The following is a 60,000-nucleotide window of genomic DNA, read 5'->3' as shown; positions in this document are numbered from 1 at the left end:
TAATCAAATCAAATCAAATCAAAAGTCTGTGCCTGCGTCTATCTGTCTGTCTTCGTGTGTGTGAGTGGGTGGGTGTGTGAATTTGTCCTTTCATGATAGTATCCCACCACACCTGGAGTGACAGGGACACGTGCTTTGCGACATGCCATTTATATATAACACAATGTTTGCTGAGATAATATTATGATCACAGATCAAAGTGATCCATTTGTTTCTTTCTTTTTTTTTTGTAACTACTCAAAATCCAAATCTGATCCACTCGGATAGGGATAAAAAGTTTGGAACTCTTGGGCCCTATAGGAATGATGAAGGTGCACTGCATGTTCTGTTGCAACCCAGCCCGTATAGCTTCCAAGTATGTTGTTGGACATAGTTCACAACGTGTCACAACCCTGGTGCGTAGCGAAGTATTAACCCATTTTGGGCGGGAACCCCCTTTGGTGTTAGCATTATGTTATGCTTTAGCTATTTAAAAATAGCAGATCTACAAGCTCATAGCGCACCATCGAGTGGCACGCTACGAGCTTGTAGGTCTGCTATTTTTGAAAAATCGAAGAACGACTGACATAGAAACATAGCTTTTTCAGAAAACTGTCATTTTCAAACAGACATTTTTAGAATGGGTTAATCAGGCTTTAGAGCACCGCGGATATAGGAAAACATTTGATTGTCTGCTAGATAATGTATTATGTAACTATGATACATAGGAAAACAGTTGTCTGCTAGATAATGTATTATGTAACTATAGTACTATAGTAAGTATTGAGAGGACTTTCACTTATAGTAGACAGACACGATAACAGAAATAATGGAATATGTGTCTTCTCCTCCACATTGTAACTATTGGTAGGACCCTTTTTATGTTAAAAAATATATATATATATATAATTTGTATAGATTTTTTACATTTTGACAGCATACGTTGTACATTCTATCCCAAATGTGGGTCGTAGTATGCCAAAACAAATCTAGACATTTAAATCAGCGTCAGAAGGATAAATAAAAACATAAAAAATGAAATAATAAACAAACAGAAAAGAAAAGAAATAAAATTAAAGGGGGGGGGGGGGGGGGGTCCTTGGGTTGTGTTAACAGAAATAAATTTTTGTTTAGTTTTTTTGTGGCTTTCGTGTCACGATCAGAGTCAGGTGTGTAGGACCCAAGTGCAGGACAAAGGCAGAGGATGAGGCAGACACAAGGCAGGTCGAGTGCACGGTGGTTTAATAACCAAAAATCACACCCGTGTGAACTGAGTGGTGGAATGACAGCGCCACAACAGGCCATTATATGAACTTTCAGGAAGTCCCGATTTCCTTAGTGGCTTCACAAAATATCTGTCTGACTGCCCCTCTCAGGCCACTGAGGTGAACACGGGAACACGGACATTGCTGTTCCTTGGAGTGGTTGCACCACTCAAAAAGCAGAGGAACAGGAACAAACGCAGGAACACGAGGAAACTAGGGATAACTAGGAGCAAGAAAAATAACACTAGGACTAGGAAATATACAAGGAATCACAAGGAGCTAAATAACACTGACAACAATTTACGCACGAACAAAGAACTGAAAACACAAGGGCATACTTATAGACATGGGATAACTAGACACAGGTGAACACCACTGACAATCAACACTGGGATAGGCTGGGGAACTAAGGGGACACAGGTGGAAACACTGGCAATCACAGGACTAGTGAGACAAGACAGGAACAGAACTACAGGGGCAGACAGGAAAGCACAAAACAAGAATACAAAATAAAGGTTCACAGTGTAAAGCAAAACTGCAACTAAGAAACAAGGAAAATACAATACTTCAAAATCACAGGAACACAACAGAAAGGTAAAACAATAACAAAAACCAAGAACAGGGTACACAAGAAAACATAATACGTCACAGACCGTGACATTTCACCTTTATTTTACAGTTTTTATGGAGGGGCAGACAGTAGGCTGTGGGGAGAGAGATGGGGGGGTGACATGCAGTAAGGGCCGTCGTGATCGGGAGTCGAGCCCGTGGCACACTGCCAGACTGGATTACCAGCCAAGGTGCCTGGACCACTGAGCCATGGCCCAGGCCTGGTACGACACTTTTATGTTATAATCTTCTATTTTATACATTAAACTATAAATATATTAAATACCAGTAAGACACCTAAAGGGCGAGGTTGCGTGCACGCATCCGCCTGGGTGACAGCAGACTGCTGGGCGAGCGCTGGCGCTTTGGCATGGGGATAAGATCTTAATCTTCGGGCCTGTTAAGAACTTTAGTTTTCCCCGGCTGCCGTGCACGGCTGCACTAATAACTTTGGGGCAGGTCAGTCTAGAGTTTAAATGGACAGGTATCAGTCAAAAGGGAGACATCGAAAAGGAAGGATGGATGGGGAAGGATCAACATATGGAATGTCAGAACAGGTCAGCTCCATATATAGAGATCTAAGGGTTTGAGGTCAGATGTAGAATTGCTGGCCAATATTGATGACATCAGGGATCTCCATATATGGGCTTAATATTATGACATCAGGGATCTCTATCCCTGATGATGTCACGTGATGTCACGTCACGTGCTCCATCCCTGATGATGTCACGTGATGTCACATGCTCTCTCGCCCCGACCAACCAACCAACCAACCAACACACACACTGACGGGAAATGCACGATTCCATAGTTAACCGCGACCCTCGTCGCAATAAGAGGTAAAACATTTAAACTATCAGCAATAATTAAAAGAACACCATGCACTGCTTGATGGCCTGCTCAACAGAACAGAGGTTAACATTTCATGCTAATGGTACTGGTAAACAGTAAACACGTCAAACTGAAGCCAGAACATTAACCGGCAACTGGTAGTTAGTTTTGACAGGACACACCAATCCATGCTAGACTAGTAGAGACATCATTGGTTGCTGATCCGCAGCTTTTAATGTATTCTTGTCAGCTAAGTGGAATGTTTAGGTATGGTGATACATAAGGTGCATTTTTGTCCATAACATGGCTTACCAAGAAGCAGTAGCTTAAAGTTGATTGATAGTATATATCCAGGAAAAGCTGGTATTTTCCTTATCAAACATGTCAGCATGGTTATTAGAGTAGAATGAAATGTTTTGTCAGGGAAGTTGGAGCTTTCATGTTGATATAATCATGAGGCCTTAAGAAACCAATCGTCCTGCTCAGACATAATAATAGGCGTGTGTGTTTACATATATACAGGTGTGTGTATTTGTGTTTGCATATGCAAGTGTACAATAGTAACACTGTACGCAGGCGGGTGTTTGTTTGTTCACGGTAGTGAACCTGGGAAAGTTTGAGAGCAGCAATATAGCCGCGGGGGGAGGCAGCACGAACTGCGGTTTGGGTGGGTTGGGTGGGTGCAGGAGAGCGGGTGGCTGGTGTTGAGGGGTGGCGGGAGGTTGGTGTTAGCAGGGGGAGGGAGGGGTGGTGGTGGTGATGGTGGGGGCTTAAGGAGGAGGATGAAGCGAAGGGGTGTGCGAGAGGGAAAGAGAGCCTGTGCTTGTGCCTTTCAAGGTGTGTTATTTGTTCAAGGCTGTCCAAACATTTACAGAGCGCTGGCAGCCCTGGAATGCAGAGGCAGGGCCGGGGCCGAGCACTGCAGCCGTGGGAAACCGCTGCTCTCCTCAACCTCTGCAGACTCGCTCCCCCTCGGGCAGCGTGTCAACACAGACGGTGCCAGAGATGTGTGGGCTTGATAGTGACAGGTCCCGTCAGCGGGCTGCGCACGCACACACAAACACGCACTAACGCACGCACGCATGCACACACGAATGCATGCACACACACACGCGCGCGCGCGCGCACACACACACACACACACACACACACACACACACACACACACACACACACACACACACACACACAAAGGTTCTCACACACACCACACACGTATACACACACGCTCCCCAGTGGCACACAGCCGGGCTCATTGCCTCGCTTGCTGCAGACTGACACACATTAACAGACAGAGGCAGAAGCCAGAGGCGTCCTGTCCCCTCATCAAACACACACATGCACACACACGCACACACACACACACACACACACACACACACACACACACACACACACACACACACACACACACATGCACGTGTGCACACACACACTCAAACAGATCTCAACAGCTGTTGTGCTTGATATGTTTGCCTTGACAAATAATTATGACAGGTTTGACTACTGATAAGTTCTTAGCTCATACGGCATAAACATAACAAAACAATAATTGTATAGTTCTGTCATCTCCTGTCTGATTCCCCGTCGCCGCTCTAGCAGCTTGCTGCATGTCATCATGTTATACAGTAGGTGTCCCACTTAAAGACCCCTTTTTGTTCCCAATGGGAACCGGTTCAGTTCTTTGTGGTTCTTATAGTCCATGAGCCAGAGCTCCAACATTGGAACATTAATTATGAATTGAGTGTGCAAAACCATACCATAGATTGTTATCACCATGAAACTTCCCCAGTTGATTACACGAAGACATTAATGATTTATTGTATTACAAATGTATAATATATATATATGCAAATGAGGCATTATATAGGACAATATGAAACAAATAGAAAATATGAAAAAGCTACTACTGTGGAAGGGTTATCATATATTAATTTATATTAATTCAAAAATAATTATATTTGGGGTCTGAGACGTTGTAACCTGTCCTGTTCCCCATGGATCAGACCCTGCACCCTGCGTACCTCGAATAGTGAGGGATATACTACCTCACCTTAGTCCAAATCCACATCCTGGTGTCAGATACCTGAGGGAGAACATGGAACACACCACCAACACACTACACATTTACAACTGCTGTGACTTCATTCACAGGCACAGTCAATACACTGAGCCACGTCTGTATGTCCCTGAGTTCAGCATGCTGCAGGCCATGTGCTGCAGGCCATGTGCTGCAGGCCATGTGCAGACAACGTTGTTAGTATTGGGATTAGAGCATTAGGCTAATATGCCAGTATACTGTGCATATAGACAAGTGCTGTGACTGTCACCCTTTGGGAGTGGTTCAGAACACACGCGTGGATGACTGAGGACTGAGTGACGGAAGCCATGAAGCGTGCGTGCGTGCGTGCGTGCGTGCGTGCGTGCGTGCGTGCGTGCGTGCGTGCGTGCGTGCGTGCGTGTGCCCACGTCTGTCTGTCTGTCTGTCTGTCTGTCTGTCTGTCTGTCTATGTATACATGCACGTTTGTCTCTGTGACTAACATTTCATTGTGGTTCCAGACAAAGTGAGCAGAATAGTTGCACGTTTGTCAGTGCACTTTCCCAATAGACCTCTTTGTCAAAATGGCTTTATTTAAGAGGAAACAGTAGACAGGTAATGGTTAAACATTTGTCTAATATTGCTCCATACTGCAGTGAGTAAGATGACAGTAATCAGGCCTCCAGGCAGGGACCTGCCAGGTGCCAAGCATGAGAACCTTGCAGTGGTGTAAAACGTACCTGCATGTTTTACTTAAGTAATCTATCCATACTGCAATCTACTTCGTTACAAGTAAAAGTCCGGAATTCAAAATGTACTTGAGTAAAAGTAAAAAAAAGTATTGGCATCAAAATATACTTAAAGTACCAAAAGTAAAACGTACTCACAATGCAGAATTTGACATACTCAAGTAAAGTACAAATACCTCAAAATTTTACATAAGTACAGTACTTAAGTGAATGTACTACTTTCCACCACTGCCTGCCAGGTGCCAATTAAGCATGAGAACCTTGCCTTGTCGAAACCCACACCAGGAAGTCAGCTGTCAGTCCCTGTGCCGCGGCCGTGATATCCACTGATAAAAAGGAGTTCAGGTCCCCAGCAGGCGAGGTGTGTGCAATATGTAGGTGCACTGCAAGTTCAATCATATCTCGGTGTACCTTGTTCTCCGCTCAGAAAACAAAACACCACGCTTCACAAAGATAGCGCATGGCTGACTCGCTGAACCTCACACCTACCTAGCACTGACCTCACACACACACACACACACACACATCTTTTCTTTGGCAGGAGTATTGTATAGTCTCAGCCTCACAGTTCTAGAATTCATCTGAAGAGGAAGAGGACGCTCCCGCACCCCATCTGACCCTGCTATGAATGTTTGACGTTTTTTGACCAGCCATGCACCCCCAGCCCTCCGACCCCCCCGCCCCCGTTCCAGATAACGCCACTGATTGTGAAACCTGGCTTGAAAACCAACATCATTTGATTTAAGGGGCTCATTTGCCTATGTATTGGCAAAATATCCACTGTTTGTGTACAGCGGTTGAGTCCTCGGGTTGACGGAGCACCTGTTAATCACTAAGGCAAAGGTCAGGGGAACACTCCCTGACTCGTGATGTATGCGCAAACTGCTCGACATCCCACGCGGCGTAGCCTATACGCGGCACTTCAGTAATCCCAACAGGGCACCACAAAGGTGAGCGAAACCTGCTCATCACTCTTTCCCCTCCCATCATCACTCTCTCACTCTCCTCCTCCTCCTCCTCCTTGCAACTTTTCTTTGTTTTCATAATATATGTGGCGCACACTTATCGACTACCCCTGTCCTGCAGCCTCACACACGCACGCACACACACACACACACACACACACACACACACGCACACACACACACACACACACGCACACACACACACACACACACACACACACACACACACACACACACACACACGCTCACCCGCACATACACACACACAAACACACACGCACCTGCCTTCACTGCTGGAGGGAGTGTCAGGTTTCGGCGATGAGGCAACATTGGACCAATGGGCTGCTGTGAGAAGGTCTCAGGAGCGTGGTGGGAACTCTCCTCCCCTCTGTGCTCTCTCTCCTCTGTACCTGCATGGGAACCAGCACTGCCTCAGGGAGGGGCCACCTTTACCTGCCCACCGCGCTCAATGAACGAACACCAAACAAAAAACTCTCACCAACAGGTGAGTTACACGAGTCACTGTTGTTTTTTCTTTTTTGTCTCCCCCCACCCTCCCCCATCCTTTTTTTCATTCAAGGTAGGTACGTTGCCGTACATGTTGCCAGGATTGAAAAAAAAGAAAGGATGAAGAGACAGAGAAACAAAACAGTCAAAGTGTGGGAACTTTCCCTTTTTCTTTTTTTCCCCTCTCTTCTACTTCCAAGCGCTTTTTATCAGTGCTAGACCTGGTTACGCAGGTATTTGTGCACCTGTGGCATTGGATTAGTGGATCAGCTCCTTCATTGTCGATAAATAATTGATGTGAATCTTTTCTTTAACAATGTGAAACAACTATTAAGCTCACAGCGAGGCATTTGTAAAGGCATCGATTATTTTTTGTTGTGAACAGTAGGATTTCTTCTCCCCACTTCATATAAAAGCTGCTTTTGTGTCATGTTAGTCAGCAGTTGTGAGAAAGATTTCATGGTCATATATGGTTTGTTTGCTATAACGTTGACTTCGTTAAAGTGTTTTCGTTGAGCTTTGTGGGACAGAGGTTAGCGTGAGAATCAGAATCAGTTTCACACACCACAGATTTACAAGTATAAAATGAAATGTCGTTGTATAGTACTGGTACATATAGTTCCCATCGTATAGTTTTTTCTGTAGGAAAGAAGGGGGAGCAGCAGGTGTGCAATGCATTAAGGACTGTGTTAATGTGCTAGAATAAGAAATTAACACACAAAAGACAAAGGTCAATGCGTTGTTGAGTTGTATTACTGTGATCCCCTCTGAACAGCTGTTTGACAGCAAATGGATTATTTCCTACTGATGACTTGAATCTACAAATCCAACAGTGCCTCCCTCAGAGCAGAAGACAGCACTGCCTCTGCAGGAAAAGATTGAACTTACATCAAATCCATTCCGTTATATTGTTCAATCATATATCACTTGTGTGGTGGGTTTATGTGCGGGTATGCGCGCACAGTTGCACACGCACACATGCATTAGCGTGTGTGTGTGTGTGTGTGTGTGTGTGTGTGTGTGCAACTGTGCATTACAGAGCTCTAATTAGCCATTCCCCTACTCCACCCTCCTTTTAACCCTCCCCTATTCAACCCTACTGACCCTAAGCATCATAACCCTATACCATTATTATGAATGGCCATGATAACAGGATAGACACCTATGTGTGAAACCTCCCCCTTTTACTGTAGCCCCCGTCAACCTGCTCCATGCACCACTTGACTGCCCCATAAAGTCAGCTAAAAGGCTGCCATTGCACTTCGAATGACAGTCGGTTGCCTGCCTGTCCCTCTGCCCCCTACTTAAGCCATTGTCATCCAGTGAGACTAACTGCTTTGTTAAGGGGTTCATATTGTCCATAAACCAAAACTCCAGACCACTCCAGACAACAATGGGGGTGCAGCTGTTTCCTGGGTACATGGTGTTTTTTGTGTCCCACAACTTTTAAGCAGGTGTGTGTTTTCATGGTGTGATTCTGTGTGATGAGTGTGGTAGGATGGATTTAGTTTCCTGTGCTGTTAACGAAACCATTGATGATGTCCAATTTGTATTCCTTGTCAGTTGACAAGCACTGTCACTATATTTTTGAATGGCATTTATGCTTTAAGTGGGTGGGGCGGTGAAGAGCAATAGGAACCTGAAGGCACAGAGGAGTAATGACAGGCAGCACAATGACCCTGAGCTGGGAATTGAACCTGGGACTTGGTCCTGGTTATGGGTGGTTAATTGGTTAATTAATTCCTTAAGTAGTACTAGTTAGGTTGTCATAGGTTCCATTTACAGTTTCCATGTTGTTTCCTTTGCTTTCTTTTCTTTTTTTGCTATTTTAGTTGACTATTACATTGAAATCTTATGAATGTAACAACAAACAAACATAACATAACATAATTCCAAGTGTGTCATATCAGCATATCTCTTTCTCGCACGCACGCACGCACGCACGCACGCACGCACGCACGCACGCACGCACGCACGCACGCACACACACACACACACACACACACACACACACACACACACACACACACACACACAAACCCATCAGGTCATCGTGAAGACGAGTGTGTAAATGGGTTGAGTTGATTTAGTCTGAACAGTGGGAGCGCGGTCTTTAGGGAGGACTTGGAGGATCATTCACGGGGAGGTGTCAGGTGTTACAGTCAGGTTTTGTCCAAGGTTGCCCGCAGGCACTGCACTCAGTCTCACAGCGGGGCATGACATCATCAGACATGCTGGCTGTCTCATCAATGGGGGTCTGTGGAGAGGAGGGAGAGAAAGCCATGCGAACCACAAACCACAGTGAACCTCCCAAGGATCCTCGCAACCCATCATGTTGACATGACTTAGCCTCTCTTGCCGATTAACTGAAACTTCATTTTTTGTTTGGTAGTGGCTCAACCTTTTTAGCTATATATAAAACCCAATTGTTGCCATCGCTAGAGCAGTTTACTTTATTGTTTCTCAAGAGGTGGGTTGCTGCTGGTATCGGTAGCAGGCAGCAATGGCAAACACCGTTTGTTTATTCACTCTGTTTAAACTTTGGCACCCCTCAAACTTCAGGTTACCTTTTTACCTTTTCTTATTGTTCCTTCCCTTCCTTTTGTTGTCCCCTCTTTCAGCCTGGGATTTACAGCAGCTCTGTGGCAGCAGAGCACGGGGGGGACATGTTTGCTCAATCGCTCCATAGAAGGGGCTGGCAGACAGCTGACAATCACAATGAGCAAATACGTCTGCATGTAAAGTCAATTTCCCACTAAAAGTGAATTGTGGGATGTGTGTTTGTGGTGTATAGGTTAAAGAAAGAGAGGGAAGGAATTGGAAGCTGCCTCCCAACTGCTTTTTACAACTGTTATATTTCCTTTGTGAGTTTACCACTCATAACAGTGACAGATGATTCTTATATTGCTGGTACTGTAGCTCTTTGTCTTCGTGTAACTCATATATTTCCCACTACTACTCTGTGTGTGTGTGTGTGTGTGTGTGTGTGTGTGTGTGTGTGTGTGTGTGTGTGTGTGTGTGTGTGTGTGGGGGGGGTATGTTCTGTATGTTCTGTCCAGTGTTATGCATGGCTCAACTCGACCCAACAACACAACAGCCTGAGGGAGAAAAGAAAAATGGAGATGTACTGTTAGTTCTTCTGCAAAATAAATGCTTGGTCAGGTAAAAAAAAGAAAAGAAAAATGCCCTCCAGCCCTTGCACACGCCTTGCAAAGTGCTGTGTCTTTAAAACCAGAGGGTTGCTTATTTTCCTGTGTGGTCCGGTCGCCGCCGGCGGGATCACGTTAGACAGGGGATTTACCTGATTTACCTGAAGCAGGATTCCCTTTACACAGGAATTTAACATCCGTCAACCCCTCGCCGCCTTTCGGCAGGGTCACTGACACAGAGTGACTGGACAGGACTGTCTGACCGGCTCTATTGTCTGTGACACCAGTAGAACTGGTCCACCCAGGTCCAGTGAGATGTCCAGGTGTCCAGGGACCCAATGTCATGGCCTTCTTTCAGCAGGGAGCAGGACACAAGCAGATGTAGAAAAATACATGCACACTCATCCATCACTCACACAAAAGGACACTGCACACACACACACACACACACACACACACACACACACACACACACACACACACACACACACACACACACACACACACACACACACACACACACACACACGCATGCATGCTCACTTGCAGAAGGCCAGACAAGAACTAAGCATTCCTTTCCTTTGACTTAGTCTTGAACTATCTGAACCATATGCCATCAAATCCAACTACATAAATCACACCAACATAGAGCAATGAACATGTTATTTACTTGCGAAGTAGAAGAGCTAAGTAAACCTTGTTAGACTACTTTATGGCGTAGTTTAGAAAGAGGTGTTAGTACGCGTATTGGTGTTTTCACACTCTGTGTGGGACTTCTCGTACTCAATGAGTGAAATGTGTCACCTTGCAGTAATGTGTGATTCCGGATGACATTCATTGTCTCCAGTTTGACAGCTTGCTAAGTAATCCATTAGCACTGGTAAGGCAAGTCCAGGTAGGAGGTCAGGGTCGTATTTAGCCATGTACCACTTGGTTTCACGGTTGATGACATGTAGGTTCCCCACATTTTGGACTTAAACTTAAATCTATGTCATACAGTTGAAGCTCTGTCGTGCTTACATGGATGGAATGGAAATCCCCAATGGAAACAAGCCATAGTGCTTTCTTGGGTTATAAATCCTCTTAGCAGACCTTGTATTGAAGTTACTTTCCTGTGCTTTTGTCTGCAAACTGTTAATAAAGTATTCAATCATTCAATCAATCAAACAGAAGTTAAGGCTCTCAACCAGTTTAGTGACTTTATAGCCTTTAAGAAAGAGAATTCCCCCTCCAGGCAGTTATTATTCCTTTTGCTCAGTACCTCCACATTCCCTCCCTGTCTGCTCGAGGAGGAAGTGACTGGTTGCCAGTGCCACAAAAGCCCCGTCACCTAATAAAGGGAAGGAAGGGAAACAGATAAAAGAGAAGGAGGAGAAAGCAAGAGGGCCACTGGTGGAGAAAGCAAGAGAGGATGAGAGGAGTGAAAAACACTGAGGGAGAATGGTTTTATGGTGCTGTGTTAATTGAAGCGATTTGAAAAAGAATCCAATATTCTTGGTATAGGGCTGAAAGAGACGGCCAAGAGCACAAGGAAGAGGGGATGTTCCACTGTAAAACAGCTGCTCTGCACAACGATGACCCAGAGGACCCCTGAAGAAACACTGAACAGAAACGTCTGGGTGGAAACAGGGGCTTTCCAGGGGGAGAATGCAGTGTACATTTACTCTACTGTAAAGTACTATTTAGATTTGTATTTTTTCATTATAAAAAATAATAAAAGAAATACTGTTTTTATTAGGCATTGTGTATATGACATAACTTCAGAATATCATTGACAGATAATGAGTGTTCTTTTTTCATTATTATGTTTTTGGTTTGTTTGTTTTTTACTTTAGCGGAATATTTCCAATTTTCTGTTCTTTTTGCGACCGTAGGTTGCAGTTTAATACTGTGAAAACCTGCATCTCGCGTTTTGGCTATTCTGAGTGGCCAAAGAGCATTGGCATCCAGGTCTTACGTTAAGTAATAAGACCTGGTACTTAAGACACGCAAAATACAGCCCTATATCTCTAAATAAAGTTTTCAGGTCCTCCTATATTCAGCTATTAGTGTAAATCTTCGTCTTACACAAACATTAAATTTCCATTAACAATGAATGGAGAATTTACTTCATATGTGCAAATCGGTATTTTTGTCCTACACAAACATTAAATTCCCATTGACAATGAATGGAAAATGTACATCATATACCATATATATACCGGTATGTGTCTGAGCAAATCGACATGATACGTCATGATGATGTACAATGATAAGAGTGCCCCTCACTTCACACAGGTGTGATTTTTTGATTCTTAGAATCTAAAATTAAGCTGACATTTCTGTATTATTTGTGAGATGCTCCCCCACCCTTTCTCCCAAATATCATAGAAAGAAGTCACACTTCCGCCGCCTGGGGTTAAGTTACAAAGATGGCAGCCTTTTACAATTGAGAGAGAGGATGATAACAGTCTTGTTTTCTTGATCTTTGTCTTTGTCATTTTAAGGTCTCTCATGAAACCCCGTGGCTCAGCCATCTTTCAGGCTACACTTGGTTCTCTATCTCTGGGTTTTTGTTCTGTGAACCTCCTGCTGGACTCTGAGCCCTAAGACAAAGCCCTGTTTACACTAATGGCCCACCAGGCCTTTTTACCACAGAAACAAATAACAGTGGGAGGAAGTCAATAGAATTTAACATTTTGACATTTTTCCACATGCTCTCAAAACCAATATTGACCCAGCACCCCTGCATGGCTGCCTTTAGTCTGGGGCCTTGGCATACAAATCAAGCTAATGCGGGCCGAGCCGCAGGCAGCCAGTCAAGGGGAGAAGCCAACAATGGCCTGCCCAGGATGGGGCTCTCCCACTGGGCCGGCAGAGTGGCCACTGTCCCTGGTCTCAAGCTGGTCCACAGAAGGCTGCAGCAAAGAACCCACGCCATCCTGCCTGCCTTAATGATTCGGTCTGAGAGGGCCAATTGTGTCCACACCTCGGAGCCTGCTGGTGAGTGCATCGGAGAAGACGAAGGGACAGTGGGGGCGCTCACATGTGCCCAACAACCCCATAGTGGGCCAGCACTTCTCAAAGGCCAGATTACAATCAATTAAAGCCTAATGAGCGAGCGGGGAGTTGGACTTGTATTAACCTGTTGCAGCAGGGTGGACGCGTAAAGAACTCTCAGCTGGTGGACACATCAATAACCTCTGAAATAACCTCAGACTGAAGGCGGGCAGCCGCAGGACATTTCTAAGTACATAGACACATCAACGTCTGATTCTTCCTTCACTCCCTCCACATACCCAACTCAACTCTCACTATACTTTCCTCGCTGATATTTGGTCTGTGGGACTGGGACGGAGGGGAGAGACAAGAATCTACAGATAATGTTAATATTATATCAAGTATTATGTATCTTATTCAATGTATGACTTGCCTCAGGTACTTAGCCCAGGTGCTGGACAAACGGCAATACAGGAGGAAAGAATAGAGTCCGCAACACTGGTATTGGTAAGGAATCTAAGGATACTCTGCTCCACTGGTTTATTAAGATTCAATGTTTTGATCAATAGGATCTTCTTCCTGATTCCTAGGACAGGTACGGATAGATATCCGGTATGTGTAAATATGTAGATAATTTGTTTTTTATTGATCTCACTGGGCCCTTGGCCCCTCTTCTTCTTCACTTTACACATAGTACCTGAGGTAAGACATATAGGTTAGTTGGGACGGATCACTCAGGCATGAAGGAAGCATGAGTTCAAGTCCGTTGCTCTCCTCATGTCCCTCATATATGGGGACCAGGTTGGCGGAGGGTGTGTAGAGCCCAGGATCACATTAGATAATTGACACAGGGGTGAAAAATGGGTTACAAAATCGTGGGATAAAATGTATTAAAATAAAGTATTTTGGCAGTGCCTTAATGCCGTCGTAAATCGTAATTGTTGATTTTACATTTTCTGATAATGTTGTGACCTTGTAGATTCTGTTGGCAGGTTGGGATCACATTAAAGGTGGTAGGTTGGTCACAAATGAGCTCTTGCCGAGAGAGCAAACGGAGTACATTGTATCGATATTCAAAAGGCAGTGGGTATGGTCATATAAGAGAAGGTGAAGCAGCAGGAGAAAATGGCCTCACGCCTGAGGCAAGTCAGGGGGAAGGCAGTGAAAGCAGAGCTCTCCTAAGCTGCTCCATAACTACAAGCAGGGCCAATCATTTCCCTAACTAGACAGGGCCAGCCAAGACTGACTCAACCCATCTCTGTGGGACAGTATTAAAACACCTTACCCCTATAAATCTCCAGCCAGATGTCTCCACATGCACCCATTTTCATGTCCTGTTTGTTGCACTGACAACAATGTGGTCCATTGTGGGAACGAGTCGTCCGATAATGGTAATATATGATGCAGTTAGTTTATTCAAGGCGAGCAGTTGGGCGCCATCGGCCACAACTGTGCTGAAGCACTTTTTAATCAGCTAGGGCCCACTGTGAAACCTCGTGCCCCGCCCAAGGCTCCCCACCTGCACCAACCACACAGTTCACCTCAGCAACCTAGAAGTGGGCAGCTAGTATTTGGTAATATCGCAGTCTCACCAGCATCCACTATAATGTAGCGCTACCCTCTCACAACCCGGGCACCCCCTTCGAAGGTTATATTACAACACAGTGGGAGTTGTGAGAATGTAGAGGGGGAGAAAACTGATTGTTTGGAAGTTCTCAAGACCAACAGGCATTTGCCCATGCTGTGTTGGGGGTGATGTTTTCTCCCAGCATGCCATGCTCTGTGTAGTTTGATTAAAATGGTAGTGGATAGCATAGGATAACAGGCCTGCAAAATATAAAGCTATTTACAGAGGAGAAAAAAGTCACAATTGCATTCAATCCACTGGTGCCATTTAAGAAAAATAAATCACACCTGTGTGAAGTGAGGGGCGCTCTTATCATTATACATCAGCATACATCATCTCATTCATCTCAATTTGAGGCCTCACTTTTCTCTTCAATGTTTGTGTTTTATGCACAATGTTACACTCAGATCTGGGCACTCAATGTCAATGGCATTCAATGTTTGTGTTTACGCAAACACTCCAAACTGGCCATTCAATGTCAATGGCATTCCATGTTTGTGTTAAGACAATGTAATGTTTGTGTTTACACAAACCCTCAACAATTGACATAGAGTTGTTTTAGATAATGCATCTATGGGATAATGTATCTATGGGCAGACGCAAGGACGTTTATTTGTTCCAAAGTGAACAAAGCAAGCTATGATTTAGCAACATCGACAACAGTATTTGGGTGACGCAAAACCAACACAGACAATCATGATAAACTGTATAGAGAATGAGAATAGTGGGATAGGCATATATTATTACAACACTGTTAAAGCTCGGTGTGGTTGACAACCACAGTAGAATAGGTTAGAACATGCCAGTGTGCCATGGTGGGTTTGGGATGACATCACCAAAACCAAAATGTCCCAGGTGAGGTGACATCGCCTCGCAGCTGGCAGGTGTTTCATTTTCTCTAACCTGCCCCTCTCTACACTTCTGGTAAAGTTAATAACTCATCAACGACATGTCCGTATGTTGATGGGGTGTGGGAAAATATGGATTTTATGTGTCGCATTGGAAATATGCAAACCAACCTCAAAAGCTGACTTCGAACAAAAATGTAAACTATATGTTTTACCACGTGGCATGCTCTGCATGGAGCCTTCCCTAAATGTAGTCAGCTGTTTTCTTAAATCCACTAATGCTAGTTCTGAGAGGTTTTAGGAGCTAAAGGCAGTGGTGGTGCTGACCTCTGACCACTTCCTTTTGTCGTGGCTCATTAAGCAGGGTGAACACGTCGACTGCTACTACTTATTACCCTTTCTGTTATGGCAACAACCAAGCAAATAAGATTCAACTTGCCTCTTGTTACCCGAGCTCTCCATTTGGCCTCTGGCATCACCCAATTGAAGAGTCTCTTTCCCTGGAGAGCTGCACTCCGCTAGACCGAGACGAGCGCTAGTGCACTTGTCGGGGAGCCACTGTATTGTCATGTGAATGGCACAGCTTCAATGCAAATTCTTCCACACTCTCAGGCGGCAAAGGCCAGCATTGACTGACTGCCTGTGTTAATTTAGTTGCCTTTCAGTCCTACTTGATCCACAGTTTTCTGGACCTCAATGGGGAAGAGAGTGTAAGAACATCTTAAGTGTCAGTGCAAGAATGTGCCATTCAACCCAGTAGCGAACACAGCATCAGCAAAAGGTTACCTGCAAAACAACCATGTTAATCAACTGCGCTTAAATACACCATCAGGGAGGTAGCCTATACAGTTTACTCTGTTGTCAGCCAGTGATAAGCACGGGCACTAAGTGCTTTTGCGTAGAATCGTTATAACACAGTGAACGATCTGCATCAACAGGAAATAAACAAGCTGTGGCTTAAAGGGAGGAAATATGGGGCTGCTAAACCAGAGATAAGACCACGCTAACTGTTTTTCTTCCTTGACTGTGACGTGACTGTTGAGGGCAGCAACCGTACCATATGCTTTTCAGGTCTGAGTAAGTCCTGGCATGGGTTGCCACAAGGAGAGCACCATCTCCTGGCAGCAGTACGCTCACCCTTGCTATAGTCATACTCATAACCAGAGGACAGAAAGGGCATAGCACAGGCAGGCAGCCTGTGACTCAAGCTACGATCGATCATCGCCCTCAGATTATACGGCTGGGTGTACTGCAGGCTAGGCAGCTTGGCTGTGATTTACTGTATGATTTTGACAAGGTTGGAGCACGCACGTACATCATTTGCCTTTCCTAATGGGGTGTGCGTAGGCAACTCTGAAAGCCATTTTGCAGTAATGATCATGTCTTGATATACATTGTTGATACTTAAGGATTTTGTAGGCTACTCTGCATTTAATTTGTAGTCATTGTGTTAATATTGAATGGAGTTCACCATTTCAGTATTATTGAAATGAGCTATTAAATGGCAATTAAACAGTTGTGAAGGTTCGCTGTGCTGAGCTGAACTGAACTCTAGAATAAATAAGCAAGAATGCACCCCTCCCCTTCACAATTCATCATGAAGCAATAGCTGTATCTAAATTAAACTGTGGTAGTAGGTTGGAACTAAGTAGCAACAACAACATCTGACACATGGACTTGGACAACAGCACTGAAACATTTGCAAACTCAACATTTGCTCAAGATGAACAAATGTGTGTGTGTGTGTGTGTGTGTGTGTGTGTGTGTGTGTGTGTGTGTGTGTGTGTGTGTGTGTGTGTGTGTGTGTGTGTGTGTGTGTGTGTGTGTGTGTGTGTGTGTGTGTGTGTGTGTGTGTGTACGCGTCTTCATGCCTCTGACTCATAAGACAACTAAAAAGGACATGATAGGGCCCCTGCATGGGTTATATGGTTTTTACCAATGCAGGACATTTAACACTGGACATCGTTTCAACCACTATACCAGTCATGTGTTTGTATGATGGTTCAGGCAGGTTATCTCTTCAAAGAACTCATTGTTTACAACAGGCCTTGTCGCGGTCGGATGTCCAAGCAGCCTTAAGGCAGTGAGGAGCAGTAATATATGAGAGAGAGAGGTCAGATGGTTGTTTAATGGGCTTGTGTGACCGCCTGGCTAAACGACTGAGTGGTGACAGCGCAGGGGGCTGCCTTATCAGACCTGAAGAGAGACGCACAGTGGACGGATGGCTCTGTCGCCCAGCAGCACTCTGTGCTGCAGTGAGCTCTGTGGCGGTGGAGGTATGCAGCAGGAAGTGTAGTGACAGTCCTGCGATGTGACTGGCTGTACCACTTCCTATTGTTTCCCTGTCGCTGATAACCCCGGCGACCCCAGCCGAAAGGAAGGAAGGCCCATCACTCCGTTTGTGGTGGCAGGCTGGTCAGTTTTTTGTCGTCTGATAACTCATTAACCCACAGTCCACAGAGAGCAGAATGATTTTTTTCCCCCCTCGTGCTCGCAGTATGGTTAACCCTGAATAAACAGGCTGCTGCTTTTCAGGAGCCAGCCAGCGAAAGAGGCAGAGACAACGTTTCAGAGGATGTTCTTTTCCTAGAAGAGGAAAAGGAATGAATCATTCCAAGCTGTGTTACCATAAACCTGTCAGGATGAAAGCATCAACTGTTTCCATTCAACACAACCCTCACTATCAATCTGAAACAGACCACACATTAGCTGCTATAGGATGTTAAAAGCATCTTTTAAAAACTATTGTTTTTAGAAGACTTCATAATTATGTTCGCATATCATTATGTCATGTCCTATGATATCATAGTGTCATATATTGTAACTGATGACAGTCCATGTCAGACTCAATAGGATTTAATAGTCTTGTGCAACATCATAGTGTTGCACAACATCTCAATTCATTGCTCAAGATACAAACAATGAAGAATGCAGCAGCACTGGAAGTCAATCAATTATTATAGGTAGACATCTTTAACTCCCTGCTTTTATTTTAATTTGTATTCCTTGACAAATATTGTTAATTGTGTCAGTTAGAAAGTTAGTACTTAACTGGAAAATCTTATGCATTGAAGTGTGTTTGTTGTCTGTCTTCTTCTCTAATTCACCCTGATGCCTGGTGAGGCCTGGAGGGTCATATGTGGTCATGAGAGTGGCAGACAGCAGAGGCCTCGCTTGGGCCTGAGACGGACTTGTGTCACCAAGGGTCACACCACACCTCGGGCACATAGCTGAAGTCTCTTCATGCGTCTGCAGCTTGCATTGTGTACTGTTCTTTGCTAATGGGCATAGGTCCCACATTTGGCTTGCTTTACAATCAGTTCAGCTGTTTCAGTAGAAGAAGAAGCTAAACTGGGATAAATTGTCTTATGTGCCACAAGTCAGACCGCCTTAGGGCTTTTTGGATAAAAGAGGAATTCAGTACGCTTTCCTGAAGGCCAAATGTCTAAATATACCCTGACACTTAATTAATGAGCCTTGATGTGTTTTGCATGTCTAATGGAAAGAAGGCAAGGAACTGTTGAACTGAAAAAAAATGACTGATTTGTTGTTTAGTGTCTACACATGTTGAAAGAATCTACTGTGTAGTAGCAGCTCATTTGAACTACGCATGATCATCTGTTCATTTCCTAGCAAGTAAAAAGTCTAGCCGGCTATAGATGTGGGCCTATATTTGTCCAGTTCCAGATATTTTACTTTAAGAATGTGGTAGTTCACATGACAATTAATACGGACATATATGGTCTAATCTAATATATCTAATGTCTATTGCTCATCATGCAAGCATGGAACTAAGTAAGGCTATTTCATGAGAACTAATTGTGAGAACTTGCTTATTTGCAGCCAGGTGATTATGATTATAAATTAACCCCCAACACGGGGCGTTCATGCACAATATTAGAAAACGTGCCGTGACGTGTAAGGTAGCCTAACCATGAAATAATAATAATCGTTCATATACCGTAGCTGTAGCCTACTGTATTGTATGGACATAATCTCCATAAATGTCATCTCAAAACATTGGTCTCTGCTCTCTACCGACGGTAGTTCCTCGCCCTCGTGTGGTCAAATGTGAGTAGTGCACGGCGCGTTTTTGATTATTTATTATTTTATTTTAGCCATTCCTAATACTTTAGCACACTATCAATTATTACTGTTACTGGGAATTGGGAACAGACTTATCATTTGCTGTGTATTATTTGTCTCGCTTTTGACAGGCTATTTTTTTTAACTATTCGGCAGAATTGATAGGCTGCTGCTGCAGCTTTGACATAAGTAAAAGTAAAAGATTTATAGCTATTCTGTACACCTCGGTCTGGATTATGGAGGGATTTCTAAGCAGTTTGTGCACCGATACTACTGTGTTTGTGTCACTTTGTGTTTGTGACATATGAGGTGAGGACAATGATGTTTTGTCTGCACGCTGAAGGTTTCGCCTCAAGCTCTTGATCAAATCCTACCATTGTCAACCGCGGTCCATTGTTGGTGTGCTTAATCCCCTTCTGGCCTTCAGGGGAGCTCTCAGTGCTCAGGTAAAATGCCTTTAGAAAAGGTACTTCTCCATGTTTAAACGATTTATAATTTTAAAACGCCGCATAAGCGTTTAATGAATGATAGGAGGGAGTATAGTAGGCCTAGGCTATAGCAGACAAGTTGTAGCTCACGCCTCACGAAGTGAAGTGGTGGGCGGCGTGGGCCTTTCCACCTTTGTATTAGGCTATCACTGTTTTTATGGCCTAGTCGTGTGGGCAACATGTGTGCATTCTGGAAGGAAAGGTGTTCCATTCCTCCATTGTTACTGAAATTAGTTGTTGTTGTTGTTGTACTATTCTGCTATGTCTGCCTAAAAGTACAGTAGGCTACGTGTATTCGATTAAATTGACTATTTCCCCCGCCCGATATTGTAGCCTAGCCCTAGCCTACAAAATAATAGCCTATAATACATGCATACTTTTGGAAATGGTGGGAAATGTAAAGTAGCATACATGATTTCAACACCCCCCCCCCTATTTTTCTAACTGTGTATTTGATTCTTATTTTTTATTTAGCATGCCTTTAAATGTTTTGATGAATTGAAAATGGAGGACCCTGATGTAGCTTAAACAAGTCTCTTTTCAGGTTTTATCTTATAGCTAGTAGTTTTCTTTTATATTGACCTGTACCTTCCTTGGCTTGGACTTAGCCCCTCTACCCTACATAAAGCTTTTCTGAAATTTTGATGAGTTTTATGTAGGGTCCCTGTTCATGACTATTTCCGTATGGGAATTCTGGAACGCGGCCATTAATATTCTCTCTAAGATCCTATCTGCGGCGTTTGACGGCCTTTTTTGTTTGCGTTATTCTAAATTCGGGAACTTTAAGTACCTATACATTCCGCTGCGAATATCTCCTGTGGCGCGGAAGCCGTTAAGTATTTTTTGTTTGATATACTTTGTTTGACCGATTTGGTCGCTTTATTTCTTCTTGTTTGTTTACCGTTTATTGTACCGCCTCCCGGTGTGCGGTTGGCTTGTGCCGGCTACATCCCTGCCTCTGATCTGCTGTGTCATAGCTATAGCGCCACTAGCTAGCCAGATAGGCGGTACAATGAGGTGTCAATAAACAAGGAAGGAAGAGAAGAATCAAAGCGACCAAATCGGTCAAACAAAGATTAAAAATACTTAACGGCTTCCGCGCCACAGGAGATATTCGCAGCGGCATGTATGGGTACTTATACTTCACATATTCAGAAACCCTCACACGAAAAAATTTCGTCAAAGAGCGCAGACAGGCGTTATCCACGTTGTTTATGTTTTATGTATGTCCGCGTACCAGGTGGCATGGTACTGATGCAACAGGACCCCATGCACTGGGTCTAACAAATGTCAGAAACTTCAGTAGCATTGGGTTCTGCTTGGAGGGCTAGCTTGGACTGTACTTTGTATCCATTCTGCAATCTGTTAATATATATTTTTAAATCAATTATCAATCACTCCAATATATCAATAAATCAATCGATCAATCAGGATAGATCACATCAAACATATATAGCCTATATATATGTGCGCATGCGTGTTCATATATATATTCATATATTGGTGTTTTAGATAAAAAAAACCTGATTTACCCTGTGACATCAGCAGCATCACATGTACTTACTATAAGCAGCTACAACATCCCTGTCTTCAAATGATGCTATATGCTCCTAGTTTGACATAATTGAGACTTGTGCCATCTGTTGTTTAGTCAGTGCACAAAAGGATACCACCAACCAAGGATCCCCTTGGTAGCGTGCCGTGCACCGTACACAATCCCTCTGTGTGGACAGCACGTCAGCCGTCTTGTGCGTTTACTGGCCTTTGATTAACTGTCACCAAATTCCTGGAGCTGACATGGTAAACAATTAGAGTGAGCCTCTCTGTCGCATCCGCTACTGCTGATTTGTCCCGCACAGATACTGATCTTAAACTCCAAGATGTGACTTTATTAGTTCTAATCCTGTTGATGGAAACAGAATCCCACCCGCGTTTAAGCGGCCCACTGCAGCCCCAGGTGCAGGAGCACACACACAGGCCCTGGCTTGTCCCTCTTTATCCCAGAGCTGATGAATTGAGAGGGCCCTCTTGGGCACACAGCCCAGGCCGTGGTTTTGCTAATTAGAGGGAATGTTTTCTCATAAATAACCATAGTGATGAAAATTAGGCAAATAATGGCCATGGTTACTGAGCTCACGAATGTTGTCGTTTTGGATGCAGATTCTGAATGCGTAGCAACACTGGGACAAAATCTGGGGTGTGTTTGTGTGTGTGTCTGAGAGAGATAGTGTTAATCTCGTAAACAGACAGATAAAGGCTGTGCGGTGACTTATCATTTCTGAGGAAAGAAGTGGTTTCGTATAATTTAACAGTGTAATGTCGATGCTCTAGGAGGTGTTTGTAAATCCACTAATTGTAGGCTATACTAAATAGTGAGGGGCAAGTGTTGTGAATTATACACGTTTCTAATGCATTTTCCTGCAAATAACAAAAAGCGGCAACCATTAGACCCATGATTACCATTACATTCAACTACTATTAAGGTACATTACCCATCTGTTAAGCACAGTTTAACAGTGGATAAAGAGATTGTGAGTGATAGGTTATCTTGGTATCTTTTAGTGTCAGAGACATTGTGACAGCGAGGATTGCTGTAATGCCATTGTCTTTTCTCAATCACACCGATGGCTGTAAACAAAGGCTTAAACCCACCTCAGATAATCCCACTATCCCTAATGGGAGATTTCACATGCAAATAGAAAGTAAGCCCTGGTTTAAACCAGGGGTGGGCAGCCAGCCTTTTTGGGGACACGATCACTTAGCTCTTTTCCAAGGCTGACGTGATCACCCAGTGTTAGTGAAAGACACCATTGCTTTTACATATTAATGGCCTTCTAATTAGAATAATACACACTTAGAATAAGACAGATGTGATAATGAAACCTAACAAAAAAGGTGTCAATCATTTAATACGAATAATAAAAGTACCGGTAACATGAATACTGACTATCTTGGGGAAAAACGCTTTATCTGTAGGCCTATCAAACAATAATGGCTAATAATAATAATTTGTTAATGGTGATATTTGGTCTGTTTTGCTCTTGCAGGTTCAGAAGCGTGGTCAATGACAGGACAGGGCTCCACATCAGATGACTCTCATCATGTGAAGCAGCCCCTCTTCGATCCCCCATGGCTATTCAGGAGGACGTGCAGCCGACCCTGCTGTTCAACATGACGAGATCCAGATCCTTCATCAGCCCTTGTGACATCATCCCAGTCAGATATCAGCTGACTGACGACTGGCTGCCACACCTCGCGTGACCCAGGCTGTGCTGAGAGGTTTAGGAGCAGTTCCTGCCAAGTGAGTCAAATACCAAGACGGCACAGCCCTGGATTCTTAGTTCTGCATGATGTCGCACACATTTTAAAATAGCTCTTGAAGAAGTAAAAAGTTAAAAGGTAGAAGAAGGAAGCTATAAAAAAAATCATACAAATTATAAACATGACTTTTTTCAATTTTATTTGTCTATGCAAAAATAGAAAAAAAAAAAAAACAGTATTCCATGTTCAATGCTTGGACATAGCAGTGTGGCCGTCCGAGTGGTCTATTTAAAGTTCTGACACTTTATACCTCTGTTGGAGATGCCAGCCCACAGCATCGCGTGTACTACGTGATCAGAACAGAACACTGCGCTATATATATATATCAAATCATGGGGCTTGCAGCGTTGTGCTCTGACACCGGTCCGGAGGAGTGGCATGATTTCTGTCCGGGGCAGCAGACGTTCTAGACCTCTTCACGTGCAGAGCAGGATGAGAGCAAAGCCATGACAGGTAAAAACACACTGCTGGCTGCCTGTATGAGTGCATTATGCAGAAAGGGACAGACATAGAGAGATAGCAAAAACGTGCAAGATGTAGTTACTATTTACACACTAAATAACTAAAGTGCGATTGAAATACTTCCTTTTCACAAGTCTTAAAATATGTTTAGGGACTGAAGACAGGTGTAATTATCTCCAAATCTTCTTTCAAATGCCATGCCATACATTCTCTATTGGGGACAGGTTGGGAGTGTAGACAAAACAGTCCAGCATTCTGTACCATCTTCTTCTGCAGAAATGCCTTTGTAATGTGTATACAGAAATCTTGCATTGCCTTGTTGAAATATGCATGGGAGTTCAAAGTACTTTTCAGCATTCATTCTAGTTAGTTATTTTCTTCTTTGGTCCAGAGAGCACACACATCAATTTGTTCCAACAATACATGTTTCCACTGCCCGATGTGTGCTTCAAAGGGATCGTGACATAACATTTCTTTTTGTAATTTTTATTGCATTATTTATTATTTATTCTTATTTCTTTTAGGTTTTCTGAGCTCAATTGCACCCAAAAAAACCTGAACTTTTAACATTCAGCAGATTTTCTGTGGTCTGGGGTTTACTGACTCAAACAAGTGCTCTGATGTTTCTGTGGATTGTGATGTAAGACTCCACAAATCCCATATATGTCAGTGGGATTTGCCAGCAGATGTTACTGTTTTCATTGCAGCTCAAAAGGCCTCCAAACCCCAGAGAAAACTCCAAACCACAGAAAATCCACTGAATGATCAAAGTTCAGGTTGTGTGGGTGTAATTGAGGTCATAAAACCTAATAAAAATGTATGAAAATTAATGTCATGAAACCTTTAACATACCGTAAGGCTTCCATCTGGCACGGTAAAGATCCTTCATCGTCAATGATGGTTCTTGATTTAGTGCCATCTGAGGAATCAGAGCAGTAATGATGTAATTAATTGGGCTTGCACTTTTGTCCTTTACAAGCTGAACATCCTTCCAGATTAATTTGTCTTAATTTTGTTATTCACTACAGAGAGGGTGAAATATCCATCTACTTTCCTATAGGAAATTATTCATATAATCATATATTATGATTCTTTGAAGAATTCATTTTTCACCCTTTTTCCCTAATATATATTTCAATACTTTTCTCACGCATTTGCCTGGCTGGTCTCTGCCCATCTTTCCTCCTTAAGGACTATGGGAGGAATATGATATGAACTCTTTATTAGTCCCCCAGGGGGGAAATCCAGGGTGGTACAGCCGCAAGTAGTAAAAAAAATCACACACGTGTGAACTGAGTGGTGCAATTCCCCCCCCCCCCCCCCTCTCTCTCTATTAGAGTCACTACCTCTCTCACTCTCTCTCATTAGAGTCACTACCCCTCTCACTGTTTCTGGCGCCCCCTACTGCTATTTTTAAGTCACATACTCATGCTCACACACACAGACACACACACAGACACACAAACACGTACGAGGACATTGCAAGCTGGTTGTAGGAGTGGTTGCACCACTCAAAAAATCACACACGTGTGAACTGAGTGGTGCAATTCCCCCCCCCCCCCCCCCCCTCTCTCTCTATTAGAGTCACTACCTCTCTCACTCTCTCTCATTAGAGTCACTACCCCTCTCACTGTTTCTGGCGCCCCCTACTGCTATTTTTAAGTCACATACTCATGCTCACACACACAGACACACACACAGACACACAAACACGTACGAGGACATTGCAAGCTGGTTGTAGGAGTGGTTGCACCACTCAAAAAGAGTTACAAAAGTCCACAATAAACAATAAATACAGCAGTAAACCATACAACAATAGATACACTTAAAGCAATAAACTGTACTCACACACGCACGCACGCGCACACACACACACACACACACACACACACACACACACACACACACATTCTCACTACGGTACTAGCCCTAAATTGCACCCCTGTCCAAACCTTTTTTTGATGAATGGCAGTAATGGATGAACTAATATGAAATTAACCAGACAAAACATGATCTTGTGTTCATACTGTTTACAATGAAAGTAAATTTAGGAACGATGAAACATGTTTTCCATACTACAGTATTGGGTTTGTAATTAAAAGAAAATAACAATAATAATGATCATGATAATAATAATCATAAATAAATAATATATTTGTTGATTTTGCAGGTTAACCCCTGCTCTGCATCAGAATGGAGGAGTTTGACTATACCGTGCAGATCTCTGATCAGGACTGGGACAGTTTCTTCCAGGACTGTGAGGAATGCAGGCTGCTCTCTCCCTCACTAGCCGGGTTGGAGGAGTCGGGGATGTCTGGGATGAGTGACATGGATGACATGGGGTCCTTTCGCACCACAAACTATACGAAGGTCCACGTACCACCGGCAGTGGGCTTACTGCAGGAGGCTGAATGCTCCATTGACTACGGCCCCCCAGACTGTGAGGGGTCTCCTGTTGAACACTGCCTCTGCAAATACGGTGTTGGTGGCATGGAGAATGTCCTCTCAGGCAGTGAAGAGGATCTACACCTGCAGTCTGTCAATACATTCTTTGAGGGGCTTAGGTTTCTCACAGAAGCTGAGAGGCTTATAGAGCCGAGCCAAATGGGAGTTGGAAAAAACCCGGAGCCAGTACAAGGCGATGAGGAGATGAGGAGAGATGGGCCACAGGCCAGCATGGGCGCCGTGCCAAAAAGCAACATCCCCAAGTTAAACTCTGTGGCTGCCAACGGTGAAACGACAACTAGCAAAGAAACCGTGGATCTCGTCAACACCAAAAGCAATGAAAGCGTGATGAAAAAAGATGAAGATGACTTCAAATGTGTTTGTTTTGCAGCCAGTAACTCACAAATTGGGGTCCGCGAATCAACTAACCCCGAAAGAGAATTATTCATCAGAGAGGCGGAGCGGTCCATGACGACAGCAAGCACAGAGGTGAGAAAGCAGACACTGTCTCATGAGTCATCTGACGACGCTGTCCGCTCAGAGAAACCACCTGACTGTGGTGAGCTGCTGAGCTCAGACATGAACATTGGTGAATGGGTGAACGACGTACGGCAGGGAGATGTGCTGTCAGACAAAACGGCCCTCAATAAAAACCGTGACGATGAATCACCCGCTTCCCTAGAAGTGATGTCAAAAATTAAACTGGAAAAGGGCAGAGACGTCACACTTCCATCACCCGATGCTGACCCAAAGCATCTGAACAGTGGAGTAAGCCAAGCGTGCAGTCCGTCTCCCTCTACTAAAAAGAAGAGAAGGAAAAAGAAACGAGTCAGCTGGAGTCAGCTGGAGTCAGAAACTAGTCAGCCAGTGGAAACTGGTCATAGATACATGAGGCAGTTTATAGCCAATGAGAGTGACTCAGATTATGAGTCCTGTATCTGGGGAAGAGGAATGCATCCACATTTATCTGGTAATAACAGTGTGGCTTATTTGAACAAAACAGAAAAGAATGTTGAGACTTCCATTACTGTTTTACCCACACATTGGCAGGCTTTCCAGAGAGCAACCACACACAATCTGTCATTAACTCCTATTGAAAACAAAGTGCGCATTCTTTCCTCATCCACTCCTTTAAGAGACTGTCAACAGTACCAGAATTTATCTGATATGTTTGACCTGTCAAATACACTTACAGATGCAAGGTGCAAAGCAACAGACTTTCCGGTAAATATCATCAGCACTGACAGAATATCTACCCCACAAGGTCAAACCGGTGATGATGTGAACCTGCTAACAAATGTACAGTCATGCAGCATATTGCACTTTAAAGGATCTACTGGACTGAATAAAGAACATTGGTTACCAGTCTCAAATTCCATTTGTGTAACCAGTAAGCTAGAACTGGACACAGAAACGGCAGCATGTGCAATGTGTGAAGGAGAGGCTACTCACGGAGTGAGTCTCAAACAGTCTAATGAAATGAATAGTTCTAATACAGCACAGGATACATCAGTAACCCACAGCAGTGTTTCACAAAGCCAACGCTCAAGCAACTCTGCTTTAAAATCTGAGCAAAGTCACAAAGAATCCACATGTGAGTCCGACCTGCCTGTGGTGGAGGTAGCAAACTCTGGCGAAGACGGCACATGTCAAAGCGAGGCTGAGCCTCCACAACCTCTGGCAATGAATTGTCATGACGAAGCCCAGTGTAGCTTTACGTCTGAAAACGCCAACGTTCCCGTGTCTACAGTTGTGACAGTTATGATTGGTTCTGACACTCAACACCTGTCTGCTCAAGAAACGATGCACGAACAGCTTACAAATGGGCTTCATGATGCAACCCACAGTGAGAATCCACCCGTAGTGTCTGGTGCAAATTTAACATCAGACAGTAACGATATGTCACCTCCTGAACGTTTGTCCTGTTATTTAGATGAAAATAATAAAACACAACTAACGAAATATTCCCTAGCTGTTAAATTGTCAACCGAACGAGATCATTCTTCAGAGATATCGGTGCCATCTATACCACATGGAATGAATGGTCAAAATGAGGGTTATCTTCTGTCTGGTGAATTAAATCATTCTTCTACAATCAACAATCAAAGACAAAACAATTCAATTTCATCCACGTCAGACAACCTGTTAAGCAGTCGATCAAATATTACACCCAGTGGATCAGTGGATCTCAGCCTTGCTTTAAATAAAGAGCCTATAATGGAGCTCTTACATGAAAGCGTCACCAGCATGTCAAATAATACTGGTTCATCGGTCTGTCCAAATAACGTCAGTGGCCATGGAGAAAGTGTACCGCAAACTACTGAAGGGAGCAACGAGATGTCTGATCTTCAAGATGCCTCAAAACAAAAATGTCACTCCGAGAGCACGGCAGAAGATGCTCTCACAACACTTGAAACGGACAATGTCATTGAAAATGCACCAGACTCTAAACATTCAGTATTTGCTATGTCGTCTTTTTGGAATGAGATGGAGAAACTGACAATAAAGGACATTTTGGGTCTACGGGCGGCCAACAATGCTCCCCCAGCCACCTCTCTCCCACTGTTACCAGAGAATGTGGATTCTGACAATTCTGATGGGACAGACTCGGGTTACTTTGGTTCTAAACCTGACCACACCAGTGCTGACATGTCCAGTATTAGCAATGTCCCGGTGAGTCTGGGAGAAGACCCAGAGAATATGATGACGAGACCTGTGAGTGATATTCCTGAACCGCTCCTTTCCAGTAGCAGTATTGCACAAAAGTACCCCAAGAAGATGCCCAAAACCATAAGTGTGCATAACCTACCGGCACTGGAGTCTGAACCTTGTGTCAGTGCATGGAGAGGGCCCACCATCTCAGAGGATGGAGAAGTAGAGATAGATTATTTTGAATGCATGCCTCCGCGACACAGTAGCACAGCGTCTTTGCCTCCTTCATCTTTTACTGAGCATGTGTCTGCACAAAGATACGGTACCTCACTCGCAAATATATTTGGTTATTTCTTTGGGCAAAAGCAGTCAAAGCCCATCCCGTCAGACTATAGTCTACCTCCCTGCTATATCGGAGACTCTGTCCCTGAGACATACGACCATTTCTTCTCTGAGTTTGATATAGGAAGCTTTTCCTCTCCCCTCGCTGTAGCAACCGGTCAATCAAAAGATGAACTTTTGCCCATTTTTTCCACAAATAGAAACCTGCAATTCCCAGAGGGTTATGACTACTTCTTTCCATCTTCCTCCTCTGATGAAGATGAGGATGAGTTCCATCAACCGATACAGGTGGTGACCAGGTTGAGCCAAAAGGCAAACGAGGCTCCAATTTCTTATGACATATATGAGAATTTCTTCACAGACGGGGACCAACATAACTTCTTCTGGAAGAACACCTTTTCCCTGAGAAATATTTGCTTCACAAGCTCTGTGAGCCAGAATCAGAGAAGCAATTCCCTGGCTGTTGTGAGCCAGAATCAGAGAGCCAATTCCCTGGCTGTTGGGCCTGTAAAGCAGACAAGCGGTTCTGTCCGAAGGGCAATCCATCCCATCGGCATGCTGGGCAGTCACGATGCGCCCTTTTCTGACCCACTGCTGTACCATCAGGACAGGATCCTCAGGCAGCTTGCAGAGCAGCCCTGCTTTAAATATGACGATCTGCAGACGGCTGTTGCTAATCCAAGTAAGACATTTTCCCAGATTATCAGTTGTAACACAACATAGAGATGCATGCAGCACAACTGATGCATGACTGATGCATGACATGCATGACCTAGTAAATAGACTTCCTTTCAAATTAAACAAGACTATCTATCTATCTAAAAGCCCTGCTAGCAGCCCCTAGTGTTCATACCACTCCTTACACCCAAATGGACAGTGGCCAAAATGGGGGGACGTGCTGTTACACACTTGCTCAGCACAGCTGTGAATGAACACTGACTGGCCAAGAGTGTAGCAGTGCAAAGCCAAGTGCCAGAGAGGAATGGATGTACGTGATAACTCGACTTCACTCAATGGGTGCCATCTTAAAAGGGCCGATGCCAGTATAAATTCACGCTTGGCTTTGAAGGGTAAATGGAAATTAATTTCCCTTCAGGTGACAAAGTCCATATAGATTCCACATTTAGTACAGCTAGGTTTATTCAAAACGAGGACCTTGAATCAATATTTTATCAATATGACCTCTAGTATTAAAGGTCACTTCAAGCAGCCTTGTGTTGTGTCCCATTTAGGATTGGAATTGTTTCAGGTACTCCGGAAAATAGGGCCGGATGTGGAATGATATGAAAACCCATCATATTATTTGGATTTTGGCTTCAGCTGTTAGTGGCATGAGGTCAATTTATGACTCTCCTGATCTCTTACGAACTGTATAATTTGTTGAGTTGAGTTTCCCATGTCATCACTATAGGATGAAAGTACTCAGTTGTATTTTGTGTTTTGTTGTGTTATTTAAAGGACTGGACGCCCCCTTTTTGCCTCTCCGACAGTCTGATATGTGTTTGGTTTGCATTGCATTTGCCTCGTGGGTGCTGAAGTCTTCTAATCCACAAGTTGGAGACGCATGGAAGGCTGGTATGTATTATTGTTGCAATATGGGGCATTTGTCAGTTTTCTGTTGTTTTTCATTCATATGTTTTAATCATAAGGTGAATGTTTACTTTTAGAGATTGTATTATAATGCAGTATACGTAAATGTAATATACACTAATAATAACACTACCTATTATTTAAACTCACTAAATCTGTCTGTCGATACTGATATTTTGATATCAAGACCGACAATATCAAAGGTATAACTACCATTGAGGACGCACGCACGCACGCATGCACGCACGCACGCACGCGAAGCGAGAATGCATGTTCAGTACTGACGTCAAATTAAACCTACAAAAAAAGTCCTTTAACCACAGTATCCAATCTCCTAAATTCATACTGTGTCTATCTACGAATGATTGTCTGTGAATGCCGACATTCAAACAATACTTTTAAAATCCTTACTGCATGCCCAAGCAGTTATTCATGCTCTTGATGTTTAAAGGTTGTCACTGCTCAACTTGAGCACGCACACTAGATTGGAGTTACATGTGGACTAGAATCCATAACCCGGAGGGACGCTTTCCTTGTAAATGGCTGCATATAACCTTTTCATACATTCTCTGATGTATCTGTGAACACATCTAAATGGTTAATTGGGTGTATCAAGGGAAATGTAAAGTTGGTTACAAATAATGTTTGATAACTAAATATATATTTTTTTCTATATACATATACAGTTCTGCTGGCAAATATAAGTGCTCTGTCTGCCATCCGTTACCTACGCAAGTATGTCAGGAAGGAGGAGGCGTCTGGAGAGAAGACATCGCCACATAATAGTGACTGAATAATATCTGACACCTGCTCTGTCAATCTTCATGACATAATGATGAGTGAATAACTGAACCCTGCTGTGTCAATCTGCATACTAATAATAGTATCTGACCTGCCAGTATGTCACTGCTCTCTCTCTAGAGAACTGTCTGTCAACACATTGAGTTTTCTTTGTCCCAGTGGTGGAAAAAAGTACTCAAATGTGTTACTTAAGTAAAAGTGTTAATACTGCCGAAGTGGTTAATGTATATGTTTGGTAATAATAATCAAAATCTACAAAGTAACTAGTAACTAAAGGTTTCTAATAGTCTTTTGGAGTTAAAGTACAATATTTTAAGTATTAATTAAAAGTATTGAAAATTGGAAATGCTCCAGTAAAGTAAAAATAAATACCTCAAAATTGTACTTAAGTACAGTACGTGAGTAAACATACTTACATTACTTTACACCACTGCTTGTCCATCAGGGAAGGTACCGTCAGGTCAGTAAATAGACATGCAGTGAAATGTTTGGACTATATATTTGCATATATATATCTTTGATTCTTTGCTGTGAAAGAACTCACGTGTTCCATGAAGTTGTACTGGATGGGCTTCTTGTTAGTATTAATTGTTGTATTGGTGTATGAAGGAATCCATATGGAATTTGAAGTGTCAAACGACAAAACAACTTAACAGGAGATGCGCATTTTGTATAAGTAAGAGAAATATATACTGTATAAAGTATTATGCTACTTGTGGTTTAATTGGAATGCATTCATGTGTATATTGGTTCCAACACATGACTAACGCTAGGTTATGGATTGTTGGTTATAATTAGGGTTAATCTTGCTGGTATTGCACATAACTATGCTATAAAGAAATAATAGACTTGAGGTTGTGATATATCAAAGCTTGAGGCTATATTGTATATAATTAGATTTTCAGGCCGTAAATCCAGTTCCAAATTGTGCTGATCAGGGCAATGGTCACAAAGTTATGGCCATTTGAAATGTTAGACAGTGCTGTAACACTGCTGTAGTGTGACAACATGTTTGGCGAGGATTTGGTGTGCCTGTGGTCCCTGGTGGACCCTGACGGGGCCCCTGGTGTGGCTATTTTCATGGTAGACCCCTGAACAGTGTTTGTGTCAAGTTCGGTGCAGATTAAGCAACACTGTGCCTGGGGCCCTAACTTGGTTCTTGGGGGCCTTTGTGCGAGTCAGATCCCTGAACAGTGTTTGTACTTGGTACGGATTGGAGCAACAGTGTGCCTGAGGCCCCCCTGATGTGGCCCTTAACATGTCCCCTGGTGTGACTATTGTCATGGAAGTGAACAGTGTTTGTGCCAAGTTTGGTGAGGATTGGCACAACGGTGTGCCTGTGGCACCCAGGGGCCTCCGGGGGCACCTGATGTGGCCCCTGGTGTGACTATTGTCATGGCAGACCCCTGAACAGCATTTGTGCCATGTTTGGTGCGGATTTGAGCAATGGTGTTCCAGTGGCCCCTGGTGTTGCTATTCTGATGGTGACCAGATTCGTGCAGATCGGACCAACGGTGAGCCTCGCAGCCGGCCGCCTTATAGGCAATTTTAATATCGGGATATGTTTTTAATTAAAAGAGAGACTCAGGAGGTAGACTGGCTGGAGTGAGAACAATAAGGTTTCCGGTTCAATCCCCTGATCCTCATGGCTTTGTTTCTGCCCTCTTGAGCACGACACTGAACCCATGCTTACTGCTCCTGATGAGCAGCCTGCTGCCTCCATGTCGATGTGTGCACATAGATGAACCGTGAATGTAATGCACATTGTGAAGCACTTTGGATGAAGGGTGTGAATGGGTGAACGTGAAGAACATTGGAAAGCGCTTTGGATAAAAAGTGCTATAGAAATGCAGACCGTTTACAATTTTAAAACAGGTTCAAGTATGTAGGCTAGTGAAAGAGATTCGAGGAGTAGAGATGCTGCTGTAAGAATGGTATGTTTTATGTGATCTCCTATAAATAATTCTGTAAGTTTCTTTTAATTCAGCAATGTAACTACACATATTTACAATTTACAGAATATAATTTACAGAATATAATTAATATTTTCAATATAACAATAATATAATACAAACGACCAATATACATTTTGGGCACGCCTATGTAGTTAATATATTTATAGCGGTCAATGTAGAATACAGATATGTAGAAAAATGTGGAGGAGCTCCCAGGGTCCTTATCTTTCCTTAACGCTTATGCCTAAACTTCTTTGGCATTTTTTTCTTTTTAATTAAACATTTTAAAATAGTTCAAATAGCTGATCTACAAGCTCACAATGTGTCGATGTAGATTGGCTATTTGGACTATTAGGCATTTAGGCGTTGCACAAGATAAATCCTCTAACACTAAACCAAAATCTGAAAAAAGGAACCATCTCAAAAAAGTATACATTGCACTTTATTGTACTTGTTTTGTATCCTTGGTCTTACTGTGTTGTAAATATGTTCTGTAGTATTTTGTTTTAATGTTGTATGCCAGGGAACTTCATTGTACTGAATTGGAGTGCACAGACTCAGTTAATATGCACTAAAAAGTTGTTAACATGACATATGAAAATATATTCATTCCCTGAAGAAGGCTTAACAGCTGAAACGTTGGTTTCATGACTCTGCGTCCTAAATAAAGCATTGGCACTTTGGCTTTCGGCGTGTGCGGCCACTTTCTTGTTTTGTCAAGATTCCCTCTCCATATGAATGTATTGACATGGCCAAAAATATATTTCGGAATGTGTTTTAGCCATGCAATCTTTGAATATTTTGAAACATACATGAAATATACAGATATAAGAGATTGGGGACTTTTTCTGTGCCAGTGACAGTTTTATACTTTATAGAAAATATTTTATTTTCATAGTATCAGTATTTCTCGTTGTAAAGTTTGTTCTGTGAGCATTGGATGTTTTATTTTGTTTACAATAAATGCTTCTTCTGGGCTGTGTCTCTTGTTTTACTGATAGTTTTTCTCCCCCAGTGTCACCACTTAAACCATTTATATTTAGTAAACCATGCACCTCATGGTAGCACCACAAAGACATTAAAAACGTTCCACAACTCAAAACAAACTGGTCAGGTTACTACTTGGCCTCACATCTAGAACTCACCTATGCTAGGGTGGGATGGCTCAGGGTAGAGGACAACTAGAGTACAGCAACTTGCAATGGGCCTGGGATTCAAAATACTCAAGGGATCACTGGATCAGTACCTGTAAGAAATAAGCCCTATGAAGCAACGGGCAACTATGAATATTAAGCAATGTTACAGGACAACTAGCCCAAAGTCGCAGACCTGGCAACACTGAAAACCAGCGCTTTCTGCTGCATGGTGGGAAATAATCTTTCGTCTGCAGACTGTCTTTGTGCAGATAAAAAATGCTAGTCTGTTGCAGTATAAGAGTTTTAAGTAGTCTTTGACTAGTCTGGACAAGTTTCCTCGGTCTGGTCGGGTGGCTCGTATCAATGAGCAAGGGGGGGCTCATCCCCCCCTATCTTATGGAGTAAAGATGAGAAATTATTAAAATGTTATACTTTTATATTCTGGTATAATCAAAAGCAGCAACAGCATCAAATAGTTACAAGAAAAACACAAAATAGGTCAAAATGGGCTGATTTTGTTACAGCCCAAAAGGCTTCCATTGGCTTTCATTGCGTTGAATGATTGCATTGAACCACTCCACTGATCTTGTACAACCCAGATTCGACACAAACATGGGATAAATTTATTGTAAAGCTATGCCACCAAAATATGGAATGCCCTAACAGCAATTTAAAAAAATGTGACTCGGCATAAAAGAGCAAGAGAGGTTCTAGAAAAGCTTTCCACCAAAAATGAATAAATGACCTCCTCCCCAATTGTTTTCTGTATATGAATTGAATACACCGGACCACAATGGAAACAAGCCTTTGTGCTTTGGGAATTATTTTCTAATCCTTAATCGTACCATTCTATTTGCAAACTGTAAATACAATATTCAATCAATCAAACCAATGCTTAGTTGGCTGAAGTCAGCGATGTACTAAGCCCCCCAACACAAATGTCAGACAATAGCAGGCCTACAAGCTCACAATGCGTTGGGAGCTTGTAGATTTGCTGAATGTTTTGAATTACCCTTAGACTTGACTAATACCTCGGGAACACTAGAGGGCGACACAGGATCAAATACTGTAAAGGTATCCCTGCTGTTATCAACATAAATTAGATATCTATGGTTATCAACTTCAAGCCACTGTATGTTTTATTTCTTATTTGATAGAATGTCCCACATCAAGCACTTGGTAGAACCTAATAAATAGTCGCTTTTACTGCAAATTGCTAAATGCTTAGTAAAAGACACCCCAAATTATTCTCACCTTGTCTGAGTAACAAAATAAGTACATAAATGCATGTATCACCACCAGATGGCAGAGTAGTGCAAAGAACATTCCCTGGTAACACCTGATTTTAGTTTATTTCAAGATATAATAAATGCCTAAATGGGCTGCTCAAATTTCCCCTTTTTTTTGCGGGTTACACCTTTTTTAAAATTGGTTTTTGAAGGGACAGACAGTAGGCTGACAGGAAACGGGAGAGAGATGGGGGGATGACATGCAGTAAAGGCCGTGTCGGGCTCGGGAGTCGAACCCGCGGCACACTGCGACTGGATTACCAGTTGGGTGCCCAGACGGTTACGCCACCGCCTGGGCTCAAATTTCATATTTAAGGTAATACAAATCTCATAATTCCTCTATTTTCTTAATTAACACATTTGTCATGGGCTACTGTAGATCTGACAAACTCCCATCATGTTTTTAACATTCCTGATCTTAAAGAAATGATAAAAAATTAGATAATGGTTTGTATTTTTTAAAATTTTATTTCCAAATATAAATAAACACATCAAAGAAAAAGCCACACAAAATCAACAATGCTTTTACAGTTGCTCTAGAATTAGCACTTCGCAGAGGGTTCATTCCAGCCACATCTATTTGCATTGTTATTTTTCTTATTTTTTTCTTTTACAAAATAAAATAATTTACAAAAATGTACATGCTCGATGGAGCCTTGGTGGAATGCTTTATATAACTTCAATTAACATATTAACATAAGGACGGGATGTGTGACATTGTTTATAAATAATACAAAAACATAACATGTCAAGCACTAGCACTGCATATTATGCAGTGCAATTACACAGTGCTATATTACAAAAATACCTTTTTCCAGCACTCGGGTACATTATGTACACTTTACAGTTATCTGTCTTTCATGCTACATATAAAACAGTAGTGGTGAATGGCCATCTATTATCACTTATTCATAATGCAGGTCAGTTGCACTTTCTTTTTCCTCTTGGCCACACATTGTGCATTCTTCTGCTTGACAACACAATATCTAACAAACTCAGTTGGATTCTCCTAGGTTGTGTATGTGGAACATACAGTATGTTGTTATGCCTCTGATAGGGATCTGGCTGTTTGCACACGTCCAGACAAAGTGCCGGTGTCTATTGTTTGGTTTTATGACCATCTCTGCTGCGTTGCCACGGCACCGAGGCCTCTGGCCCCGAAGTCTAATCCTGTCCGGTGTGGCGAAATTCCAGACATGGGCTGAATCATCCCGGTATTACAGTCATACTCCCAAATGTTGTCATAGTCCATTTCCTGGTCATCTGGCTCTGTGTGTTCAAGGTATGAGTGGTGATCTGTGTAGGAATCTGTGTAGGAAGAAGATTCAGACGCGTTCAGTTTCAAACTATGGCACACACTGATTGTACAGAAAGAAAAGAAAACTTGGGCAAAGTCCAAAGTCACTTAAAGTGTGATCAGCCTTGTCATAACATACTGTATAATCTCATGGTTAAAACCGGTAGTGTGACATGCCAACATAACGCTACAGTTCTTCAACATTCTTCTTCTGCTAGAGGCGCAGAAACAACGCAAGCTGCCAGTTAAAACTGTGGGATGGGTAAAATCCGCAGCCCTCATAAAATAAACGAATACAATCTGGCTGCGTTTTAATTCAAGATAAAGATAGATATGAGAGTTAGAGTGGTCCAGTTGTGTGCTGTCAATCACGGCGTAGTATGTAATCCTGTCTGGAGCAGTGTTCCCTTACACTGGGCTTCCCCCCCCTACAACATGGGAGGGACACCTGCACACATGGCATTTCAAGCGGTCCCTAAGATCCATTTCATTGGCACATCCGCACATTTCATTTCCTGCACCTTTAATTCTGCACCCTTGAAGCCTCATGTATACTTGGTCATACACTGGCGGTGTGCTGCACCGAAAATTGCCAATCTACAAGCTCACAACGCGTTGCCATTTTGCCCAGCTTGTAACCTCTATTTTCGGCATGGCACACCATTGTATGCCAGAGTATACAGTAGATCAGGCATAAGCCTTTTGTCTGCCTGCTGACAGATCCAAGAGTGTTGCCTGTACTTCATTTAACGTTAGGCGGAGTGGGAGCAATTGTCTGTGGCCTTGATAGTATTTAGGTAGGTGTTGACTTTCATACCATGCACTTGAGAGGATACAGGATACCACAGTATTAAAGCCCTGGTTGAAAATAGTGAGCATTGTTTCTCATTTGACATACAAATTTGATTAGGGCCCATCCAGGAAACTAAAGCTCTGACATCAAATATAACTGTTCTCACTCTCTCTCTCACACACACACACACACACACACACACACACACACAGTGTTAAAGTTTATTTTCACACATGCCAGCAATTCTTACCTGGTGAGTAACCATATGAGTTCTGAGATGTGTTCATCACATTGCACGATGGAATGAGCCTCTGTAAAAAGATGAGAGAGCACAACGTTACTTCCCATGGTCTAATATAACAAACACGCCTAACTTCACACAAATATCCGTTTCATCTTATGCACCTGTTCAAATATCACCAGTAGCGCAAGTATATGCTCAAGCATAAAGTACAGCACACCACAGTTGTGGTTATATAATTCCACATTCCAGAAACAAGAGTGTCCTGGGAAATTGACGTTGCATTATTTGAAACCCTTTTGAGTTGAACTTATGAGTGTAAGGGTGTTCTGCTTAACCTTACTGCAGGACCTTACATACACTGTACAATCTTGAGTGTGAATAGGGTCTATTTTTCCACTCTCTTGCTGCGTTCACAATAGCGGAGAGTGGAAATGGTCAAACAAAAACATGACTGATGATGCTTCACTGTGTCATTGGATTGCTGGAAGTTTTTTTATCTAGCACATCCTTGATTACCCGCCATGCCCCCCCCCCGAGTGTGGGGCATCAGTTTGTAGCTTCGGGTCACTGGCTTCCATTGCAAATGATGGCATCATTGTTAAATTCATCACCTTTTCCCCCCTTTTTTGCAGAGGCAGTGATACCCCGGTCGGTGCATTTCTCACCTGTTCTTGCAATGGATTGGGCAGCATCTTCAGTCTGGACACGGCCTCTGCTCTCTGCTCGGCTTGGCTTTGATGGGTCTCCATCTCCAGGCCAAGAGCCTGACCCTGTGAGTTGGTCAACACCAGGCTCCTCCTGCAGCGCCTGCCCATGGGAGGGCTGTGGAGCTTGAATGAGGCGGGCAGCAGCTGGGAGCTCGGCTGCTGGTGTTGGAGATGATGCTGCAGATGTGACCCATGCCAGTTGTTCTGATGGGACACAGAGGACCAATTATAATCCCATTGAAGGTAATTAAAGCATTATATTTTTACTTTTTTACCAGTCAAATAATGTAATGATGTGGTGAGTGTGTGTGTGTGTGTGTGTGTGTGTGTGTGTGTGTCGTGTCGTGTCGCTTTGATTATTACTTCTGAAAGGGACATGATTCAGAGGAGCCATTCTCACACTTCTCTTGGCACTTAATTTGATTGTAATCAATTAATCACTGGTGGCTCAGCCTCACCATGTTGACTACTTGAGATGCTACTTTTCTCGACGACGTCTCTCTCTGTGTGCGTGAGTGTGAGTGTGTGTGTGTGTGTCTGTACTGTATGGGTGTGTATTAGCTGACACCAGACAGGCTGTGTGGATGTAAACCGAGCCAATGGATCCAGTATCGGTGACCCACTTACCATTGGCCTGACTGGGCTCTCGCTCTCCTCCTCCAGGGCATAGATGTCGGGGGTGCAGGGCTCGTCGTACAGGGGCGACAGGGGCTGGTGGCGAGGGGCGCACATGTCCGAGTGGCGCTGAGGTGCATTCAGTGGGTAGTGCAGGGATGTCTGGGGGTAGCTCCAGCTGTTAGACTGTTCACAGAGGATTTGAACAGATCCAGGGGTTAGTGGCAACCTCCCAATTATCAGCAGTGAAAGACAACTGACCATTTTCCCTTTCCTTCTCTCTCTCTCACGCTCCAAAGGCTAGCAGAAGCTAATCATGTAAGCCACACTTAGCAATGGGATTTAGGGTCCGGTTACCAAGCGGAGGGATTGGAAGTGCCTCAGACATGATCTTGACAACTGCGTTGTCCACCATGTGTGGTGTGCATTTCATTTTCTTTTTTCTTCTACTACTATATTGTTATCCTTGTACATATACTACTAGTAAAAGCCTTCTGTGTAGGTTCGCATGGGCCCAAGTGATAAACAAAATCACTTGATGGCACTACTTTGGAATCACACTTTGCCTATTTGAAATGGGATCCGTGAGACTTAATTATGCAGCACAACGGCTACTGTAGCCATATTTATTTCCCCTCGATGCGACGCGGCCTACACTCAGCCTCGTGCTTTGTGTGTCAGTCTATTTCAGCCGGTGCACACATGACACTTTAAAGTAAGACAACAGTCTCCAGGGGAATATACAGTTATGTGAACTTGGAAGACGTGGACTCAAGTATACCTTCACAAGGGGGGCTTTCTCCAGACACTGGGGGCTGGCGCGATGCAGAGCAGAGTAGGGCATGCTGTAGAGCTGAGACGTGGCTGGACTCTCTGGTCTGGACTGGAGGTAGGAGGAGTTACGCTGGGGAGAGGAGTAGCGAAGCGACAAAGGTCGAAGGTCGCGCTCGGGCCTGGTGTGGGATGACACGCTGTTGCTCCTGCTGCCCAGACGGGCGGTCTCGGCAGATGAGGGACGACTGGAAGTGTACTTTAGTAACAAGAAACACACACAAAAGCCAAAGGTTAGAGTTTGAGTTGTGGTATCACAACAACCAGGGTGGCATCGGTGTGTTTAAGCATCGCACGCTGTTCAAACAAACATATTGTCACTGTCAGGTGGAAACCTCGTAACTCAATTTTTTCCCCTCTCCCACAAAATCAATGCTATTGGTCAGACATTATATCTGCCTGTGGGTTTTTACAAATATTCAACTAACGAAAAGTATTAGAGCTTTTGTCACTAAATTGCATAATTCCAAATCTGGAACACAGGCTATCGTTTTCTTCATTCCCTGGGCCTGAACACAAAAACACGGTTTTGGACATACAAGGTTTACAGCCAACAGCGACAATTCATCATCTGTCTTCATGACTTAGTTTTATAGGCTTGTGTGAAAAGCAACCAAAGTCAAGCTGAAGTTATCTGTGAGCAGTGCAAGGGCAGAAATTCTCTATCAGTTTAATTGGGAGTGGGGATATTCAGGTCAGCAGCCCACATACACAACATATCTTTATCTTCTAGGCACAGAGCCGTTTCCACCACTTAAGTTAATTGGCACGAAAGTTGGCTAGTATCATCACTCTCACAAGAAGTTGTGCCAAAGTCAAGGCAATTTAAATAGACTTTTAGGTTTCATAGCTAACCCCCCCCCTTTTTTTTACTTCAGAATCTGTCTCATTTCCCAAGATCAAAGTTATCTTCATGGGTCAAATAAGAATTACCGTCTTTGTTTTGATTTAGGTTTTTTTATTGGAGGACCTGCAGATCTGCCATGCTGCCTTTGAAGTGGTAACGGGAGCACCCTGGTCTTTAGACCTCGGTTAATAATTTACTTGCTGCTCAGCTCCACCAAAACAAACACGCTGTGTTTTAGGCGATGCAGACGACCAAATCCTAACCAAACTGTAGCAACTGTGCCATGGACAATGGTCAGTGCGTAGTCACTTCCGGTGATTAAGTCAAATGCATGGTTTTTACATGACAATGTTTTCACCAGTCCTTTGCAATAGAAGACAGTAAAGTGTGCACTTACACAAAGGGGTTCAGTGTATCCTGGGGAGAGAGGGTTGTCCTCCTGTCTGGCGAATTGAAGGTTGTGAGAGCCACGTCCGCTCTGGCTCAACCTTAGGGAGTCACTTAGTCCCTGGCTGTTGCCACTCCATCTGTCAAATTGTGGAGGCTATAGAGTGGATAGAACACAATAATTAACACCTTTTACATACACATGCCCTTATACCTAATATGTTAACACCCAACGTCACGGTGTGCCCCAAGATAGAAACATAAGATGGACTGTGCCCCATGACCTCTTTATGAGCTATAAGTAAGTAAACATTTTAAACGAGTGTGCTACTCGTCCTGCATTGCAATGCTTCATGTTATGCACAGTCTCTTTTTTTTTTTTTTAAGATATTTTTTTGCGGCTTACGCCTTTTATTGATTTTTGAAGGGACAGACAGTAGGCTGACAGGAAACGGGAGAGAGATGGGGGGATGACATGCAGTAAAGGCCGTGTCGGGTCCGGGAGTCGAACCCGCGGCACACTGCGACTGGATCACCAGTCCGGTGCCCAGACCGTTACGCTACGGCCTGGGCTATGCACAGTCTCTTTGGGTGTTACTTATAGAATTCTTAATTGTACCAAAATGTTGACAACCATTCTCTATGTGTCATTAATTTATACTAAAGAGGTAGGGCTGCACCTTTTATCGTCCTTATCTCTTTTCCCTGCACCCCTATCGACTGTACCAGCATGTGTGCAAGATAGCTTTTATTGGATCTTTATGGCTGATCATCAGTAGATGTGAATGGTTTTATTGTGTTTGGGGGAGGGGCAGGGCTCTCACCTCTTTCCTGGTCGGGGTGTAGATGATGTCATAGACAGGGGGCGGGGGGCTGAGAACGGGCACATCAGCAGCTTTGAAATGCTGGATCCAGTCACAGAACTCAGTCTTATCCAGACAGGTCACCACTATGGGGTTGATTAGCTTCCCTGGGTAGAGAGAGAGAGAGAGTGGAATGGACGGGGTCGTGAGAGGGGGAGACAAAGCCGGTCATTTGGTTCAGTCGCTCAGTGGAATGTGCTACGGGGAGAATGTCATTCAACGGGGATAAAACTAGCCCATTCATTCATTGTCACTGTGTGACGCTAGTCGATTCATGGAAAAGGATAATTAGGCAATGACATGCGTAACAGTGAACACCCATTAAAATCCACACGTAACTTGTACAGTCAGAATGCTAATTCTCTACCAAGGGCATAGATCTTTCATTGCACAGTATTTACACTACGGTCAATTTACCTTCAATCATAAAGGTGTTGGGCTTGACATCTTGGCAGGGTGTGGTCACAGTTATCATGTTGAGCGGAAGTTTCCCCTGTAATAACACACACACACACACACACACGTCTTAAACACAACTCTCTGATGCAGACATGAATTACAGGTACAGTAGGCAGCTTCAACTGTGACTTTAGTTTAGTTTGAAAAAAGGGGCGCATGTCTGTGTATGGATTATTATAAGAAGTTGTGGCGAAAGTCTGGTCAAAGAAGCTGAGGTTATCCAAATGCTGAATACATGTGCTGTGCACCGAGATCAGTGGTACCTTGTAAAAGAGCCCGTTCTCCTCTGATAGGATGATCAGTGAGGAAGGATACATCACCAACAGCCTGTCACTCTGCTCCTGTTGACATAAGCAAACATCCCTGCAAGTTAATTTCATGCACTTGTTTACAGAGCATTAGATGTGTACTGTATGTGCAAATATTAATTAATATTAAGCCCCCTGTGTGCAGAAGCACATTTTAGGATCCTGTTCCACAAAGTCAACATACAAATGAAATTAAAAAAATAATTTGGGTTATATTCACATGAACACAGTTTGATTTGTTGTTGGAAATTATGTCATTTTTAACTTTCCTACCCCATCATAAACAATATGTTGACAAACACTATACTGATGTAAACAAACCCATTAGTGGCCAAAAATACAGCAAGTACAGTTTAAAACTAATTTAGCAGTGGTCTAATGTTTAGTTTAGTCCATCTACTTTTAGTGCAGGAAGTGCTTCAAAATAGGAGCTCTGGGGTGCCGGAGTTGTCTGATCGCTTTTACTCTGAAAGCCATGAACCGGAAACACTTTCCTAAAAAAGTTGACTTTACAAAGTTGACCTTACATCCCGATCATTTTAATTTATACGATATATGATCCAAAAAGCGTTATTTTGCGGGAGAGGCGGATGAGGAGCAGAAATGAAGCGCCAGCATAGGAAAAATTCTGAATATTCTTATCTCGCCCCGTATCTTTGAGGGTGCGCTATGACGTCCACAGACGTCCAAGGCACCTCTCGGTTCGAATCCTTATGACGGCCTGAGGCGTCGTATGTAAAGATTGTGTTAATCAACTACTAGAGGATAAAAACATGTCTTCACTGCCATTTTATTTTTTGATGGTTGCTACCCATACCAGTTTAAACTGGTATCACTGGCTGGGTCTTTATTTAAATCCCATTTTGCTCTCGAGTAGTGGGGTATTTAAAGGCATGACGGGCTAGGAGTGTGTGTTTCTTCTTCCTTAGCCGTGGGCGAGTCCTCTGACAGACAGCTGACATTCCAGCTGTGAGGTGAGTCGAGTCGCTGCGTGAGTCGAGCGAATGCCTCTCACACACCCATGCCCTAAATCTCACACACTTCAATGGGGCTGCCGCTACTTTCCCACAGAGAATGAATTGGAGCTGCCCTGACAGGCTGTGTCACGATCACGCTTTTTTATTGGACCGTGCTTAAAGGCGAGTCAGCGCTATTTGCTCTTCTGTATGATTTGAGAAGAATTGAGGCAAACGTATCTTGAACTGTGTGCATTCTGAAGGAGGAAGTGTTCTCCCGGTGTTACTCCAGCCATTCCTTACTGTACATCAAATCAGCTGTACTGTACCGCATGTTGCGAAACTTTAAGAATGACGTATTGTGTATTAGTCACTTGTGCACCGACAGAAATCCCCACAATTTGCAAACAAGGTGGTGTCATGCTAACTCCTACAGTAGGTGTTCACTCACTGTACATTTCCCTAAACAATCAAGACGTGATGTATTTTAGTAGCTAATGGCACGTCACACACGTACACACAGACACACAGTGTTATCCATTATATACCTGGCAGGGCAGGTGTTGCAGGCGGACTTTGGTGACGTAGGAGATGGACCCCAGGCTGTCTCGCTGCGAACCCTCCCATTCATAGATGGGCTCTCTGTTGATGGAGTTCCTCAGCTCCTCTCTGACCTCGCGAGTCCCCTCCTGGTTTAGCTGAACACAATGGGAAACCTTTCAATGAGCCACATTAGAAATAACCATTTACACTAGCAAATACAGTGAATCGTGACAAGGAATGCTGCAAGAAGTAAATTCATATAGAAATGTGTCCCTCTGCACTTTATTACAATTATCTGGGGCACATGATTTTCTACAAGCACATGGTTTTCTACAAGCTCAAAACACGTCGCAATGTGACGCGTTTTGAGCTTGTAGATCTGCTATTTTTGCTATGACAATATATGCAATGTGGCCCTCTGGAGTGAGTGTGGAACTATAGTGGCCCTCTCCATATTCAAAGTTGCCCACCCCTGGTCCAGAGAATACTAATCACTACACCTGCATGCCTGCCTGTAGCTTTAAACATGTTGATCTGGTTATTACTGTTGGGCTACTAAATCAACACGCTCATAAAACTGACAGAAAGGCAGAAAATATGTCATCAGTTCAATTATCTTGCTCTTTGGTGATCCGTCTCATGTATATTTCACCTAGTTTGTAATGGATGTCGTCATCCATTTCCTGCACACCTGTGGGTGTGAGGCTTGGTCCGGTGCAGTCAAAGAGTAATCTGCTCCAAAGGGAGAGACACCAGTGCCCTACTTGACTCACCACCGGTCCATATATATACACGTTCTGTTGACGTTTAACTACCTTTGGCTTAGGCCACGGCCCTTCCCATGCTAATATACCAGTTGGATTAAGAGTGACACATTTGCAAAATTGTTTGGAAGCGTTAGTCGTTACATGTGTAAACTTGAGTGTTCTTGTGAAGCACTGCGATAACCGTGTATATATACTGTGTTATATGTCACACCAGTCAGTGGTCATAGAGTGCATGCATTCTAAATACCTTGACTCTGGTGTAGTTTTCAGGTGCTATGGCAGTTCCGCCGTTGGCCTCAATGTTGTCTTTGAGAAGCCCAAACCATAGATCCATCTCTTCTTGGTGGGCGCAGAACACAATGATGGGGTTAAGGCTGACACCTGCAGGGGTCAAAGGCCACATGGTCAAAATGGAAAGGGGTCACGAGGGCTTTGTTGTGACGCACTGCGGTGAGTCATTCTTGAAGTTCCGATGGTTTATGGTTATGTCATGATATGTTTTGTTAAGCAATGCTTCCGCCAGAATTGTTTGATGCCATGTTGAACAGACTATACTGTATTTCCACCATTATAACTTATTTTCCCAGACCGCCAGCGATGGTCTGTCACTGTGGACTTTTAAAAATTAAAGCAGACAGTTCCTCCCACAAACTGCTTACCCAGGAGGAATGCACAGGACCTGGGGTGAATCAGTTCCATCCACACATACCAGAGATAAACAGCAGAGATAGTGGCTTTCATTCTGGCCCCATGGCTTTGTCCTTGCCAGGAACCAGTCTGCTGACTGCTCCTCTAATAAGCAGCCACGCTAGTCTCATTTGTTTGACTCTATTCATTCCATCCCTTAATGTTTGACCTTGATGAAGGCACTCCCTCGAAAATGGCATTTTCTCCCACAGTTCATGCAAGGACGGTGATATGAAGATTCACAAGATTGGAATGATAGTCTCAGAGGGGAAATATTTTGGTCCCCTGTCTACTTGTTTTAGTGAGTTTACATAGAACATTAAAGGAGGCTATTTTTCAAATAGAAGCTCTCACGGAGTGTGGGAAGCAAATGCTTCGTCATTGTACGTCATTACATGCTGCATATTTACTGTAAAACTGATTCATTTTCATTTTCTGTCCTGCATGACGGACATACAAGCGTCTTTGAGGAGATATCTCTGCAGCAGATCTCATACTTGAGTAACCTGACTCAGAATTTCATCATGCTACTGCTACATGTGTTTTGTTCCAGTACTCCCACCCTTTATGTAAATAAAGGCACTCACTGAACTAGGAAATGCGTTCACTTCCAGTAACTAATGCCAGGTCAATTGTACTTGAGTAACACCAAAGAGAGTCAACATTTGGACAGCAGGGACCTCTTAGATTTCAATAACACAATAACGATAAAGACACAAATAAAGAAACCTAATGCTCAGCCTGACTGGAACTGACTACATGTTTGTTTTTTTATTTAGCAAATGTTTTGTGATTCACAGAATTGACTGAATATAATGTTCCCCAGCCAGAGTAGTGTCCCTCAAATGACTCCAGTGACCAGTCTCGGCTATTTTAATGCAAACGGCTATTTTCCTACTCTAATTTAAAAGAAGTCAAGTTGATAATTAGAAATGTCTTCGCCCAGTCAGAGATCAAACGCCAAGTAGCATTACTACCGGACATGAAGCTGAGTGACTTTTGGAATGTGCCATACGTTATAAGTAGTGACAAGGCTGCACTTGACAGCTGGGCTGGTTTAGGCACACCTGTCATCTAACAAGGGGGGCCTTCAAGGCCGGCTTGGCCTTCTGACCGCGGGTGGCGAGGGCACAGATCTAGTTAGTTCTGGAGCTGAGTGGAGGGGAAGAAGGGTCGCGGCACCTTTCATTCGCTGGAATGTGGCAACATAGGAAATGCCATGGTTTGGATATAGCATGTAATCGCTTCCCTGGGATTTTACCAAGGTTTTTGTAAAGTCTATGAATAATGACAATGACAAACATAGCCAGACCACTAATGTCATTGAAAGTAGCAAGGAAGTGTGAAAGTTTCATGGTGACAAATGACATAGTGGAGGGTGAGACCTCCACTTTAATCATGTTACGTTTTGAAGTCGATGAATTGTAAACATGGTTCTGGAAGAGCCGGTTCCTCTTCCAAATGATTGATATGACTAGAAACAACACCTCTAATAACCGTTAATAAAGCTGCAGCAAGTCAGGGCAGAATGCCAGCTAAACGAAACTCCAAACTTACCATTGATCTGGAAGGCAAATTCCTGGGGCTGGCTGTGGTTGCAGTTCTGCTGCAGGTTGCAGATGTTAAGCTCTTTCAATGGAAGTGTTCCCTGCAAATAAAGCGCACAAAAACAAATTAATCCTCAACATTTCATAAACTTGCATGCTTGTATGGAAAGTTAACTTTCTCTCTCATCTACTATACAACTACAAGTCACTGCAACAATAAGCGAGCGATAGCTGACTAATTAGTAATTACATGATATGTGTTCAACCGTGGCAGATATTAAATTAGTGTGAAGCCGAGGTCAGCTTACTAAGCCGATAACAGATTGATGGCTGTGGTGTTTTTGTCGTCATCTACGTTCTGACTAACCCGGCAGACGAGTATTCAGCCGTCTCCCTATGACATGGAGTCTAACACTTAGCAGACAGTTAAACAGTGATTAATGACTGCTCACACTTTAATGACTGCTCACACTTTACGAGACAGGTATTGATATTAAATCATACACTCCGTGTTTACCAACACACAGCCGGTTGGCAGGGGGACACGTGTTAAAGAGCATGTATTGAATGAATCTATGGAATTTTGGCATACGGGAACATGACATATTACAATGCATTAATGCAATAAGGACTTTGAGCTGTTTCTCTATTTCATCGCGTTTTATGCCTTGCTGTATAGCACATTGCAAACTCTACATTTAGTGCTATATAGTTAAAGCATTATTACTGTTATTGTTGTTGTTCTTACAGTAGCATTGCCTGGCTCTCAAAGACCGACCTGATATGTGAGTCCTGTTGTGTTGTTGGAGACAAAATGAAGGTGTGTCTGGAAAAGGTCCAGGTAGCAGTCATGCACATCCTGCAGAGATGAAGAGAGGGGAGTGTAAGAGATAATGCAACACGTTGGACAATGTAGATAAAGGGCCAATCCTACCCAATAGATAAGCATATACTACAAGAAAACCAGGAACTTGAACTGCAAGTTCAAGTTTTCTTTGAAGGGGATGTAAGTGATATGTTTTAGTTAAAAGGTTAAAGCTCGGCCTTGGCCGTGGCTCAGCGGTCCAGGCACCTTGGCTGGTGGTCCAGTCTGGCAGTGTGCCGCGGGTTCGACTCCCGTTAAAGCTCCCTATTCTCATAATAATCGTTGATATAGTGTTCATTCGGTCACAGGGGCTCTCCAGCTCTTTAATCAACAGAAAATGATTCAAACCTTTCAAAACCAATTTTATACTAAAGAGCTAGAAAGACAGATAAAACTCTATGTCTATAGCAATGATTACTATCAGAATATAGAGGTTTTAATAATTATTTCAATTAAGAAATATCACTTGCTTTAAGCTTGACATGTCAGCTTTGACACGCTGAGTCATGGATCTCTGCTAGAGGGATCGCCTGCCCTATATACAAGGAATTCAGAGATTTCAGGGACCATGAAGGATGATTTATGATCCCTTCCTTCCCTTTGATAGCCAAACTCTTCTCTGCGTTCACGTATGACTTATTTTACCAAAGGAAAACAAGCATCATTTCCTTTGAGGAAGCGAATGCTGTACCGCAAGTATGACCTCATTGAACACCACGCAACACCACCTTAATTAATCCCCTTTTTCCCAGCGTTATTTTGACAGAACGACTGTGTCACAACTCTTGACAAATAGCAATTCCCACGAAAACAATTGTGTCCAGTTCCTGGGATCAGAGAGACTCCAACTACCCCGAGGATATCTCTCGAGATGTTTCACAACCGTGTCAACCAAGTGCTTTGCATGCCCAAACAGACCTGCGGTGTGCTCTGTGGGGCCTGGATATGATTCATCATAACCATCACGTCAATGCCAGCTGAGGTTTTGATGTGTTCGATGGCTGCAGAGCAATATCCTGTTCTTCCCCACCTGCTTGTTTTACCCCTCATAGGGCTTGCTGACATGACTAACGTTAGGTTTCATTGTAGGCTTGGTCATTGTTCACGACCTCATTAACTGCAGTAATTGGGATGACATATATACTGTTTGTTGTGTGTATGCATGCGTGCGTGTGTGTGAGAGAGAGAGTGTGAGTGTACTTCCTGCTCACCTGGCAGTGGAGGAAACGGAAGCGAACTTTGGAGCTGTGAACCATCCTGCCATAGTTTTTAACATTGATGCTGCTCTTCTTCCAGCCACTGGCCGGATCATAGGGGAATGGAGGATTCCATTTTGTGTTCTCTATCGTCTGCAGATCCTTTGGGTTCATTTCCTGCAAACAATCACATACATTACACATAAATACAGATTGGACAAAAAAGAATACCAGACAAACCAATTAGATATGGTGTCAAAGTAATAGGCCAGAGAAAGGATTAACCATTATTTCACACAGCTTGGCATACAACCAGTGGTAGCTGCCTGTCATAAAAGTGTCCCTTCATGCAGTTATCCTGCGACTAGTATCCTAAATTAGTGCAGCAAACTCTTTCTTGCATGTTATACCATGTAGCACCAAATTAGTTTATTAAAACACAACCATCCAGCTAGTTACCAGGCTGTTTCTTGTAACTTCTGAATGCTGTAAAGAGAGCAAAAGAAGATTTTCTGATTTTTCGAAACATTTTTCCTTTTTAATAAATCGGCCAACGTGCAGCAGTAGTTTGACAACCAACCAGTAAATAGTGGGCCCTATGGCTGGCTGTGGGTTAGACATTTGTGATATGCTTTATTATCAGGCCTGCCACAATTATTACAAAATGGCCTGATTGCAATTATTTTGAGCCAATCGTAATTATTCATCTGCTCAAACACCTATATGAAATTAAAGGAAATAGAATATCATATTTCCATCGTTATTTCGCAAAATGTTTCATACATTTAAAAATAGCATGAATTGCAGATACAGTATATGCCTGCCCTGTAGATTTTTGAATAACATGGCCTGTTCTGGCCATAGTAGATTATTTTGATTATTGATACCAGTCATCATTCGCATGATAATCGCTAACTAAAATGTCATGGTCGTGTCAGCCCTACTACCAGTTTCACGTCATTGATTAATTTACCACCAGTAACTCCACTCTTACCTTAAAGGGGGTGACAGAGCTCAGAATATTAATGATGCTGTTGGACTTCTCCTGTCCTTCTTGTGGAAACTTCTTGCGAAACAGACGGCTGCTGCTCGGGGCAGAGAAACAGGGAGAGAGAGAGAATTCCATGTGTTACAACTCGTTTACCCATGTTTACCATAGATTTTGTGTTGTTGTGGATATTTAACTTCCCAACTGCAAATGTAAACAATGGACAAGTCAGAGGAAGCATATTCCTCGCTTCCAAGAAGAGCGTCCTTGTGTTCTCTAGCCGCTTTGTCAAATAGGGATGTGACCTAAACATAATGTCACGTCTGCATTGTTTTGCATTTTAAAACGTGACTTGTGGACCCCGCTTGCGCTGGTCAAGTTCCTCGCTTGACTTATTGCCGTTTTCCTGAAAACATAATGGCTCCAGCTTGAATCATGGTTTGTGTCTCGTGTCGCATAAATTGACCAGTGCCACCCCCCTTTGTCCTTGTGTCTTCAATACTAGCCATTTAAATGAGCAGAACAATCAGGTCTATGTCTATGTTTTAGATAAGGAGGCCAATGCCATGTATAGGGAAATCAGCATTCAATGTCCCCCTTGTCTAGTGTGACCCTCATCTGTTATCATTAGTGTCACATCTTTATAAGGAAGCTCTTCCGTTGCAATGATAAGGCCTGGGAGTCTGCTTTTACAGTTTCAACTGAGAGTTTATCTGCTTATCTGCTCATGTGCGAGTTGTCGTCCTTAGGATAACAAGGCAGGCTTTTGTTTATGCTGCTGGGAATCGGGGTCCATCTAATCATGACAATGACATGGATGAAGAGATAGTCTTATACATGTAATATTATTACACCCTGGCTATTGTTTCTTCTAGTTATGGATCATATCATCATAGGGAAAATATGATAATTATTTGTGCTGATGTAACCCACAGTTGCAAACGGAAAGAGGAATGTGGATAATAGACAGGTACTCTCTCCTCTGCACACCTAACATTCCCCAAGTCACTGCATTGGCATTCACTCACTTCTTGGCTCTGTGGGGAATACCTGAGCCTGGCCTAATTTAAATACAAGAAGAGTGCATGAGTCTGTGGGACATAGAGGAACCAGGAACACTGGGCTTATTGTTGAAATTGAACAGCCTATTCACCTGGGAATGTGTAGCTATCACTGTTCAGGCTAAAACTGACACTTCTGAAGCCCAACTGTTGGTTCCACTTTCGACCAGCTCTGTTTTTATTCAAACTCAAACTGTTCTTGCCCGAGGTAATGGAGACAGAACCAGATTCTGAATACAATGGCTCAAAAAGTAGCCTATAAAAGGTGGAGTGAGTTGTGCTGCAGTGCCTAATTAGAACCAGCTGTGGTGACCAATGTGCAGAGGTGGCCATGGGCAACATGCCCAGACACATGCCCTACAGATAACCAAAGACAAAACACAACTTTATCAATGAAGGTGGATCCATTAGGTTCTAAATGTCTACACTCCCAGAGTTAAATTAACACTCTGTGTACTATGATGGCCCATACTAAGTTGGTGGGATATTATAACCATCAGGGTCAGGTCCTGATTTTGGAGGGAAACCAGATTCACTGACAGGTGGCAGATCAACTTCACAGAGAGACAGCATGGCAAATTGTAACTGGATCACTGACAGTCTGACACCGTTGGGCAGACAGGCGGCAAACGCGGGCACGGCCGGGCCGGCGGGGGACTATCCTCTATGGTATGGCTATGATCCTGACCACGGGGCCCCATAAAACTTCACAACCTCTGGTTAACCCCAGCATCTCAAACCCTGAGAAATGCCAAGAATTCCTTCCAGCTCAAACACACGTTCTAAAATAACACACCGCAGCCGAGGGCATGACATTGTCCTTCATCTTCAACACACATAATGACACACACATAGTCACATACAGTAGAGGTGAGAGAGCGGGTATAATTATGAATGAAAGCTGTTTGCTCTTACCTGTTCCTGCGTATGAAGCTCTTGCTGGAGGATCTGAAGTTGTGCTGGGGGACACATGACATGCTGCTCCCCATGTTGTTGGCTGTGTGGAGGGGCTGTGCGCTCCTGTTCCGGACAAGCTGACTGCTGTGTTCCACTGTTCCCCCTGTGCGTGAAGCTGTGTGTGTAATCCAAGCAGTGGCGTTGTTGTGCTCCTCACTCACTGAAGTCAGACAAGAACTGAGAGAGAAGTGGGCAGGGTGAGGAGTACTGATAGACCGGTGAGACTGAGAGTGTCAAAAGGGGGTGGAGTTTGATGGTATTGTGTGTGTGTGCGTGTGTGTGTGTGTGTGTGTGTGTGTGTGTGTGTGTGTGTGTGTGTGTGTGTGTGTGTGTGTGTGTGTGTGTGTGTGTGTGTGTGTGTGTGTGTGTGTGTGTGTGTGTGTGTGTGTGTGTGTGTGTGTGTGTGATTAACCCAGAGGAGTTCGCACCTACTGTGGGATTTTCCTGTTAAATCAATCCCAACAACAAAGACAGGGGGTCTGGGTGAAGTGTGCCGTTTGACACCTTCCAGGGGCCAAATGGAGGCGATTGTGGCTCCATCCAGTTAAAGACAGGTCGGTCACTATGAAATTGAGAATTGATGGTGTGTGTCAATCAGGGGCAGGGATGGAGGGAGGGGGGCTTCTACTCACTGGCATGCCTGAACATGAAATGCAGGCATAGGAGTCTGTTTATCATCCCACATAGCTTTACAGAAAAAACATAATATTGAAATTAGGGTTGTCCGAGTTATTGAACTAATTTAATGGCGATTAACTCACCGTTATGTTAATCTCTATTCATTATTTTAATCGCAATTTAATCACATATTTATTTATTTTAACCAATTCATCAGTAGCCTATTACAGAAATACAATAACAAAGTCAGTAGAACCATAAAGTGTGATGATGTGATATTTAGGCATTTAGCAGACGCTCTTAATCCAGAGCAAAAACAAAAACATGGCAATACATGCATATACGGTACATAAAAAATATATATTATGAAATATAACGTGGTGTTGTAACAGTCAACATGGGTTTCAACAACCACCTTGTATCTGGCGTGAGGCTTTCTTCAGGGCTGGACAACCACCTCTTTTTGATCTACCATAATGTGATCAGATTGGGCAATTGATTTCTTTCCTTCCCAGATATAGGCAGAATTGATCTTAGCTTCATAATTAAAGCATATTAAATGCTGTATTCATTCATTGTTAAGTTTTATAATTTCTGTAATTTATTGACTTATTCTATGCTTGTATTATTCTAATTAACAACCTACAATAAGGTATAAAAGCAATGGTGTAGTGGTTTTCACAGTCTAGTCACCACTCAGCATTGGAAAATGGCTAAGTGATCATGTGCCAAAAAAGTTGCCCAGGCCTTTAGCTTTATGGAATACTTGCATAAAGAGAGATTCGACTCGATTTGATTAGTGAAAATCGCAGTCTACAACCCGTGTTGGGAGCTTGTAGATCGGCTATTTTCACTAGACTACTACTTATTATTAAAAGTGTTATTATTATTTTTAATTCATGGAATTTATTCTAAGCAAGTGTTCTCTCTCTCACACACACACACACACACACACACACACACACACGCACGCACGCACGCACGCACACGCACACACACACACACACACACACACACACACACACACACACACTAGGGCTGCACGATATGGACAAAAATTCATATCACGATATATATGGCAGATATCTCGATATCGATACGATACGATATAATATATATCACGATATATATGGCAGATATCTCGATATCTATACGATACGATATATCGTGCAGCAACATATTTTCTTAATGGGCGTGGCTAGCGATTCAGGGCTGGATCCAGGCTACAACAGGACAGAGGGACAAACGGAGTGATGGTTTCTTTTCCGAGGGGCACAGGCTAAAACAGAGGGCTGGCTTTAGAAGTGGACGATATATCGATATGTCGACGATATATCTATATCGCGATACCGTTGCCTTTTTGCGATACTGATATTGTGCATGTTCATACCTCGATACCGATACGATAACGATATATTGTGCAGCCCTAACACACACACACACACACACAAATAAATGGGATTTTCACTTGAGTCGTGACCCATAAAATTTGGTCCGTGACCCACAAATGTGTCCCGACCCACTGTTTGGGAACCAGTGTCCTAGAGATGATGCTTGTCATACCGTACACATGTCAGTGTAATGGGACGTTGGTCTAGTTTTAACAGGATGCTTGTGTATTCAAATACCGGTACTCTCATTTTACTAACATGGGGAAGGCTGCTCAAACATGACATGTTTGCGTATGGATGTGTTCACTACTTTGTTAAACTTGAGCACAGCGATACTGCTGAGCTAAACAGAATCCTCCAATGAACTAGGACTAAGGTCATTCAATTTCAGTTCACTTCATTGTCTTCTGTAAGGGAATTCACACACATATACAGTGAGTGCTTAATGTATTTTTCCATTAAGTTTACATAATAAGGGTGACATAATGTCCTTAAATAGGCGGTGACTTATAGCGTGTATGTATCATCGAGACCTACCATCAGACGGGCGAGTGAAGTAACAATAATAGGCTAATCCTTTGGTCTTGGGTGATCTCGTAGTAATGATGATACACAATGTCTACCATAAACCGACTGACAGGTAATCCAGGACCACAACCTGTTCAACCAGATTGAGTGTAGACGGATCCACCCGAGGCAGCAACAGTCATCGGCACCATGTTTAAAACAACATTTGAGTTGTAGTGTTCCTCCAACTGTTGAGATAGCGATCTGTCAACCACATCTAATAACACTAGCGTCAACCCCATCTAATAACACTATAGACACAGAGTCAAGATTATGCCACTTAAATCGAGTAATTTAATCAATGAGGCATGGCGAGGGCATTGAATGTAAGGGAAAAGGGAACACATGAGTAATGAGTAATTTGCATTCAGACATGTTAACATCTTATTTGAGTGAAAGTCTGCCACATTGGCATTGAATGGGTTTTGTTGTCCTAATCACCAGTAAGTAAGTGTGAAACATTGATTTTCCCTCCTAGTTGTAGCCGTGTATTAGATCAAAGATTAGGCCACCAAAAGGCATGGCATGGGATATCTATCCCTAACCTTTACAGTAGTATTTATAACGGTCCAATGGTATTAAAATGTACTTTCAATGAATGTGCATTTTATGTCTAGGCTTTATTTGATCAAAACTATAGATATTTCACACTGGATAGTAGAAACACTGTGTCATAGTTTCAGAGTTGTAGAAATGTCATAATTTCAGAGTAATCTAATATAATTAACAGATACCGTATAGCCTATCTGTTTCACCATGTTTCACCAATCACCATGTTAATGATTGTTTCATAATTGCAGTTCTAGGAAACACAGAATGGGGGAACCTTTTTTACACACAACAGTTCTAAGGTATATTAATGACATATTAAGGATCCGTAGGATCAGTAATCAATAACATATTTCCATGACGCTTCATGCCCATGTCTGGACATGGGTCATCTTGGAAAAATGGATGGTGTGACTGGTCATACCATATCTTGTGAAAACGTACAACACAGTGAGTGACTCATCTGTCTGCTGCATCATTCTCATTCCCAGTAAAAAGTCTCAAATCCACCTAGGGTATTTTCACACTTAGGTCACATCAGTTTCTGTTATCCTGGTGAGGAGCACCAGACCATCAAGATTAAAGGATAGGAACAACTCTTTCCTTGGAACAGTACATATCCCACCTTTAAAAGGAAAGATTGAAAACAGGTTCTTCAACCATACAGGATAACTGGCACTATGCCTAGGCCCTCCTAGAGCATTTAATTGTTGGATACTTATCATATATAAATAGTACTGTCATACTTTCTCCTAAATGGAAGGTAGAAGTTCCTTCATAATCTTATGTATACGCATACACACGGTTTAATAATACAAGTATACAACAAATGTCTCTACTTGGACTGGACAAAGTTACAAAATGTAATACCACAGGCTACTGACTGATTAACAACAACCTTACCGGTAAATTCATTTCAGATTAATCAAGAAGAAGATATGCACAATAAAATAATTAAAAGTGTTTTAATAAATTCATGTTCAGGCTTTTGCTGTGTGTAGAAGAGTGGCAGAGACTATTTCAGGCATGGATTGGGCGAAATACCGTAATATTGGACATTTGTATTTTGTACAGTCAATGGTAAGTCATCTGCAGTGGTGGAAAGTAACTCATTTACTAATTTATTTAAGTACTGTACTAAGTAACAATTCTGCTGTACTTTTATTTTACTTGAGCATTTATGTTTTTTTTGTTTTTGTTTTTAAATACTTACTACTTATACACACACGGCCAGTCACCGCTCCAATGACTGGCCATACATATGTCCCTATGTATGTTTGTGGAGTATGAACAGCTGCAATACCGCTGAGTGACCTAAGGTGGAACTGTTGAGTAGCCTACACACACACACACACACACACACACACACACACACACACACACACACACACACACACACACACACACACACACACACACACACACACACACACACACACACACACACACACTGCATCGTTCAGTTTGCACGGGTGCGAATCTTTACTCGATGAGCAGCTTGGTGCCTTGCATGGTTTCCTCCTCCCGCTGTCGGTGTGTGTGTGTGTGTGTGTGGGTGAATGTGAAGTACATTGTGAAGCGCTTTGGAAGCGCTTTAGAGAAAAGCATCATATAAATGATTTATTAACTTAGGTAAAAAAAATCTGAGTATTCCTTCCACCACTGGTCCCGTCACTCCCATGTAATTCTAAACTGCTACAGTAGATGCCATCACTCTACTCTGTTTGACATTTGCATGACTGTCCTATGATCTGCGATCTGACATCGCTCTACGGGAAGGGGGAAGTACAGGGTGCTTTGACAACAATATCTTCAGTAAGAATAACAGGCCGTTCATTTTTCACCCTCCACATTTCATCCGCAGCGGTTTTCAATTCCCGGATGAGTTGTATCCTGAGCATAACTCGCATATTTTCCAATTATATATACCTACTCATGCACGATCTGTAGTTTTTAGATTCTAGCAGCCTACTCACCAATATTATGTGTTGAGTCACCTTCCCCCTTTAAACAGAAACATATGAGAGTCTGACCTGTTGGTGAAACCTTTGGACAGTTTTAATAGTCACGACTTCTTTCAATATTTAATATTTTGTAATATGACATACATTTTGCATCAATGACTAGGAAGTCCCATTCCATATATTAAAGCTAAATTATGTGGCATATATATACTATATACTGTATATCTCCAAATATTATATATATATATATATATATATATATATATATATATATATATATATATATATATATATATATATCCAAATATTGCTGAGATATCTTCAATAGTTGCTGTTGATTATCAGAAATTAAGCCACAATAGTCTCTGTGTTGACTTAAAGGCAGCTCTCTACCGCATTGTGAAAAATTCTCAAAGTCACACTTCAGCACATAAACAGCTTTATTTTGTATTTATTTATATATATATATAAAAATGTACTTTACTCTCTGAATTAGGAGGATGATCTGGAACCGGATCCTGGATCTGAATCACAGTGTTTGTTATTACGAGTGTAAGAAATAGTACCTAAAAATGTGTCTGTTTTGTAATTTTATATATTGGCAGAATTGTGCTTTAACGTTTAAACTGTTAAACATCCCAAGCCAAGTTTAAACACTGGTTTAGACCACCTATTGTATTTGATCAGATGTGTAATTATGTCTTGGACGGGTCACTGTAACAAGCAATAAAATAAAATAGAGCTGGCACATCGACGTATAGATGCAGGAGGACCAATGAAAAATCACAAAATAGAATTCCACACACTTAAGGCTTACAGGGCTCCCACTCAAAGCTTTACTGATTAACGTTTCGATCAGAACGTTCTGATGAAGACCTTTTTGTTGAAACGTTAATCAATATAGCTTCGACTGCAGCCTTGTAAGCCCCAGTGTGCAGCAGACGTCTATTTTCTGATGTGCCTGGCTGGAACAGCAAGCAAAACAACCTCTAGTCTACCACCTACATCTGTGCTGAGTTGATCTCTGACCCCCCTGAGAAGTCACCCGCTTGTGTTTATCCAGACTCAGTGGGTGACAGCGGTCACAGCGCTGGTGCTAAAGTCACACGTTGGGCCACTAAAGGGGAGCCTGGGTACGAGGGCCCCATCATCAGGTGTCCCACAGAGAACCAGCCGTGCCAAAGTTCTCACACAGGACAACCATAAAGGAATCTTAATTGGACTTTGACCCTCCTTTGAAGGCAAGATCAATCAGAATCAGTCTTTCTGGATTTCTAGATGTAGCAGAGCTCTTAATTAGATTCTTTGTTAAAAAATAATAATGAAAAAGATTGCATATGCATAAGTACCACATATGTAAGTAATTTATAGGAGGTGAAAATGTCGTTTATTTCAGAATGGCCTCGGCTAAAAGGTAATTATCCTGACAACGAGGCAGTCAAGGCACACCAGGCGGCAAGGATTCAATCTGGAAAATGAAGCCCATGTGAAGGTCATGAAAATGCTGCAGGTCCGTCTCAGTAATGACCCAGCAGCTGACGCTGATTCCCCTACTCTGACCGCAAAATACATTTCATTTCCATTGAAGTGAACGGGAACTTGACAGGACTTTACACGTTTTTTATTACCACAGTAAAACTTTAGAAGACGCTAAAGTCAATCGCTATAGGTTCAAGTATTTCTTTCACACAGCATGATATGCGTTTCTGTAAATTATGGTTAATTTTATGATGATAAAGCAGGGTAATGCTTTTGGGCCTTGTGACCCTCGCTCCCCTTCACACCAAATAGCATGCACTCAAAGCCATCTTTTGCTGAACTGGAGACTTCAATGCCATATCCCCCGTATATATCGAATTTAATCAGAACACATCAAATG

The 60,000-nt window shown here is 42.9% G+C and overlaps 1 protein-coding gene and 1 long non-coding RNA gene across 3 annotated transcripts; one reads left to right on the top strand and one right to left on the bottom strand.

The window, feature by feature from the left end:
* Positions 1–23,821: 23,821 nt before the first annotated feature.
* Positions 23,822–30,907, top strand: LOC310861540. Its single transcript, XR_014569494.1, has 3 exons — positions 23,822–23,895; positions 26,075–30,025; positions 30,802–30,907. It is a non-coding gene; the product is annotated as an uncharacterized lncRNA (long non-coding RNA).
* Positions 30,908–36,578: 5,671 nt separating this feature from the next.
* On the bottom strand, positions 36,579–53,193 carry plekhn1 (pleckstrin homology domain containing, family N member 1). 2 transcript variants are annotated; one of them, XM_083769025.1, is made up of 17 exons: positions 52,991–53,193; positions 51,021–51,111; positions 50,486–50,512; positions 50,042–50,203; positions 48,744–48,824; positions 47,976–48,066; positions 45,979–46,112; positions 44,970–45,119; positions 43,421–43,498; positions 43,116–43,191; positions 42,660–42,805; positions 41,846–41,992; positions 40,552–40,800; positions 39,783–39,956; positions 39,114–39,359; positions 38,455–38,515; positions 36,579–37,422 (listed from the first exon to the last, which is right to left on the bottom strand). In XM_083769025.1, exons 1-17 carry the CDS (start codon positions 53,062–53,064, stop codon positions 37,226–37,228), a joined length of 2,184 nt encoding a protein of 727 aa, XP_083625151.1. In that variant the 5' UTR covers positions 53,065–53,193; the 3' UTR covers positions 36,579–37,225. The 2 variants fall into 2 exon arrangements, with proteins under 2 accessions (XP_083625151.1, XP_083625152.1); XM_083769026.1 differs by lacking the exon at positions 50,486–50,512.
* Positions 53,194–60,000: the final 6,807 nt, after the last annotated feature.

Source organism: Protomyctophum parallelum (assembly GCF_964188405.1).
Source record: "Protomyctophum parallelum genome assembly, chromosome: 7".
Lineage (NCBI taxonomy): Eukaryota > Metazoa > Chordata > Actinopteri > Myctophiformes > Myctophidae > Protomyctophum > Protomyctophum parallelum.
Note: the sequence above shows the minus strand (reverse complement) of the source record. Positions and strands in the feature narration are given on the sequence as shown.

Coding starts and splice junctions, on each gene's coding strand:
- plekhn1 (XM_083769025.1), bottom strand. CDS start 53,064: ATGGGGAGCAGCATGTCATGTGTCCCCCAGCACAACTTCAGATCCTCC. Junction 42,806..43,115: donor CAACACCTTTATGATTGAAG/GTAAATTGACCG, acceptor CTCTCTACCCAG/GGAAGCTAATCAACCCCATA. Junction 39,360..39,782: donor AGAGCCCAGTCAGGCCAATG/GTAAGTGGGTCA, acceptor GTGTCCCATCAG/AACAACTGGCATGGGTCACA.